The sequence below is a fragment of the Pollicipes pollicipes genome, unplaced genomic scaffold, assembly GCF_011947565.3.
Source record: "Pollicipes pollicipes isolate AB1234 unplaced genomic scaffold, Ppol_2.1 Scaffold_4881;HRSCAF=5763_pilon_pilon_pilon, whole genome shotgun sequence".
NCBI lineage: Eukaryota > Metazoa > Arthropoda > Thecostraca > Pollicipedomorpha > Pollicipedidae > Pollicipes > Pollicipes pollicipes.
Window position 1 is genome coordinate 41199879 of NW_023596576.1, and position 72089 is coordinate 41271967.

Genomic DNA, 72089 nt, shown 5'->3' on the forward strand with positions numbered 1-72089 from the left:
CTGATACTGGACAGCACGTTCGACCTCGGCAGCCGCCAACCTCGGTCCCGCAGCACGCGCGTGCGTCGCGCTGCGCACGTTCTCACCGTTCTGTTTTGTTTCACCCGCTGCCGTTACGCGGTTACCAGGCCACTCAGCGTGCTTGGGATCCGGGACAGGATAGAGTGACGTAGCGGGTCAGGGCAGGAGCGTGCCGGTCGGTCCGCCTCGCGCGCCCCGCCCAGCGTCTTCCGCTCTGCAATCACGCGGCTGCCGTCGGCACTTTTTGCGCGCCGCCATCGACGCACGCCACGCGATGCGGCGGCGTCTTTGACCCGTCGGAAGCGCCGGGCCAATTCGAGCTCGGCGCCGGCCGGCGGCAGCAGCCCGTCCGTGGCGTCCGGGTCTGGACAGCATTCGGTTAGCTCCTGGACTGGCAGTGAGCTGCGCCGCTCTCGGACATCAGAGTCCGGCCTGGAGCAGCACTGGCCGGTCCAACGCGTCGGACATTTCCGGACGACACCTACAAGTCCAGGACGACGTCGAAAGGTCCGAACGACAGCGACAAGCCTCTGAAGACAGCAAGAAGTCCCGGACGGCCGTGAAAGCTTCGGACGACAGCGGCAAGTCCCGGACGACAGCAACGAATCCTGAAGGACAGTGACAACTACCGAACGACGATAACAACTCTTGGACGACAATGATAAATCTCGGAAGACAGTGACAAGCACCGGACGGCAATAACATTTCTTGGACGACAGTAACGAGTACCGAACGACAGTGACAAGTACCGGACGACAGTAACAAGTCCCAGACGACAGTTGAAGGCCCTGACGACCGTGACTGGTCCCAGACGATAGTTGAAGCCCCTGACGACAGTGGCAAGTCCCAGACGACAGCTGAAGCCCCCGACGACAGTGATAAGTCTTGGATGTTCGAGTGAAGAGGGCACCAGTGACTGGCTCCGGTGTTTACGGTGATCAGTACTTGACACCGGTGACTGGATCTGGACTAGCAGATAGTTGTCAACACCAGTGGGTCGTCCCCAGGGCACCTGTCGCCAACTTTCATTACATTAGTGACCAGTACAGCAGTGACGAGTTCGCAGTACACCAGTGACAAGCTCCCAAGTCATCAGTGATAAGCTCCCTGGTCACCAGTGACCAGATCCCTGGTTAGTGAAAGCTCACTGGTCACCAGTGACAAGCTCCCAGGTCACCAGTGATCAGACCCGGTGAGAGCCGGTGGGGCGCGTTGTCGGTGGGTCGGTCGGCCGCCGGGCGGTGATGGCGCCGCTACCTATGCTGGCCGGCTCAATGGTCGGCTACCAGAAGGCGGCGCTGCTGGTGCCGCTGCTGGCGCCACGCCGCTACCAGCTGCTCTCGCTCGGCCTGCTGGCCGCCGCTTTCCTCTTCACGCTGGCGCTCCTCAACAGCTACCGGCTGGCGGCCAGCAACGTCAACCTGCTTAGCGACCCGACCACGACGACAACGACAACCACCACCACCACCACCGCCGCCGCAACCACCACCACCACCGTCAGCACCACGGTAGGTGACGAGGGGGGACGGCGCCGAAGGACGCTGGCATCAGATCTAATCATCGGTGATAAGTGGGTCAAGGCATGGACGATAACTGGTTATGCTGACATCCGGGTTAACTGGTGGTTAATTGCTGCTTGCTTTCTGTGCGTCATCGGCTACGTTTTTGTAAAGGCTCGGAGAAAACGCTGTCTTGATGGTTTCACGTTTTCGACGTTGTCCGAGCTGCTTCTCAAGTTTGAGCTGCCAGAGCTTACACAGCATTGTGTCCGCGCCTATCAGCTAGCAACGATGGCTACATCATCAGACCAACATTATTTTTTATTCCAAAGTAAGCTTTGATCCAGACGAGTACGCCCTTAAAATGAAGGAGCTCTAAAGAACGCCGTTTGCTCACGAGATTGGGTGAGGAACTGTTGGATCGACTTGTGGTTCCCTACTGCTTTTTGAGAATCATCGCACCGACTGAACACGGAAGCTGATCCGCCATGCAACATATGCAACCGCATTCCTGAGATGAAGAGACCACACTGCCCTTACGAACAGAAAAGGCCATGGCGATTTGTCACCCCTGGACATGCTCTGGGTGTGGCCGCGCCCGCGAGTGTGACAGCCTATCCCAAGTAGATCCGCGAAACAGGCGCCAGAATTGAGGGTACCGGTTTGTGCCGCTGAAACCATTTGCTGATCGTCGTCCTAGGTACACATAGAAGTCTGTCTGCGAATATCATCGTGAACTGGATGGCCCTGAGGTGCTAGAAATCGGGAGTGCTTCTCAAAATCATGTCCTGCACACAGACTTAAGGTTATGCTATTCCTGGGGTGAGACGACTTCCGAGACGCAATCACGAAAAGACAAAACGGTGCTTACCCTACATTCTATCGCGATCTCTAGGTCAAATGTTGTCCTCAAGAGGTCGCACATTTTGGGGGTTTATGCGCAGTATCCTGAACTTCCGCTTAAGCATCAGCATATTAGGAGCTATGTCGTCGGAGGTACAGCACATGCCGTTAACATGACCGGCATCAAGAACTCATCTGTGATGGTCTATTTCGACTGGGACGCGCTAGACGTAGCTAACAAGTGAATAGCGACTCTGTTTCTACTCCCGTGTGCTATACACACATGTCAACATTGAAACAAATTGCGTACGTGACAGTAATTTATCTAAGCGTTGTGCCAAAAACGGCGTCATGCATTTACGACAGGAATGCCAGCAAGAACCGAATTAATCATGCGACCAAACGGTGCGAACAATTTGCTACGTGACAGCCTGTACGTACATCTGCACACTTTGCCGCGCCACCCGCTGTGCCCAACTCCGCCGACTGTAACCCGCAATCTCTGTGCTCTCAGCGGACCGCCATCTGCTACGCCAACCAGTACAACGGGCTGCAGTCGAACGAGTACCTGGTGCTGACGCAGACGGGCGAGCAGCCGGTGTCGCTGGTGGGCGTGGCCGTGGGCAGCGCCGTCAGCAATCAGCCGCTGCCGCTGCTGCTGAAGCCGGGCGGCGACGAGAGCTGCTCGCTGGCCTCGCTCCAGACGCTGACGCCCACCGGCATGTTCGCCCTCACTCAGGTGACGTCTGGCCCGGGACTGCAGCACCGGGCGCCCTCACTCAGGTGACGTCTGACCTGGGCTGCAGTACCGGGCGCCCTCACTCAGGTGACGTCTGACCTGGGCTGCAGTACCGGGCGCCCTCACTCAGGTGACGTCTGACCAGGGACTGCAGTACCGGGCGCCCTCACTCAGGTGACGTCTGGCCCGGGACTGCAGCACCGGGCGCCCTCACTCAGGTGACGTCTGACCAGGGACTGCAGCACCGGGCGCCCTCACTCAGGTGACGTCTGGCCCGGGACTGCAGCACCGGGCGCCCTCACTCAGGTGACGTCCGACCAGGGACTGCAGTACCGGGCGCCCTCACTCAGGTGACGTCTGACCAGGGACTGCAGCACCGGGCGCCCTCACTCAGGTGACGTCTGACCAGGGACTGCAGCACCGGGCGCCCTCACTCAGGTGACGTCTGACCAGGGACTGCAATACCGGGCGCACTCACTCAGATGACGTCTGACCGGGGACTGCAGCACCGGGCGCCCTCACTCAGATGACGTCTGACCAGGGACTGCAATACCGGGCGCCCTCACTCAGATGACGCCTGACCAGGGACTGCAATACCGGGCGCCCTCACTCAGGTGATGTGTGGCCGGGGCTGCAGTACCGGGCGCACTCACTCAGGTGATGTGTGACCGGGGCTGCAATACCGGGCGCCCTCACTCAGGTGACGTCTGACCCGGGACTGCAGTACCGGGAGCTGAAGTCTCGCAGTGCCGAGCATGCTCAGTCAGCGCTGATCACCGCATTCCAGACACGGGACTCATGCGAATGAATGCGCTTAAGATCGCACAAACTTTTTAAAATCATTTCGACGGATGATTTGCAAGGGTGGCCTCAGCAATAGAGTTATTGATAAGCAAGGCTCGTTGCGCAGGCTCTGCCTGCACCACTCCAGTGGAGAACCACCATTTAGCCTGATTCTCTTGACAAAACGCAAATCAGCTAATCATTTATGGGTCGCATATGTCCTATTTAGGGCACGCCAACCTACATGCCCGCCACAAGGGGGCCAAACGCCCTGCTCTCCACCCATGGAGGAACAAGAACGTCTATTTGCAGCCCTTACTTGTGCACATGCACTGATCCAGTAAACACGCAAAGGCTGCCTGCATATCTACACACATGCACACACGCACACTCACTCACGCACGCACGCACGCGCGCACGCACGCACGCACGCACGCACGCACGCACGCACGCACGCACGCACGCACACACACACACACACACACACACACACACACACCACACACACACACACACACACACACACACACACACACACACACATAATATATATATATATATATATATCTCTCTCTCTCTCTCTCTCTCTCTCTCTCTCTCTCTCTCTCTCTCTCTCTCTCTCTCTCTCTCTCTCTCTCTCTCTCTCTCTCTCTCTCTCTCTCTCTCTCTCTCTCTCTCTCTCTCTCTCTCTCTCTCTCTTTGGTACGCACCAATAAGTACGCCGATGCATAATAGTCTCAAGTTCCTAACGGACTTAAAGTGACACTGACACAGTAGAGTCCCCACAATGAATGTCGGGTGAGTGCTCCTGATGCGATAAGCTTCAGGCTGAGGTCGGATGCGTGCATCGAAAACGTAAAGAGTGTTTGGCCGAGGTTTCAAGTGCGTGCTGGTGCAGTAAAGCCGTTCAGTTTTAATTTAGGGCTGCTGCGTGCGGAAGTAAACTTCCTAATTAGCGTGTGGCGTGCGCTTTCAGCACTGATGCGATCGAGTCTGTTTTTAAGGTTTTGCTGCGTCCACTGGTACAGATTGGTTTCCCATTGATCGCGATGTGTACACTGATGCATTGAAGTAACCCACGGCTCTGTAACACCTCTTGCGACACAGCAATCCCACGCATTAGGTGGTAGCCTCGCTTCCTTGAAGTAATGACGCAACGAAGCCCTACGTCTATGTCTGCCATGTGTGCTGATGCGATAACTCCCCACCACATGAGGTGTGCCGTGTTAAGACCCTGAACGTGCCCGGAAAGTGACGCGGATTAATCGCCGCCGGGTATTTCTCGGTAATCAGTGGCATGACCGGCTTTATTGCCTTGTGAACTGATGTCTGCTCGCCGCTCGCACGGCTCTGTTTCACGTACAACGCATCGCCTCGCTGTTACAGATGGTTTACTCGACTACGCTGCCGGTGGGACTCTCCATAGGCCACAGTGATCTTGCAGCACATAGCCTCGCTGTTACGGATGGTTTACTCGGATACGCTGCCGGCGGGACTCCCCATAGGCTACAGTGGTCTGACAACACATCGCCTCGCTGTTACAGATGATGTACTCGGCTACGCTGCCGGCGGGACTCTCCATAGGCGGCAGCGGCGTCGACATCGTGGGTATGAACATCGCCCTGGATGGTCTGCCCAACGGCTGCTGCACCGTCACAAGGATAGCATAATGATGGGTTTAGGCAGTGCCACGTGATAGCTGTTGCCCAACTACTGGTAGCGAAAATTGTCCAGCTGCACAGTCGCTAGGTGCACCTTTCAGTTAGTCACCAGCAGCGCGGCTGTGACGCTTTTCCGTTCAAAATGCTTCACCCAACCTACTCTTGGCACGGAAAGAACAGTTTTAATAAGTTTCCGTCCATTTAATTTGGGTCGGACACATGCCGGTGATCGCAGGTCAGGCTTTTGGCTTAGATCGTGCCGGTCTCAGATCTGGAGGGCCGCGCGTGCGTCTTGCGGCACGAAATGCGTGCATCCGTCCCACCGATCTGCACGATTCGCACAGGAATCTGGGTGATGCCTGACTTCCGCATATCTGGATCCTCGCAGCGTAAGTTTTTGTAAGTCGGCTTGTAACATCCGGCTTTTGCCTTTTTACCGATGAGAAATCTACCGATAAACAACTAGCACATCTCCAAAAAACATAATGACGAGTAGGTTCAAATTTTGCACTGAAATGTGCGAGAATATAAGCTCATTGGCCATGGGATGAACATCCTATAACGCCACCTGGCGCTGCGTTTTGTTTATGCTTTATTCCGTCCGACCACTATGATAACCATATTGTGTTGCATGACTGTGCTATGACACCCTAGCATCACATGAGGTGACAATCAGCTGAAAACGGTGGACAACCAATCAAGGCGCAGCTTTCAAGATCAAATACATTCAGCTCACGAATTGGTACCCTGGGACTGTCCGCAAATACTGCTTGCGCAAACTGATGCTGGCCGTGAGAGCTACGCTAAGGTGGAGGCGCTTGAGGCCAAGAGAACAGCCCAACCTACCTCAAATATTAAAATTCTCAACGGATTGCGGCCACGGTATTGTGCTGAGACGACTTTTAATCAATCGTTGTCATAGGCGGATCCTGGGGGGGGGGGGGGGGCATACCCCTCCCAAAACCTCTGAGAGTATGTTTTGGTCTCCAAAACATTCCCAGTACTTCATAAAAGTTTCGTCTACTTACCGCCTGTTTTGACTTTAACCGTTTTAACTGTTTTGTTTTAACTTCTGTGTAAGATTCAAAGGCATTTCGGTCCTTTTTTCGTTTTTGAATGGTGTCCCTACTAAGTACTCGCGCGAGGCACGGTGACTGGACCTCGGATCCCACACCAGCCAGCTGGCGACGAACGATTGCCCCCCCCCCCCCCCACGAAAAAACTCCAGGCTAGATCCGCCCTTGATCATTGTGCTCAATGCTCCGAAAATGGGAGTTCGATTGCATGTTGAACGCCCTATGCAAACTAGCGGGAGGTTTGGCCGTCTGCTCCGCCCGGCCGCTGCCGCATGGTTTGTGCCACACCAATCCGATACGATCAGATTTCGATCAAAGGTATTTGGGCAGATCCAAAGCTCGAGAGTTGTTGATAAGGATGTGGTGGATGCATGTCTGATTTAAGCAGTCCAGGCATGGTGTTCTGGCAGTGAGTTACGTTTAGACACAAGTGTAGTTAAGAGCTATGTCAGAATTGCATAATGTAACGTAATGCTCAGAAATGCAAAGTATGCAAGCATATGCCGATAAACAAAACTTGCTGTTCGCTAATCTGCAGATCGGGTATTCAAAACGCGATGCGGTAGATGGGACGAGTGGTGGAAGTTATCGGCGCTCGTGGCTACTGGTTGGCAGCTTCGCAACTCCAGATAAAGGGTTTGGATTGTGCAACACATTTATATTTCCTTATTTGTTTGTTTCACAAACGTTGGCTTTAGAATTTCATTTGCGTCTTATCTTTAATCCCCCCCTCCCTAAGTATAACACACTGAAAATCCCATCTGCGTTTTTACTGCGAGAGGTAGTGGAGCCTTTACCTCGACTCCTCCAACACCCTCCACCCTTCACCTTTACCAGGGAAATGCAATACTGGTAGGGTGACAATAACTGGTTTAATCGACAATTGCCCCTCCCCTTCCCCCCTGAGCTGATGACCTGCTGAAACAGCAGAAGTGACGGGCGACGGCCACCAGCTGGCGCTCGCCGCCGTGTTCCGCCGCTCGGCGCCCGCTCACCGCCGTGCCCCCCCCCCCCTCCCCCCCCGCTCGGCGCCCGCTGCAGCATGTGCTCTTCTGTCGCTCTCCCGCTCGGCGCCCGCTGCAGCACGCGTTCTCCTGTCGCTCCCTCGTTCGGCGTCCGCTGCAGCACGCGTTCTCCTGACGCTTTCCCGCTCGGCGCCCGCTGCAGCACGCGTTCTCCTGTCGCTCCCTCGTTCGGCGTCCGCTGTAGCACGCGTTCTCCTGACGCTTTCCCGCTCGGCGCCCGCTGCAGCACGTTTTCTTCTGTCGCTCTCCCGCTCGACGCCCGCTGCAGCACGCGTTCTCCTGTCGCTTTCCCGCTCGGCGCCCGCTGCAGCACGTGTTCTTCTATCGCTCTCCCGCTCGACGCCCGCTGCAGCACGTGTTCTCCCGCCGCTCTCCCCCGCTGCAGTCAGTTCGCTACTCACAGAGATCAGCGGCTGTTCCGCGGTGCAGGCGGGGATGGCTGAAAGGCACCGGTGATGGGAGTGTTTGATCCGTGACGTCTGCCGTGCTCGTAACTACACTGGTGCAGGCTTCGGCCAAACCGATGCGTCATCCCGTTCCAGTGAACGGGCGCAGCTAACTTGCGTGTCATGCAGCATGTATACATGTTATGTTGTAAGTGAGCATTACTTACGTTTGAATACGACGTTGTCAACTTGTTCAAGGCGGTGGTCAAGTGAACTATGCAATGAGCGACCGGTCTGCAGCACTCACCGCGTGACACGGCGGTGCCATAACCATGGTGCACGGTCGGCGAAGGGCGTTAAAGAAGCTGGCGAGAAAGGCGATTTATTCTTTTAGCGTCATCCAGGACCTGACGCCGTGCAGGTCTGGTCATGGCACATGTCGCGCGGAAGACGCTGGAGGTTACTTACATTGTCAGATAGATAACACTCATTTAACAAGTACACCGTGGCAGAGCATGTCAAAACAGGGACGGACAGGCGAAGCATGCGTCGTCAAACGCACACGCCGCTGAATCCAGCTTAGTCACTAACACCAGCGCAGCTTAACGTAGTTACGCGAATGGGATTGCCGTCTTTGTCTGTTCGAACCCCCTGTTTTCACTGCGACGGTGCTCCGACCCCTTCCCCTTCCTGTCACGCCTCCTCTTCCGCCTGCCTTTGTGCTTGACCTCGCAGGTGCAGCCGCTGCGAATGCGGATGTAGTCGAGCACCATGCTGCCGTTGATGCTGTAGACGGCGTAGGAGTGCGAGTACTGCTGCACGCAGCGGAAGCGGCGGCGGCGGCCCGTCTCGCCGTCTGTCGCCGTCGTGCACGAGCGCTCGAAGAACATCTGCTGGAAGGCGTCGTCGGTGTAGAGCAGCGCTAGGCTGCCGTCGCGGCGCGTGCCGGCGCGGGGGCTGGTGCGCTCCTCGTCGGCCGGGCAGCACACGGAGAAGCCGGCGTCGCGGCCGTGCCGCCGCTGCGCCGCCAGCCGCGCCAGCTCGGCCGCCTCGTCCGGCAGCGGCGGCCGCAGCACGTCGTCGGGGAGCGGCAGCGGCTCGTCCAGCGCCGGCTCGTCCAGCCAGGCGCGCCGTCGCCGCCGCCGGCCGGCCGGCCTGCGGGTGGGGTGCTAGGTCAGGTGCCAGGTCAGGCACCGGGTCAGGTCCCCGGTCAGGTGGGGTCAGGTACCGGGTTCCCTCTCGTGCTGCCGCGCTGAGAAACGCACGGTTAAGGAGCGAGACCGGACTGCCTGCCGATGGGGACATACCCACACCCTGACAGTGCACCTTCCTGGCACACACTTCTCACGAGCCACGCTCTGGCGCAGTACCAACGCAAAACCAACAAGCATTCGCCAGCAACAGCCAGAAGAGCACCGTAGGCCTCCCCCTCTTTCCCCCGGAAATCGGGCCTGTGCTCGTCGTTCGAACGTGCTGGGCGCCATCCGTGTACCTATGTGGCGGGCGCCGGGCGCCGTCCGGTCCTGTGTGGCGAGCGCCGTCTGGGTACCTGTGCGACGAGCGCCGTCCGGGTACCTATGTGGCGAGTGCCACACGCCGTCCGGTACCTGTGTGGCGAGCGCCGGGTGCCGTCCGGTGCCCGTGCGGCGAGCGCCGTCCGGGTACCCATGTGGCGAGTGCCACACGCCGTCCGGTACCTGTGTGGCGAGCGCCGGGCGCCGTCCGGTACCTGTGTGGCGGGCGTCGGGCGCCGTCCGACCACGCCGAGTCGGCGCGTCCCGCCGTCGGGCTCCAGCCGGACAGCTCCGCCGGCTCCCACTGGTGGCTCGTCCAGATCAGGAACACCTGTCACATACAGACCTGCGGGAGCCTGGGCAGCGGTAGGCGGCTGCTGCCGGTTTAGGTGGGCTAGCTCGCTTCGATAGACGACGCGGGGGCCAAAGCTCGAAGGCAAGAACGGCGGTGGCATGCTTGCGTGCTCGCTGCCTGAACGGTGTAATCTGGCAGCCAAATTAAATATTCTGCCTTTCGAGTTAATATTAGTCTGGATGGCATTCATTTTTGGTCGGCAAAATTGGTTGAAGACTATGCTGTGGCCAAAAGGCTATTCGAAATTGACAGTGTTAGCCGTCATACGTGACGCCCAGCACGGTTTTTGTTGTTGTCCCCAGATCCTTTTTCCCCAACTCTCGTGAACTTAAGCTTGAAGTTGAGGCAGCCTCTCCAGACAACCTCGAGGTGGTGCTGATCAACAGTTCGTTAAGCAAAGAAGATGTAATCCGAGCCTTTTGCATGGATGAAGTTCTGGGATTACAGCCCACGCTAAGCAGCGCCTGGTGTGTGAGCCCTGACACCTACGATAAAACGATACAATTCCAGATCAACGGCAGAATTTAGTGGCAAAGGTCCAACCTGCCGCTGGCCACGGTGCGTCCTGCCCTCTGACGTCACCTGACCTTTGACGCGGCGACTACCGCCGGCCGCAGGCCATAGCTGTCAAGGTCAGAAAGCGGGCGTCCAGACCGACTCGAGCCCATTCCGCCACGGGCGGAAGGATCGCCAGGCAGATGCTCTAACCAATTGACCTATCGAGACGGCCAGTGTGCAAACGTTTACTTTGGCGACTGTGATGCACGTGCATTTGTGCGCCCGCATTGTTGGCCCTGAGGATCGAGCATCCCCGCTGGTGCCGTGTTCTGAGCCCATGTGTACTGATACGGGGCAGAATACCGACGCCGACACCCCTCCAAACATTTGCAAACGCCCACCGCTTGACAGTTAACTGTCGTGTTACACTCCTCTTGGCTGCACATCTTAGCAGAGTTGTGGGCGCCAAGCAAATCATGTCAACCCCTTTGAATTCAGCGTCGTGACGTTCTAGGTGCCCATCATTTGATCAGCACGCGGCACGCGGCCATGGGTGCACACGAGGGCAGACCCGCGTGCTGACATGTCCCAATCTGCGACGACACCGATGTGGTCCGGCCATGACAGGGGAACAGGAACTTTGAGCTCCTAAGAAGGCGGCTGATTGCGAGTTGCTCGCTACGACACGCCAGATGCGGCACCAGGAGGCTCACAACAGAGGCAAGAACGACATGCGGTTCTGCGTCGGCGCTTGTTAGACAAACCCCCAAGGGCTTCGGTGTCTGCTTAAGGCCTGTCCTATCGTACGAAAATGCTGTGTGCGCGCCCGCTCAGGTGCAAAGTGGCGATGTGACGTTCTGCCTTGCAGTTCAGCAACGATTGAGCCCGCTGGCCGGCCCTGACTCACCACTATCACCGTCATGATGTCGAGGAGCATATTGAGGAGAGTGTTCTGCGCGTCCCTCTGGCAGCTTCACGACACCACTTCGGGGTCTCGTCCTGAAAAATAACAGACGGTTAGCGGGGATCTGCAGCACGAGATGGCGGTTAGGTCGGGCATGCCGACGTGTTGCCATAAATAGAGTGTGGCACGACAAAGGGCGAGTTGTTTAACTCGCCCTCGCCTTTAAGTCTTGTGCAAATAAAATACGCCGCATTTTAAGACACATCTTCTGTCGTCGAGCGATGTCTCCTTCCCTCCATACCTCATAAGCACATAGCTGCGAGAAATGACAGACCACTTGGGACAAGATCAGGTGTGGCACAGAACACACGAATAAAATCCACATGCTCTTCAGTTCTTCACATTTTTCGTTCGCCCTGAAAGAACAGTGTCACAGGCTCATACGCAGCGTTGCTCTCGCGTACCTCCACGTGTCAGCGAGGGTGACGGGGACTCGGCTTCCGCGGACATTTATAGAAACATATTAATGAGAGGAAAGAACCCATCTGGCGGTGAAAGGTAGCCAAAAATTCATAATTTTTCCTTAAATCTACGAGCTCAAATGGATTGGACCGGCCAAAACGTCCCTGGCTGAGCCACTGTTACGAGCGGGCTCCGAGTGCCTGGTCTGCCTGCCCCTCCCCTCGGGGGGTGGGGAGGGAGCCTGACCGTCAGGGCCGCGGAGCACTCCCGGCCGGTCCAGCTTCACCGGGGTGGCCGGTGACGGTGAGTGGCGGCTGTGTGGTCAGAGCGGGCGCGAGCCCCGATAGGAGCCATCATTACATCACAGTGCACAGTCGTCTAAAGGTCGTCCTGGTCAGGCCTTCCCTGGGAGGACAGACCTACTCAGAAGGGCCTTCCCGGGGAGGACAGACCTACTCAGAAGCGCGGGCACAGGGCTCCGGTGGACAGATGGTATGAGCAACTGGTATGTATGATCAACAGATGGTATGGTATACCAGCTCCGTATGGTATGAGCAGCGCCGCGTGTGTGTTGGCACTGGCGCACCAGTTGAGCAGGAGCGGGTCACCAGGAGGCACTGTGATCAGGCGCCTGTGCGACAGCCGATGATGCTCGGGCGCCGCTGGTGTTTGCTGCTCTGACGGCGCAGCTGTCTCGGCCGGATTCGTTGTGATGCTGAGCGGTGAGGCCTGTTCCAAGCATACGTCTTCGACGGCGGTACAAACCGCTCGATACCAACCACGCACCACTAGTGGCGGTGCGTGAGAGGTGTCTGCACGTTCTCCTGATGCATACGGTACCTCTTTTTACTAAGAGTTCGTCTTTAAGTTCACAATAATCTCGAAACAATTGTTTGACAGGTAATACACCATGGTTGTTATTGCAAATAATATTAGCTGAGATTGACAGCATAGTTTTGTTGTTTCCAGGAGCACGTCTTAAGGCTCATAGAGCAACAGCTGGGTATATCCCGGACAGCACCATCCGGGCGTAACCACAGACACTGGTATCGCAGGCAGCAGAGATAGCGTGTTTAGCCCTTTGCCTTTTGCAGCGGGCTTAGCCTTTGCGTGTGTTGCCAGGCTAATAGATAAAGTGCGCAAGTCACCATTTCTTCCGACACTAGCCGCCATGGAAGTCCTTAGACGTAGACGTACGCACAACCTACGGATGTCTGGTGCTAATACACATGTATATCTACACACTCATATAAAAAATGTATGTAGCTATGCAAGTCGTCACACGCGTACCACGGCTTTACCAGTCTGTCTCATTAACGACGGAGTCTACGTCCAGCAGACGTCCTCACAGTTGACGTGACCAAAGGAGAGGCGTCACGAAGTGCAATTGCGCTGTGCGCCATAAAGCTCAAAGTTCCATTCATCCTCAGAACGGGCCAGCTTGTTGCCTCCGGTCTGGGACCTTGCATGCTTCAGGAGCGCACGGCAACTGACGGCGCGTCAAATCTGACGCGCGTGATGGGCCGTCTGATACGGCACGAGCAGTCATAGAGCTGTCTGAGTCGACACGCGCGGTCATGGAGCTGTCTGGGGCGGCACGCGCGGTCACGGAGCCGTGGGAGGCGGCACGGAGGCAGGAGCCGCCGGCCAGGCCGCGGCCCAGCCTTGTGGCCTCATGCCTTGGGCTGGGCTGGCCAGACATCCGGGCAAAGAGTGGCTAATTGGCCGCCATTCACGGCACGCCATGGTCGGGATAATGGTAATCAGACGTGGTTGTGAGGCGAGCTACAGGGCGAGGCAGGGATCGCACGTACGCGACGCCTTTACCAATGATTTCGCCATTGTCTTCCCTTCTACCTCTCCCTACACGGTAGACGCTTCTTTGATCACTTACCATTTCACCACTTGCCTCCTTTACCCAAGATTTGATCAATTACCTGCTTCATTTCCTAAACAAAAAAGTTTGGTTCACGCGTCATCGGAAGGCGCTTCCGATAGGCATGCCGTGTGCAAACAACGTCAACGCGTCAGCGAAACGATCTCCTGACGGAAGTACTAGGCAAGACACGTGAGCTAGCAGCCATACGGATGATATCGCAGTCGATGACCGAAAGTGGTGGCGATCTGCAAGTCACCGACTTGCCGTTGTCGCGATGACCGCTTTCAAAAGGCATTTTCCGATCCAAATGCATGAAAAGGGACTGAAATGTTACGAGACGAAAAGTTGCATTGCTCAGTTGATTAAAAACAAACATCTTTCACCTAAAGGGTGAAATTTGTTTGTATGGAAGCGGTTTATCCCTACGGCAGTAAGATGCTGTGAAACTGACTTTATCGTTGTTATGTTTACTACTAGAAACATCAAAATGGCGAAATATCGACAAACGTCGATGAAATATATGACATATTGAGGGCGTAGTTCCCCTGAATGATTTGGGGTGTTAAGCAGTGTAAAATGATACAGCCTGCCCCGAAAATACGACAACAAACGCATTTCTCTACGAATTTGGCCCACCTCTTTTCATAGTTGGGGGGGGGGGGGGGGGGGAAGAGGAGGGCGCAGTCGATCGCGCATAAAGTGGCATGTTATATAACTCGCGAGTTCAATATACTCGCCTCTTTGTAGCATGCTCTATGCATAGGTTCCATCACGCCATTCCCGCCAGCCCCTTGTACAGAAAGGCGTATCTATTGGGCTGACGCAACGGACTTGACAATGTAAGTAGACGCAGGGCATCCGAAGAATACATCGCATAAAGTAGCTCACCTCTTGCATCATTCAGTTTGCGGCGACTGGTCGGCTCGGGTCGTACCATGGTGGCTCAGAAGTCAGCTCTGGAAGCGGCCCTTCAGTGATCAGCAGCGCCTCCGACCTGCCGACGCCAAACAGTTTGGCGGATGTTAGAGAAGGCGAATACCGCATTCTGCGACAAGCTGGCAGACGCATAGGCACGTTGGACTTGCTAATCACCTAACGTTCCATGACGTTTTCTCGCTACCGAATACGCAGTGCAATATACCCATCGTATTATATCTGGCATTCCATGCTGGTCTTGAAATGCGTATTGTAACTGATTAAATGCGATGCTGCAACTGCACATGACTGAAAATTCCGATGTCAGCATATTCCGATATAACCATGTTCATTCACTTCATCTCAGCGTTATATCGTTAGACTCCAGGCCCAGACTATCGCTGACGAGGCCGTCGACAGGCTGAGATGTGTATATATATATATATATATATATATATATATATATATATATATCACTGGTAGCAAAGATCGTCCAGTTTCGCAGTCACTGGCAATGCGTTTCAGCCACTGCCATGCTGCAATGCAGCGCGGCTGTGATACCTTTCTGTTCAAGATGCTTCACCCAACCTTTTCTGGCACGAAAAGAACAGTTTTGATAAGCTTCCGCCAGTTTAATTTGGGTCGGACAGATGCCGGTGATCGCAGGTCAGGCTTTTGGCTTAGATCGTGCCGGTCTCAGATCTGGAGGGCCGCGCGTGCATCTTGCGGCACGAAATGCGTGCATCCTTCCCACCGATCTGCACGATTCGCACAAGGATCTCGGTGATGCCTGACTTCCGCATATCTGGATCCTTGCAGCGAAGGTTTTTGTAAGTCGGCTTGTAACATCCGGCTTTTGTCTTTTTATCGATGAAAAACTACCGATATACAACTAGTACATGTTCAACAAAGTCACGAGTGGTTTCAAGTTTTGTTTTCAAATGTGCGAGAATCTAAGCTCATTGGCCATGGGATGAACATCCTATAACGCCACCTGGCGCTGCGTTTTGTTTATGCTTTATTCCGCCTGACCACTATGATAACCATATTGTGTTGCATGACTGCGATACGACACCCTAGCATCACATGAGGTAACTATCAGCTGAAAACGGCGGACATCCAATCAAGGCGCAGCTTTCAAGTTCAATTACATTCAGCTCACGAATTGGTACCCTGGGATTGTCCGCAAACACTGTTTTCGCAAGCAAGCAACATATATATATACATATATATATATATATATATATATATATATATATATATATATATATATATATATATATATATATATATATATATATATATGTTTGCATGTATGCACGGATGGATGTACTTGCGTATGTTCGTATGGATGGATGTACGTATGTGGTTGTAGTGGATGCACCTAGGTATGGATGCATGTATGTACGTTTTTATGTGTTTATATCTGTATGTATGCATGCTTATTCATACGCATGCACGTATGCGCATGGATGTACGTACCAATGAATGTAAGTGTGTATGGACGGATGCACGTATGAATGCATTCATGCAGGTATATACATATATATATATATATATATATATATATATATATATATATATATATATATCTCTCTCTCTCTCTTTCTCTCTCTCTCTCTCTTTATATATATATATATATATCTATATCTATATCTATATCTATATCCATCTGTTGCTGATATCAAGTGTATGACTGAAGGGCGGTAGCAGTGGGAGATGTTGCCAGACCAGAGGATGACATGCTTGTCGGGTCCCTTTTGAGAGGGACGACATCAGATGATAACCATAATAGCAGCGACGCTAAATGTAAAGCATTCGGCCAACTGTTCTTAGACAATGTTTTCCTTTCATAAAATAATCAACGAAACGAAGCACACAAAGCTTCACCCTTCAATAAATTTTCGACTTGGATGCCCTGATACTGGCCCGATCGTGTTGCATCTAGGAGGATTGTTGTGCAAACGCTTTTCGTAGGCTCACGCGGATTTAGCAAGAAGCGTAAGATCTCATGATGCGTACTCCTTATATTCACTTGCATATATATATATATATATATATATATATATATATATATATAGAGCATTATTCTACGGCACCATCACACAACATGCTTGGTATGTAAAACGATGTCCCTACGACAATGCCATATGATCAGAGTGTAGCCTTCACCAACTGCGTAGTAGGAAAAAGTGCAACGTTGAATCAGCTTCGGGTGAGCTGCACGGCACGGGCAGAAGCCGGTCCCAGGTCTGGACGAGACGATGGCGTTGTGACACCACAAGTGCGCCAGCGGCGGAGGAACGTACTGGCAGTGTGGCGCGATGTGTGCCGCCGGTCGCGTGGGCTCCAGCGCAAACCTTGGAGCCGTGCATCGTGGGTGTTTGATATCGCATCCGTGCAACAAGAACAGATGAATGCGTAACGCTTACTGCATCGTTCAGGAGAATGCGACGTCTGCAGATCAAGAGGCTATCACAACACTTCTGTTCGTACATGCGCCAATAATCCAGTGCGAAGCCACCAACATCAGCCTTTCCGACCACGAACAGACGACGTTGTGGTCTGGATCGAGACGGAGTGGTCTATGAAAAGCACACAGATGTGTGGTCCATTGCACTGCAGTAGCGCAGCGAGGGGGTTGGGTGGCTCACGGGGCTTTAGCCCGCTTCCCCTCCCCCATGGTTGGGTTTGAGCACAGTTTGTCAATCTCTTAGACACTACCATAGGCCACGATATATGGAGGCGATGAGCCGCGATGTAGAAACAGGTCCAGCTAATTGCCGAATGAGAATGTAAGGTCCAGTGGAACAATTGTGACAAGATCGCTTAAGGCAACAGGGCAAATCAACGTCGATAGCTGATTTATGCGGTTGCCATAGTACCGTCATACGCTTGCCTTAGTACCTATTTATACGGTTGCCAGAATACCTTTTAGCGTTTGTGGGGATTGTTGTCTGTTTTTAGTGTGCAGCTACCGTCAACGGGGCTGGAACTCGCTTGAAAAATATTATCCCCCGTCGCATCCCGTGCTTCATTCCCGTCTGTGGCTTCATTGTGTCCCGCCGCCCAAAGACCAGACCCCGCGCCCGGCCCGGGGCTCCAGTGTTCCACCACCCAGAGACCAGACGCCACGTCCAGGTCTGGAGCTCCAGGGTGTTCCAGTGTAATCCGCGCCCAGACTCCAGACCGCGCACCAAGGCCGGAGCTCCAGGGTGTTCCGCCACCCAGACCCCAGACAGACCCCTCGCTCAGGTCCGTAGCTCCAGCGTATTCCACCACCCAGGCCCCAGACCGCGCACCCGGGCCGGTGCTCCGCTGTGTCCCGCCGCTCAGACCCCAGACCCCGCGCCCGGGGCGCCCAGTCGGCCGTCTGCAGGCGGTATGCGGGCCGACCCGTCTGGCCTGGCTGTGCCGAGATAGCCGTAGAAGGCGAGCGGGCCGTCGGTGGCCCGGGACGCCGGCAGCCGCCATTCATCGCTGTCGGTCGGCGCGGTCCGGCCGGCCGCGCCGCGCCGCCCGGCCGCGGCCGAATCTGCATGGCGGGAGCCGCCGCCGCCGCCGGGGCATGAATACCAAGTCGGCCTCTGATCGGCCGCATTGATGGCCGCGACCTGATCGGATCGGCCGTGGCCATGGAGTGTCGTCTCGGGGGCCGGCGTGCCGCCGCTCGCAGCGTCCAAGTCCCACGATCCCCGAGCGCGGCGCGCCAAACACAAACAGCGGCGGCATGGCGAAACGAGAATGTCGAAGTCTTCCGGGAGGCCTTTTGATCTGCTGATGCAACGCGATGCGAAACTCGGGTTCGGTTGTGACTGATATCATGGGAGTCACATTTGCATCTGCTTACATTAAAGGCATGCTGTCTCACGCTTGCCAATGCGTGCTATTTGCATAAACTGTGCCCCAAACTGTTTGCAACCGTTTTCGAAACGACACCCTGTGAGAGCTCAACAAAGATGCAATATGCAGATCACATGAGGTCTTCGGTTGTCTTTGCTTTCTTCAAGGCACATCCACAGGTTTGTTCATGACTAGACAAGGTAAGCCGCCTGTTGGCGAATCTTCGCTTGTATCAACATTTACACGGTAGAGTGCATGGACACTAATGGATGTAGTGTTGAAAGCCAATTCAAGTAATGAGATGTAATCCTATTGCTGCAGCACCTACGATATCCCTTTGTTGTAGCCGCGTGTGGTTCGAGGTGTTCAGTGGGTTGAATATTCTTGTGGTGCCCAAAGCGTATCTGCATTTCTAAGCTGCAAGGTGAAGTTCATGCGCCTCAATTAAACAGTGGACCATGTGGGTCGAGCATGACCAAATCCTACCTCGACAGCCACGAGTCACATAAGCTTGAACATACGTGCCGTTTAGAACCTGTGTCAGCCCCGCGGAGATGCACCAACCCTAGCTTAATGCTCTTTAATCTGCTTTATTAAGGGAACGGGTGCGTGCGTGCGTGCGTGCGCGCGCGGGTGTGTGTGTGTGTGTGTGTGTGTGTGTGTGTGTGTGTGTGTGTGTGTGTGTGTGTGTGTGTGTGTGTGTGTGTGTGTGTGTGTGTGTGTGTGTGTGTGTGTGTGTGTGTGTGTGTGTGGTGTGTGTGTGTGTGTGTGTGTGTGTGTGTGTGTGTGTGTGTGTGTGTGTGTTCATTCTTTTGTCTCCGCTAACGACGCCAGTCTCGCCGTCTTCGGCCGCGCACGGTGGAGGGGGGCTGTTGAAGAAAGTATGCCACTTTTTCATTCACAATCAGATCAGACGTGCTCGGCCTGGTCGGTGCCGCCAGTTTTCCCAAGGTATTTCTGAAAAGCTCAGAATTCCTACTGGAAATGTCCTCTCCGCCCTGAGAAATGTCGTTGAGCTCCCTGCACCGGACCATGAAAGTAACACTTTTCATTTGCTTTGCGCTTCCACACAACTTGTCACTGCCATTCGGGAGATACCGCTTCCTCGTCAACTTCTGTCCCGGATAGTTTCGACCAGGTCACACTGCCTCTCGGTGTGGCAATGCTGTCATGCCTACACCAATAGCTAATCGGTAAACGACTCTCAAAAGCATACTTTATGAAATGGAATACAAGATTTCAGAACGCAAGCGCACGTCTAGTTTTAGGTGGGCAAGAACGCGAGATTCATCAGGTATCGGTTCAATTAATATTTTAAAGACGTTCGCTTCAATGGACATGACACGCTTTCAGGGGAAGATATTGTTCAACGACATGCCAGAGCTCCAAACTCTGAATTAAACGCAGCCTGTCTGGTTGAACTTAATTCAACCAACTGAGATTACACCGAGGTCAATGTCTATAAGTCAATCCACGTTAGAAACTTGAGGCCAACTCTAAGCACAGTGACTAATACCTGGCGTCTGGTTCCCTTCGTCGGGTAAAGTTTGCATGCGATCTACGACCGTCGCAGTATTCACTTGTCAAAGAATTCGTAATGATGTTCATCCTAGGGTCTTCATTACCCGTGCTGTTTTGTGTAGATTGTTTGCCATATAGTATAGAGCCTCTTACGAATATTTATGGAGTTATTTGACGTGGAGTGTTGTCACCGGAATGACAGTGGCAGCTAATGCCGAGGCGAGTGCGGTTTGCGTGAGTCAAAAAATGTGCTCGAAGGAACGAACAATACTGACGACCCGTCAACGGCCGGAGGACAAAGGGCTGTAGCCCGTTTAACTCTTGATTGGTATGAAATCCCTAGAATACCGGGTACAAATAAAAAACGAATACAAAAACCCGGTGCAAGATCTAGAATACTTTTATATTCATCTTAAAGCTCAGGTCATGGTTCGATCGCCGGGAACCCAACTTTTCTCGTTCTAACTTGGACAGCGCAATCATTTCATGTCAGCCTCTAGACTTGAGTATGTGGAGGTACCTCAAGGGTTGGTGTGTACACGAAAAGCCTGCAGACGCTGGATCAACTCAGGCAATCGACCAGCACTGCTATACGCCGGGTACTGCCGGGCACACGTGCCCGCGCGGCCGAAGGAGCCGTGAAGCGTGCCGTCATGTGTGCTGAACGGAACGGGAGGGAACCTGAAACACGTTCTCACGGGAGCGCCAAACTAGAGTGATGGTTTTATGTTTGTATGTGAATGAGCTGCATGCATCACACTCCATAGCTGAGAAGTTATGAGGGTTGTTGACCTAAGTTCTTCGACGATGAGCTGCGGTACTCACCTGTCTGCACGATCCATGCTAAACTATTTGTGGAAATAATATCATCTTACCAGAGCATGCAATCAAAAGCCTACCACAAGTAGGCAGATACAGGTAATACACATCAAACAAGGCGTAACAACTAGTTGAATAGAGGTTGCTAGTGCTGAGTGCCCACACGGCAATTAAACATGGGTTGAAGGCTATCCTGCTCGTTTTGTTACCAAATCAGGCAGCAAACAGCATCATTTTTTTTAACCTCCGGCACCACTGACAGCGATGATATTTATGCGGCATAGGAAGGCATGACATGGATAGTATCAATTATTTTGATTCTAAAGATTAAGGCTAGCCTGGTGTCTATGCTGGGATGATCTGTCCACCATTAAAATTTATAATATTGCGTCTATCTCACAAAAGGTAACGGAATGAAAGCCTGCTTTATGCAGCGCTCTTTGCGTGAATCCTGACCCCGCTGTGATATCATAAAATTCCGGGTCAATGGGAGAGTTTACGGCAAAAGCTTAACGTTCCGAAATGCCCGGCACTGTCCGTCCCGCGCTCTAACATCACCTGACCTTTAACGCGGTCACTGCCACCGGCCGCAGGTCATTTCAGTCAGGTGCAAATGGCGAGCGCCTAAAACGACTCGAACACACCCTGTCACGGCTGAGCAAACCGGAATACAGGTGATCGAACCACCTGAGCTTGCCGAGAGGGATTTCATTCCGCTGATTTAGATGAGTTGGGTTTGGAGTTAAGAAACAACACGCTGTTTCGCACATTGTTATATAATCAGAGGCCTCACTAACCTCGTGCTAGCAAACGTAAGTTCCAGCCCCATGCCAGCCATCCTCCACACAATACAGTCATTCCCCCAGCTGAAGACCACGTACGGCCCATGGGGACGGCAGGCTGTTGGCCCCTCGCGGTCCACGTGTTGCATGGTCGTGGGAGGCGAAGTTTGGCACCTCATTGAGCCTGGCAAGGCGTGTTTGCAGCTCCTTTTCGGTCACGGCCCAGAGATGGATGGGCCCATGAGCCTGTCGAAAATCGGCCCGGCTGTCTACGGCGGCTACACACGAGCAGTGATTACTTGTACTTGCCCTCGCTTTCACCTACGCCTTCGTCTTACACCCCAGCTCCAGGGTCTCAACTACGGCAAACTACGGCGAAACGCCGGCTGTCTTGCTGTGACTGAGACACTCACTCCACATACCGAAGGGAGCATAACGGCGTGATAAGGCTGCGTCTAGTTCACGGGCGGTCGTCATGAGTAGCACCAATCACATCGGCGCTGAGGAGGCATGGGTGTGCGATCAGGAACCTGAGCCCGAGTCATATGCCGAGTCCCAGTGCGAGAGTCTCAGCTCGAGTCCCGGCAGCACTTTTTCGTATTGCACGAGGACTAAGCATTGTCACAGTTAACGAGTCCCAGTTTTGGAGGGTTGAATGCGATCCCCAGTCAAACTATTTCGAGTTGAGTCCGAGTCGGAGTCCGTGCTTAGGTCCTCAAGACTTGAATTCGAGTCCATAATTTCCCACGGCATCACACAAGACAGGAACAGCTTCATGTTGGTTGCTTATAGGTGCAGATCACGAGTGATAATTACGGCTCTGCTTAAAGTCAGAGTAGTACTTTCTTATTCCGTTAGACTTAAGCGATCTCCCCACATCTACTAGCTTTGAGAGCAGTGGTCAAATGCGTGGAGAAGCTCGCCTTTCGCTGTCGTTTGGGTGTAGTTTTAACCATTTTCCTGTACAGGCCGTTCTCACACAACTTCCTTGCGAAGCTCTACACCCATGCTTGGTGTTTTGTCGGGTTACCTTGAAAGTCGCTGAACTCTTTTAGCTTCCTGGCAGTAGCCTTTACGAAGTCTTAGGAGTTCATACCATGTTTTACCCAACCTAGCCCAAACTGATCTAAACAACCGCTACTGAACTCAGTTGAGTCTGGCCTACCCAACAGAATAGAACCCAAGAAATGTGGCAATAGACAACCATAATCTTTTCGAAACTGTTCCCTTCAAAACATGTAATTGACATGTAGATGCATGGCTCAATGCTTATGGCTGTTAAGATTAAACTTTGGTCCGGGTCCCAGGTGCCAAGAAGTTGAGAGCGTGTCTGTAGCTGGAACTCTGGCGCAAGTCCGGGTCCCAGTCCCAGTGTCAGTCCCTCTATCCTCTGAACTGATTAGTCTTAGTCCGAGTCCGAGTCGTCCATGGCAACGAATTCTGTTCACTCCAGTCAGAGTCCCAAAAGGTTGTGAGTCCAAATCCAACACTGATTTTGATCAGACTCAGACCAGTCCTATCTCTAAGCGTTGACCAGTCTATTGTCCAAACAAAGGACTCCACCTTTTTAGGCCGTACCTTGCCTGTTCTCAAGGAAGTGACTACTACAATCTTTAACGCCGCCCCATCCCTCGTGCGTTCACGCATGACCTGAGCGATGAGTAATCCCACGAGCTAAAAGCTGATAGCTGCTTTCACCACGTCACGGTCATTGTCCATGCAAGCGGCCGTCTCGGGCCTGTGGCCACATGCTCACGGTGATGGCCACCCCCCTGACTCCGGACCGACGCCAACAATCGGGTAATGGTGCTGCGAGTATCAAGCCACTTTAAGCTCGCTGTAAAGCACTTGGCGTTGATTATTGACCCTGCAGCGCTGCCGGTCGTCTTTACAGGCCTGCCGCTGACGATCATCGTTGAGCCACCATAACGGAGCCACTGCGTCGCCGGTGGGCAAAACATCGCGGACCCGTGTGTACATACATGCGTGTATGTGTGCATATATGTGTGCACGTATGCATGTATGTATATATGCATGCATATATATATATATATATATATATATATATATATATATATGTGTGTGTGTGTGTTTATGTACGTATGTATGTATTATGTTTGCATGTATGCATGTATGTATGTGTGTATGTGCATATGCATGAATGTGTGCATTCATGTATGTATGCATGCGTGCATGTATGTATATTTGAATGTTGTATGTTATCGTTTCGTTTGTTGTTAAGCTGGGCAATCGTTGATTTTGTGGTAGCAGGCAGCTCACGGGCTAATTACGGAAGAATGTCGCAAGCGGTGTTTCCGGATAGTCCATGTCACTGATTCTGTGCATGTCATCAGTTTTCACGCATCACTAAATAACATGGCATTAGTACGCGCTATGCCAGCGTTTATCTCAGGTTATAATTATTACTATCCCAGGGGTTTACGATTGCTTGCAGAAGCAGATATACAGAGCTTTTCATGCGCTTGCGACAACTACCTTCCGGCACGCCGCCGCATGTGGAGAGGGGGAGGGGAAGGGGGAGGGCGGTCACCGACCCTTTCTGGCATGGTTGTGAGCGTATCACCCAGGAATGCTGCAGAAAAACTGTATTACAGACAAAGTTTGCTTCCTTTGACCCACATAAGCCCCTGGTAATCAGTAAACCACATCCGGTTTCAGTCAAATATACCGTCACGCAGAGGTAGGATCGGCCAGGAAATGCTGTAAATAATATTGAATGCATCCCGAAAAAAAGCAAGCACAAATTATCCATGGAACACAGCAGTTCTTCGCATGCGTTTTCAAGAAGTCAGTTCCGTCACTTAGCGAAGTAACGCCATAAGCACTTGCCTAGTCCAAGGCGCTTACGCAAACGTCAGTGCGCTACTTTCGAAACATGCACACGTAAACCACTAGAGCAACACAGGGTTATCCGTTCAGCCACCTTCAGCCATAACGCTGATAAGATAAGCAGCGTTGAGAGTAGCTATCGTCTGCTTCCATTAAATATTCTAGAAACGTTAATTAACAATCCCATGATGGGACGTTCCGCCATAGCGTCGGTAAGTCAGTACTTGCCAGCGATCTCACATGTAGTGCATCTTGTAGTATATCGCCTCTTTGCCGCTACTTTTGCAATCATACCACCGTATTGCTATGTTATAGCCCAGTCAGCATCAAATTCAGCGTTTGCCGTTATTCCTTCGACGAAGCATCCGATAGAACGTAAAGCTTTGGAGAATTGGTACCAAAATCCGAAAATGTTGTGGGTTACACCTAAAGCATTTATGAAGTACACCGGGTAGCATTGACAGGTATTTACAGTCAATAAAAATTGTAAATCTGGCGACAAGTGATGCATCAAAGCGTTGAGCATTCTGATTTCGTTTTCGAACATCACGGCTTTCATGACAGCTTCGTATTCGTACCCGAATTCATATTTATATTTAAATGCGGGCGTTTTGTAAAACTTCAGAGGGATAGTTTTAAATGCGATAGGACACGAGGAGCACCATCAAATTCAAAATGGCACGCACTACTCTTGGTATGGATTTGAACAAAATCTCAGTGATCCGTATTTAAATGTAAATACGAATGTGAATATGAATAAAAATCTGCCTTGACACACGTTCCCATAATGCCCAATGTTTTCATATCCCTTTTTATGGGATACAGAATTTGGTCGGGAAAGATCGTTCTCCTCCTGCGACATAAGACGTGTCGTAGAAGCAAGATGTTCCCAGGGTACGATTTTTCATTTTACAAAAACAATTTGCCGACTTTGGTTTCGAAAATACATATGCTGAGCAGCATAAGTAAATCGACCAGTTTTGGGACATCAAGTTTACATGCACCTTGGCACAGATTTGGACACATGTTTGAAACTGGTCACGTCTTACACACTATTGCTGTCAGTTACTTCTGAGTGCTGCGAATAGTCACCACATGCTGGTACCTAGGAGAAAAACATCACTAACTCGAAATGGCAAGTGCCACGGGCGTGCTCATGGAAAATGAGAACAAAAAGCATGTCTGACCATGACAAACTCAAAGCAGGAGTGTGTAGCTTGTTGGAAAGACCTTAGATAGACCACGCCCACCCATCTTTCAACGAAGCGATACCGTCTCCGAAGACTTTTCCCTCTTTCAGTGGTCCAGGTGTGCAATGGTCCCATCAGACGCGTAGCGGTACAAGTAACAACTTAAGTCACAGCGATATATACTGTTGCTCTAATCATATCTACAAGGCCACGCAAAGGTACCTGCAGCTTTGTAGTAGGGGGACCAGCCCAGATACACAAAGAAAGTGAGGCTGTGGGAAAGAAGGGGACAAGAAGAGACGGTATGAAGAAGACCTCGACAAACTGAGGCATATGGCAGTAACAAAGGCAGAGCAAGATGTCAGAGAATGTTGTGCTAATAGAGATCAGCACGGAATAAGACCGGTATAGCATTCTTACGCGATTAAAGACAAGACCGGAAAATGTTCATGGGTATACCTGACATCTCGTGCCACGGAGATGTCAAGAAATTGAAGCTGAAACCACACATGCCAGCGCCGATTTTGGCTACCACGAGCGCGCCAGCCAGGAGGCCAGTGCCGCAAGACCATGCAACAGCCATTAACGGTGGAGCGAAAAGTAATGGTGCTGCGGAGAGGAGGGAATATGCCCCTGACTTCACACCGTCTTCATGAACTGTGATGGGAAACAGCAGTGCAGCGGAACAAATGCTGAGCAAAATCACGGCAGCAGTTTCATAAGCACTCTATATCGTTTCAAAGTCAGCAATGGTGGCGCCACACACATGTTCTTGCCGATACGATGCAGTCCAGCAGTGCCATATTGAAGAAGTTCAGACCGTGCAGATCGACACCGCAACGTCACCGATCTTCATGCCGCAGAACGAAGTCTGAACCAACTTGAATGATTTGGTTATGTCCATCGACACCACCATGCACTAGGGAAGTAAGCTATGAAACGAAGATGACGGCAAAGCGGACCGACTCGCCGTCAACGTGGCTGGAGACACGCTGATGTGTGTGCAATGGACGCTCCTATCTGCCCGACAGACGGCCGACAGTAATGACAAAGCACAAACTCATGGCGTTCTTGGTGCATCTAATAACGATGGCAGTACGAAACTGCGCTGGTGATGGCTTATGACAGAAACAATATCCAACATTGGCTGGCAGAAAAGCAGCGGCCATAAGGCTGCACGAGAAGTTGAGGAAAAGGCTACGATGCATGGCATACCATGCGTCAATGTGCTGTCGGCTGAGGGTGGCCGGGACCCGTCTGGTGGCGACCAATCCACGGGGGCTTCGGTCTTCAGATAAGTCAAGCCAGGGTGGCCATACATAAAGAGGGACAATTATGAAACAGTATCTGTGGAAGACGCTAGGCATTGTCTGCTCTATAAGTATTGTCTACTCAGCGAAGAATCGTGACCACGTCGAAGGAAATGCGAACAGACCTCAGGGAGTCAGCTATTCTGACCACTGTGATGATTGATGGGTCGTTAATGGGCATAAGCGGCCACATGCCTAAGCCTGGTGCCTGCTACAAAGCATGGTGGATAGCTCATGTCATCGATGGAATCCAGATGTTCATGCACCGATCACGCTTTTGGCTATGGCTGCCATCTCCGAAGGGGAGCACAAGCTGGATGTGGATTGCCACATACTTTTTCTGTTTTACATTTACAATAGACTTGTCCGCACGGTGACATAAGATACAGCGGTGAGCGACAGCACGTCGTGCACGATGTTGACCATCAACGGAACACAAAAAGGATAGCTGCGAGTGCAGTTATGGAAGCAATTAGACGGCGTACCCGGTGCATGACGGAGGAGCGGCTCCTCATGACACTTAATAGCAACAAGACCAGACACGGCGGAAAGGCCGCTGGCAGACGGGATCCACCGGCATGCCTAACAACAGCCACTTCATGACCTGACCTGACCTCATGATCTGACCGAGCCCAAGCTCCGCACACCTCCCGCAGGACGATGATCTGTGCCAGCAGCTTCTTCAGGGGCCTTAAGCCGACCGGAGGCGCTACCTTGACTGCGAACAAACTCGGTCGCAGATGCGCGCTGTAACCAGTGATATGTGTTGGATGCGGGAGCCCCGTCGGCAGATGATGTGCCAGTGATGTACAATTGCATTGCCCAGTTTCTTAAGATTATGTCGTTTCGCTGATGCACAGTGCATCGTGACAAGGGTGTTTCAGCATACAAGTGATCTACTGCTCCAATATGTTTAAAGCTGCATCGAACGGATGCGTAGATTACCTGGCCCAAATTTTCCGCATTCATTTTTGCACAAATTGCCTTGCATTCAGCGCCGATGAATGACTGCCCCCTCCCTTTCGAGCACGACAATGTGGGGGGGGGGGAATTTATATGCGCATCAATTCTCTCTCATGAAAACAAGAGCCGACGAACGATATGAGTTATGGGCGACGCAAAGCAAGGACGTCATCATTTTTCCTCGACATGCGCTGCGTGGTGTTGCAGACATGCCTTGATCCTATTGGTGAGCTTTTAAACCGTGTCGGGAGGTTTCCTGGAAGACGAATGCAGCCAGCGCCTCTGCAGCTGCCTCCAGGTTCTGCACTGTTCTTGATTTCGCCTGGTAAACCTAGTCCTTCACATGAATCACCGATAACCGCAACGTAGGCACAACAATTAGTCTCGTCTACAGACCAGACGTGGCTGGTGCGTTCGCTGTTATGGCCCATCTGAACTGTCCTCGTCCCCAAATGTCATGAATGAATGAATGTTATGTCCTCGAAACCACTAGCACATTTTGATTCTCACTGCTTTGTCATCCTCGCTCAGGTCGTTCTGAATGCATGGTTTGCTTGCACCGAGGTAAAATCGGTCTCTTTCAAAAGGCGGTGAGCCGTTGTGTTCGGCATTCCAAGTCCCTGAGAGTGTTGGCATAGGAGTCTCTGGGGTAAGTATTCACCGTTATCTTCGCAAAGCAATGTTGTCCCCAAACTGAATCCGATGACCCGCTGTGGCTGGAAAAAGCGCGCAGAGATTCATGGTTTTGACACGCGCCCGGGTGACCGGCTAGACACCATTCGCTCAGGTGGGGGTCAATTTAACCCAATTCCCCTAAGATCTCGGGAACTAAGAAAGCTAAAGACATCAAATTCACAGGGTGTATTAACCTGTCCGCGAACTCACTTAGGTAAAAGTTTGAGGTTCCTAAGCTATGACCTCCGGGTCGAGTAGGGACAAAAAAGGTCAACTTTCAGGTTGGTCTCCAGAGTGCCCCCAGAAACTAGATAACTGTTTCTAAGCAAAAGGTTACGTGCTCAGTTAAGGTCAGTGACCTTCTTTGACCTTTTAAAGATCATGGTGACCAGAGTCATACAAGACTTCTCTGAGTTTTGCATTTGAATAAGCGAAAAAGATTACGTTACGCAGTATATTCCAAAAAACAAAATGTTGACCCGGGTCATCTTAGGTAAATGGCCTTTTCTGACCTCTAAGAGGTCCATGGAAGATGTATAATGCGGTTCTTGCCACCAATGAGCTCGAAATGAGCACCAGAAACTATCCCAGACTACAAGCCCTAGAGTAAAAAACCCAGGTTGGTTTTGACCTTGGTCTGACTTTTGTACCTTACCTTAGGTCAACGTTATTTGATCATCCAATAGTGGTGTTGGCTAAGAAAGCTTCTCAGAGATGTATGGCTCTGTCTAACGCTCCGTTGTTGCATCAGATTGACCGATTCCCTATAAATTACCTTCGCTGAAACCATGGCCTAACTTTGACCTGCCATAGGTGAGAGACCTTACCAGGTATATCTAATTTTTTATGTCAAACGATCTGCTATTCAGTTGTCCACAGCTATGCAAAATTGGGCACGGCTGTACCGCACCGTTCAGAAACCATTCTGGAAAAAACCTTCGGGGGGGGGGGGGGTTAATCTGACCCCGCCCTTGCGCGTGTTAAAGCTTTCCGCAACAAGGCGAAAGTGTATTTCCCAATCTCCATTTTTAAACATTCGTTTAAATTCATTCTATATACATTCTAATCGTGCCTTTTCACGTGCGGCCTGTGTTGCAGCTGATCCAGACTTCTGGGACACCCTGTGTATTGCTCAGCAATAAAAGCGTTTCCTAGATTATGAAAATACCAACAACTAGCACGCCTGTGTTTACCAGGAGCCGTATGCGGAACCGATCGGAGCATCACTTCTGAACACAGAAGGTTTTCGGACAGCAACATTGGTTAATACCCAGCTGAGAAACGCCATTGTGGAAGCGCATTCAGCGTTGCGGTCTTATCTGCGCACCATGAGTCAAATTGGTGAACTCTCGGGGGCGAGTCAAACAAAAACTTGCAGATTTCATTTTGGGGTGCCTTTCGCCGTGACTTGGTGCAAAATTACTGGGAAGGTTACTACACGGAGATGCTTTTTAGCATGTCAATTTTATTATAATTGTCAATCTTATTTAGCATGTCAAATTTATTATATATTATTGTCAAATTTTAGCATACCAAACTGTTTTTTATTGGCGCAGTGGGCGCATGATGTAAAAGTGTACATATTTTTTGGAAAATATAGGTTCCGGTATTAAAATTACAGCTGTTGCTTTACTGCAAACTTCACCTAAAGTTTAAGTTTCGAACTGTTTGAGCTCTTCAGATGTAAACAAACACTTGCACTGAGCGTTTGAACTTTGGCTGAAAAGTATATTATATGAGTTAGCTGTAAAAAATTTGGTCATTTAGCTTCCTAAATGAACAGAAATAAAATGAAACACGTATTCACAGTGGATTGTGTCAGTTACGTTCAGACATTTTTTTCAAATAAGGTTGTATGAAATTTTCAAGGTTTACTCCTGGAATAAAACCAAAATTTGGATGACGACATTGAGCTGCTGGGTGCACATTTTGGAAAACCGACCACGCAATGAAAATGCGAGATGATACATTTTATCAAGATATGTATCAGCTGTCATGCTCTGGGCGGCAGATTCCCCTCAAGTCTTGATCCTTGGTGCAGGAAATATGTACCACCAAAACCATGAAAATAGCTAAAAACGCTGAAAATACGACGAAAACAGCCACAGTAAGCAGATATAGTGCACGCCAAAGCCTGTGTTAAAAGAAATACTTTCAGTCCACCAAAAAGCGTAAATTCTATCAGGCGCAAAGCTCGTAGGATGTTTTACATACACGTTTCAATACCACGGCACCATCTCGCCCGCTACCAGTTTTTCCATCATTCGCGAGTAAAGCGATGAATTAATTTTTGTTGGCGGTAGGTCTTGCGGACAGAAAGACGCCATCGGCGCTCCTACACGGACACAACGATATAGCCACCTGAGCTGCTACGCAAGCTCTGCGTGCTTCTCCTCCGTCCTGAAACAGGGGTCTGCAGTGCCGGAGTCGGCTGCCAAAGATCACGACATCCACGACGAGGGATCGTTTTCGGAGGTCAGGAGAAGTCCTGGGCGAGATGATGACAGGTCATGATCCTTGTCGTTCTCAGCTGTTACCTATCCCTACCTGGCGTCCGCCTCCGTGGTGCATCAAACGATGGCATTTGACCGCAGCTCGCAGGTACAGGGGACTCGCGTACAATTATTTTGAACACGAGACGGCTCTCCGGACGACAGCTACAGCGACCGCACAGCCACAGCCACAGCTTCAGTTGCAGTGGCGGCATTGTTTCCACAGCCCGCCACGGGTGGCCGCGTCTACGAGCAGGTCGAGTAGGGCGTGGCGAAGTCCGCGATCGGCGAGGCGTGATAAGGGAATTCCCAGTCGGTGATGCGTGAAAACGGAACACCCAGTCGGCGAAGCGTGGGAGCGGAATCCCCAGTTGGCGAAACGGGAGGACGGAATTCCCAGTAGGCAAAGAAAATTGTGAAGGGTGAGAACGGCATTCCCAGTCGCCGAAGCGCGGGAACCGATTCGCCAGTCGGCAGAATCTCTGAGCGAAATCCCCAGTCAGTGAAGCGCAAGAACGAAATCCAGAGTCGGCGAACGTGAGAACGGAATCCCCAGTCGGCGAAGCGTGAGAACGGAATCCCTTGCCGGCGAGGCGCGAGAACGGAACACCAGTCGGCGAAGCCCGCGAACGCCCCGGTCCGGATGAAGCAGCGGCTGCCTCTGCACGTGCTTCCCGCGGCTCGCCTCGTCGGCCTCACCGAAAACGTCCCTGTCTCGCGCCAGCTGTCGATGGCTCGGATGGTTCACGCGGTCCGGACGCTGGCGCTCGGCGATGGTCTGGCTCCAGCCCGCGCTGGTCTGGCTCCAGCCAGCGCTGGTCAACGCTGACCTTAGCCGTCTCGGCGCCAGCGGATCACGTGATGTCGCGTCGGCCTGACCCACACGGACCACTGACCAGAGTGAGTGTGTCACCTCCGTCGCGCAGAGGCTGGTCACACAGCTCTTGGCTCGAGGCACTGCTTCAGGCGTCTTCCAGCATTGCGTCTGGCCCAACCTGTGCATAGTAAGGTGACCGACGTCGGCGCGAGCATAACTGTAAACCCGGCGCTTGGTCTTCATCTCAGCGACCTGAACATGGGAGTCGACGGCGAAGATTTGGGCGTCTTGGGAGGCGAGGCCAGTCGGTGCTCCTCATCTCCGCCATTCTGGTGGTGAGTTAGACGAGGGGAAGAATGACGTTCCGACAGGATTCAGCTGCTGCCAGGGAGCCAGGATGGACTCCGTGGTTTTCCTCCTACGGCTTCGGCGTCCTCTAGTTTCCTAGTGTGTCGGAGAGTACATGAACCTCCATGGCCGACCTGCACGAGGGCTTGAAGTCGTTCGGCATGCGCGGCCCCACCTCGCCGCCGTGCAGCCGGGGGCCGCGGGTCTCGCGGCGCCGCTGCACCGGGAGGCGCACGAGCCTCGAGCGGCGCAGCCGGGGGCCGCGGGTCTCGCGGCGCCGCTGCTCAGGGGGTCGCACGAGCCTCGAGCGATGCAGCCGAGCGCCGCGGGGTCGCGGGTCTCGCGGCGCCGCTGCTGAGGGGGTCGCACGAGCCTCGAGCGGTGCAGCTGGGGGCCGCGGGTCACGCGGAGCCGCTGCTCAGGGGGTCGCACGAGCCTCGAGCGGTGCAGCCGGGGGCCGCGGGGTCGCGGGTCTCGCGGCGCCGCTGCTCAGGGGGTCGCACGAGCCTCGAGCGGTGCAGCCGGGGGCCGCGGGGGCCGCGGAGCCGCTGTACTGGGAGGCACACGAGCCTCAAGCGGTGCGCCGACACCTCTAATGACGTCAAGCAGTACCTGCAGGCGGGCTCTCAATCAAACGGAACATGCTCAGTAGCCCACTTCAAATAGATACAGTCGCTACCAGCTGCGTGCTGACTCGTTCTCAATCACAGGGCAGATGTTTAACAGGCCTAAGTCGATTTGCAGCAGCGCAGCACGGCTAGGCTTTCGCCCCGCCGATAATATGAAATCTATATCATGCCTCATTCTAGGAAGAGTTCACTAGTTTTTAATTTGAATGTATATCTGCATCCAAATGGGCTATAGGGCTATGTGCGGCTATATATGTACCGCTGAATATTATGTTATATAGGTACCGTTTAATGTGGGCTATGGGCTTTATGTGTACGGTTAAATGGTCAAATCATGCACGGTGTGTGAGAAAAACAATTGTGGGACCAATGCTACAGAAAAGTAGTACCACGTACAAAACCACAGGAAATGCTGCTAACCGATACATTTGTATGATGATGAGAAATACATCTGTAAAAGACATTAATCGTGAGTCGCTATTTCGGCTTCAAATTCCGAGCTTTGTAACCGAATTGAAGAAAGACAATTCACCTCCGCACAAATGTACCGTCGCTGAAAAAAACCTTCAGGACTCTTTTGACGACCACAGTCCGTCTGAGCTTCCCGGACCGTGGCGTGCGAACCGCAGCTGTCGTTCAACGTCCAATGTATGGCCATCGACGTTCTGCTAAGGCTGCTGTCGAAGAGGAGGCATAAACTAGACACGCAATGTTCGCTGTCACGCAATGTGGTGCGGCACGGTACCGACATGGATACAAGCATACATCGGGCACGGTCTGGCTGGTACCGACGCTGAGGCCCGCTTCAATGTGTCAGAACGGCCCTGGTGTCCCGACAGCGGCCTGTTGTAGCATTGCCAGCCCGTACACCACTTCAGCGACTGGTGTCGATATGGGCGCCAGCTGCCGGACCCGGCACTGGACAAGGCATCGATAGGCAGAGTTCCCTGAGAATTCTTGACATTGAAACCTGTCTAAATTGAGCGTGTGTTTACCTCCGTAATAGCTCCAGTCCCCGGCTGCTGAGTGGGTGCTCTACAGATAAAACCGTAGAAATTTGGTCGGGCGCTGCGGCCAGCTCGCGTCTCCAGCTCTCTCCTGTCACGACCGCCTACAGATGTTCATGGGGTATGGAGGGAACAGCTGGCGTGTTTTGCAAGGCAGCAGCCACGAATAAGAACACGGCCCACGTGGTCTTGGGGGACGAGGAAAAAGCAAGTCAGGAGACGTGACACCTGGACCACGCGCTGCATCGCACCGCTGATATCTGGGGTCCTCTCATAAGGAAATAGCAACACCATGGAGAAGTCACACGACACGGTAAGGCAACGTGATTACCAATCGCTGGTGATGGAATTGATAACATCGCTCAAAGAGCAATGAACATAAAAACAAGACAGTGAATGTACCCGGGCTTTCAGCAACACATCGGGAGCATCACTTCGGTGTCGCTTCCATGTGATTTATTCTAAGGGTTTCGCGCTACCGTTGTCCTGAACACCGTCGTTAATGTCGTGAAAGTTGCAGGAGGCTGGTTGTTTTCGTATGCGCGATTCGAATGTTGCACTCCGTGACGTCAACTGGATGGCTTTCAGTCGTAACAATGCATGTTCTTCGTGCATCGTCTTGTGCACTGGACCACAATCTTCACATCTCATGATACGTTAAAAGGCGTGCACTAAGCTGTCGTTACCTTGGAAATGTGGCCGGGTCGGTGGCTTCTCGTGACGTTGCGAGCTGCGAAGTTAATGGGATTTATGCCATGAATTGCAGCTGTGGTGGCAGCGTATAGCCTGGCAAATAGTATGTGACGTGTAAGAAACCGAGTAACTTCAGACGCACCATTGAGATATCGGTCACCCGCTTCCCCGCATGTGTCGTGATTAGCCGCTCTGCCCGCGGCAGACAGACGTAAAAAAACCTCCAGAATGAGGTGTGATGCTTTCCCGGTTCCCGGGAGTCGTAATCACGCCCGTGGCCACCTGGACTCCATCACGACCAGACGACGGCCGTGGCCACAGCAAAGACGCGGCGGCGGCGGGACTCCGCCGAAAAAAGTTTGCGTGCTCTGCTCAGAACAGTTCCAGCAGCCGGCTCCGACGTTTGTGGATGTACATGTCGGACACGACAGGTTTGATGAAAAAGGCAAACAATGCCGCACTGCATCACCCGGCAATTTTTCTCATACCGCGATGTATGAATTATATTGCATGTGATGGCTAAGAGTGAATGCCAGGACTTCAAAGGAGCCGATCGTTGCCAGGCCAGCCCAATAAGTCTACTCAGATTTGAGCCAGCACGTGCAGACAGCAGTCCTGGCTCTCCGCGTTTGAGCTCTGAGGCGGCGAGCGCTGTGCATCACAGACTTTGCGAACCGAACCTGAATTATGGGCGACCAGGTTTCCGAAAAAAATAAACGTCGTTTGCCCGTCTTACTACGAGGGAAGCGTTATGCGGCTTCAGGAGGCCGACGTCAGAGATACCGTCATGTGTCCCACATGTCCCCGGCTGATCTGATCTCTGGCCTCGCTGTAGACCTTCATGAATGATGTAAACAGCAGCAGCGGCGTATGCTAAAATGTACTTGCAAAGCTTTATTTTGGTCGCTTAAAAATAGGCCTTCAGTTTGCTGCATTTTTTTGGCGGCAGCCTAACGTTTCAATCTGCCCGCGACTGGGCGCACGGTGGGATCAGCGGCCCGCGTCCGCGCCCTGCTTGTCGACACTGCATTGCATAACGGGATAACAATGCGCGAGCCAAGCACCATGCGACCGCTGCACCTTGCAGACTGGCCGGGCACATTCCGTGTGGAGGAGTGGCAAGCTCAGCTTTCGCCCCGCTGTGAACAAACGCACGCGATTCCGAAGAGGCGAAGCGCCCCTGGTGCACGCCGCCGAGGAGCGCGGTCATGGTCTACAGAGGGGAGCGTCCTGCCCCATCAGGTGTCGGGGGGGGGGGGGGGGGGGGTGGGGGGGGGATGGACTGGGGCGTGTGCTGAACTCAGGACAAAGCTCAACATAAGTCGCAGCGGGTAATTCAACTGATTCATGCATGTAAGGCAGCCGTTCAGAAGTCGGTCGTGAAGTACCGCTTTGCACCGTGCTCTCGCCGCCCGCGCCGGCGCCGTGAGTTATGTCCGTGAGCTGACGGAGTTCGTAGTTGGGCTCATCAGGCGTCGACAGCACATGGACGATTTTTCAGGCACAACAGACGACGTAAACCGTGCTGACGAAGCTCAGTAGCTGACGTGGCGATGATGCTCATCCTCAGGTGACAACGTGGTGATGGTGCTGATACTCCGGTGACGACGTGGCGATTATGCTAAAGCTCACGTGACGACGTGGTGATGATGCTGATGTTCCGGTGACGACGTGGTGATAATTCTGATGCTTAGGTGACGATGTGGTGATGATACTGATGCTCAGGTGAACGTGATGATGATGCTGAAACCCAGGTGATGACGTGGTGATGATGTTGATGCCCAGGTGACGACATGGTATTGATACTAATGCTTAGGTGACGACGTAATGATGATAGTGGTGCTCGCGTGACGACTTGGTGATAATCCTGATGTTTATGTGACGACGTGGTGATGATGCTGATGCTCAGGCGACGACGTAGTGATGATGCTGGTACCCAGGTGACGACGTGGTGACGGTGCTGATGCTAAGGCGACGACCTAGTGATGATGCTGGTACCCAGGTGACGACGTGGTGATGGTGCTGATGCTCAGGCGACGACCTAGTGATGATGCTGGTACCCAGGTGACGACGTGGTGATGGTGCTGATGCTAAGGCGACGACCTAGTGATGATGCTGGTACCCAGGTGACGACGTGGTGATGGTGCTGATGCTCAGGCGACGACCTAGTGATGATGCTGGTACCCAGGTGACGACGTGGTGATGGTGCTGATGCTAAGGCGACGACGTGGCGATGATGTTCATGCACTTTAACGACCTGGCGATGACGCTGATGCTTAGGTGACAACGTGGTGATGATGCCGAAGCCCAGGTGATGACGTGGTGATGATGCTGATGCTCAGGTAACGATGTGGTGATGCTGCTGGGGCCATGCGATGGTGTAGATGGGACCGGCAAGGCTGAGGTGACGAGGTGGAGGTGCTGTTGAAGCCCAGACGGTGGGATTTGTGATGCTCGTGAGAATCGAGAGAGGAAGTCGACGGCGCTGTTGATGTCAAAATGGTGGGGAATGTGGTGCTGTCGCAGATGACAAGAGTGACACTGTTGATGCTCAACTTATTATGTTGGTGCCGCAGTTGATACTCAGGCGATGATGACGGTGACTTTGTTAATGCTCAGGCGATGGTGAGGGTGACTGTTGACGCTCAGGCGATGACGTGGATGATGCCGTTGGGGCTATGGTGAGAACGCAATGCTGACTCTAGTTGATGACGGAGGTGATGTTGTCGACGCCCGCAGGACGGCGCAAGCGTTATCGGGTTTGATGTTCATCAATGTAGTTGATGCTGTTGAGCTGCAAGTAATGGCTTGGCGGCGTTCATGAGGCTTTGCAACGGACGTTGGCAAAGCCTGGGACATTTCGCTGGGGGCTGGACGGCACTTACCACCCATCGTAGAGACTGTTGGTGGCGATGATGATGCATCAAAGGGCGTGGGTATTGCTGATTTTGGAGGCGCATTTGACGCCGATAAGGCGCGACAGGAGAGCGGGTGGTGGCGATGACGCATCACGGGGGAGGGGCAGTGAGCGTTCTCGTGGCGTGAAATAAGTGCACGTGCCTCACGTCTCGGGCGAAGTCGCCCTCGCCCTGCACGCGTCTCTACTCACCGGACGGGCCTGGCTGGCTGCTGCCGCCGCTGACGTCGGCCGTGTGCTGCCGCGGTCGGCGGGGACGGGGCGCAGGGCACTTGGTCACCGGCTCAGCCGGCCCGGCGGGTCACCGACTCAGCCGCGGCCATCGCTGCCGGCCGCTGGCGAGCCGCGGCCTGGCCGGCACGGGACTACCGGGGGGCGCGGCGGGGCGGCGGCGCTTCCGCCGCAGTACGGCGCGGCTGGTGAGACACCACTAGTGACGACCGCCACTGGTGACGACCGCGGCTGGCGACTGATGTGCTAGTGTGACACCAACGGTATGGCACCACTGGTGGCTGATGCTTGCCTCACTTCTCTGGTGTGGCACCGCTGACGTCCGCTTGCTGATGTGGTGCGGCACCACTGGTGACCGCCGCTGGCGTCCGTTGCGGCGCGGCCCCACTGCCGTCCGCTGGCGACTCGGCTGCGGCAGCAGCACCACACGCGGCGTGACCCCGACACCGAGGGGATGACCCCGCCCGCAACGGCGTCCGGCGACGACTGAGAGTCGGCCGGTAGCCGGGGCCGGCGGGCGGCGGCGGGCCCCGCCTCTCACCTCCCCCTCCCCCACCCCGCCCCTGCCCCGCGCCACCCCTCCCCCCGGTCCCTACCAAGCCCGACCAACGCCGGCTACTGCGGTGCGGCGTTATGCATGCGGTACGTACCGCCCAAGCGCTTCGCTCGTCGCGATTAGGCTATCTTCCGATCAGTGGGCGGAGGCAGGCAGACTGGTGAGATATTCCCGCTCGTTCCCCGGCGCCTGGCGTCTCGGTGCATTTCCGTGCCTGTACCACGTGATTGGCCGCAGCGCATGCGCGGGAGACCGTATCGGCTCTAAATTTAGGCTTATCGCCGCTGTCAGTTACTTTTAATGCACATTAACTGATGCGGGTTTGGTTTGATTTGGTTTAGATTGGACTGGAGCCTTTCAGAAAGCAACGACCTTTCAGAGCTGTGAGATGAAGGGAAATGGACGGTAGCGAGGTGAGACTGCATGCAGCTGGGGCTGTAGGTCACCGAACCTTGACAGACGCCGGAACCAAGCCTCTTCGCGGCATGTGCTGGGCGCTCGGCCGGGCTTCCAACAGCGGGCACTTAAGCCCACTCATGGCTGATGCATGCAGGTTGCCCCGCCCAAACGGACCGCTGCAGGGATGCAGGATGGAGTGTAAATGAGGAAAGAAGGGCGACTAGTGATGGGGGAAAGCCATGAAGCCATAAGCGATGACCTGTTGCCAAGCACAGTGCGAGTCGCCCTGTTTGACCACAGCTCAATGTCACGAGTACGCGGGCCTCCCGTGACATGGCAGGTGACAAAACGGCTTCCTAGCCTTTGACAAACGCAGGCGTTCAACGCTACTCACAAGCTATGCTGTGATGACTCTTGAGCCCGGCACTGACATGTGGCCTGTACTGGTCGCGGTTGGTTAATTGCCAGGGACGCCCTGCTTTTGCCACGCGGCAGACCACGCTGACCGGCCCGGGGACCCGACAGCGCTGCACGGAGGGATTCAAGGGACTACTCCACATTTGTATTGGGCTTTGAGTTGAGATAGCCAGTTTGGAAATCATATCCTGCAGTTCACAGTTATATCCCATTTAAGACTTAAAATCCCCTTTTTCTGAGCTAGGAACACGCGAACTTGTAAATACTGTTTTCGTGCCGCGCATGTTACAAGCACCCGAACATGCATGACGTCACAGAGACGTCACACGAACTCCGCCTCTTGAACGACTACACTGCGTTCAAGGTTAATGAAACATGACCATTGACTTATCTGTGTCAGGAGTGCGTCAGCATGTATCGCCGCATCAACGGGCAGCAGTTGGCTTTTAAGCAGCTGAGCGCGTTAAACACAAGTCTCAATCACGATCGGTTATTGGCTGTCTGGATTGGAGCCCAGCCGGCCAGTAATGATCATTTGAGGGCTATGGGATAAATGAGAATGGATAGCGATAGGGTAGAGCTGCATGCGCCTGGGAACACAACCACCCAGGCTTAGCCGCACCAGTGACCCCTGCGTGGGATGCGTGCTCGGGGCTCAGATGAGGGTCCCCACTTGGCTGGTGCATGCAACCTACCCCGCACAAGCGGGGCGTCGCTAGGATCCGGGATAAAGCGAGAAGAGGAAAACAGGGCGACCGTTAGATAACGAATCACGCTTTATGATACACAATACAGGCATTCGGGCAGTCCTACCGGTTATGACCGTTATGAGACTGAGAATCGAGTACCTTAAGAATAGCGCCGTAGCCGAAGATGCAAATGCAAGTAAAACATATAAAACCATGGACACATATGCAAGAACACCACGACAAAGAGCCAAAGCATATGCACATAACGCTCGAAACCTAAATCACGGATATGCCACCAACGCCACCTTGCGTCGCGTTGAAGTACCACAAATGAGTCAGTCCGTTCGCTACTGTGGTAATTCTGACGAGCAAGAATTAATCGTGCTGCGACTCTGACGCCATAAAACTTAACCACACGATTTGGGTTATCGCGGACAGTTATCTATTTTTGGGAAATGTGAAACATAATAAAAAAAGAGCGGATTGAGAACAATCATGAAAAGGATAGTCACTAATAATGATAGCGGTTGCAAGATCAGAGGCGGCCGTCCCCGATGTCGAGGAAGGCGATCGAGGTGGTTTTAAAGCGTCTTGAGGCATGCAGGGCCAGCCGTGACGCTCTTTGGAGAGTCACGACTGCCCCCCCCCCCCCTGTCACCCCCTCTGATCCTCTCGATTGCGCCACAGTGGTCCATATTGCCGTCTTATGTGTTACATCTTCTGTTGGCCCAGCTGGGCTGATGTCATCTGTCCTCGTTCTGAGTGTGCGTTTGCCTGTCCATGCATCGGCTATCTGCGTCACCAACCACTTACCGTCTGCGACAAATCACCCCGCTACATACGTACATCGGGGCTTCAAAGTCTCAGTTACCGCCTGTCCCGCCGCATGCTCTTCTAATCGTAAATCGGCTTCATTCAACAGGACACAAGTCGTATATTATTTCGCATGTTATCGATGCAGTTTGCAAATTACCTAAATGCTGTTAACACTAGCCAGTTGCCCTGCACTACCTAACCGCTCTGAAGGGCCAATTAATCTCAAACGTCCTGGCTGACCAAACCAAGTACGCAGACAGCATGCAAAGTCCACGGTCGTTCACAGCGCGAGCGAATTACGTAGGATCTCATTACTGACGCACTTTGTATTCCCCCTGTAACATTTTCGTGCATCCACATGATCTTTATAATTAAGTATGCATAACACTTGTAAGCCAGCACGCTTAAGCATTAGCTTAATGTGTATGTACCTGATCTCCCCTCCCCGGCTGTAGCTAGCAGCATTGCGCTGCCATTTCGGCTGTCGATGGTGCTGTTCATTTTATGGGCATGTAAATGGTGAACGCCACTGCAGGGATTCGAGATTCGACCCTTGAATGGCTGCATTTCGTGTCCAGGGCCCCACTTTAACCTATTCAAAACTCGGAATTCGTGCACTTCACTCCTGGCATGCATGGTGGTTTATTGCTGAAGTTATGAATGCTCGGATGTTGTGGAGGTTCGGATTTCAGCCGGGGATTTTAGTGGTTGGCAGTTTCATCTCCTGCGTACCGTTGCATGCATGCCAGCCGCTCACTCCCCACTACATTCATCTGCCGCTAAACGAAGTACGGCTCGTACGTGAGGCCAGATGTCTCTCATCCCGATGTCGAAGTGGCTCGAAGATAGCATGACATGGAGAAATGTCAATTGACTTTTAGCACGCGGAGCACATCCGGCAAAGTTCGAGCCCGCCAAGGCCATGGGGAGGGGCATAGGGTGAACGTGGTGCCTGCGGTGGTCATTTTCCTCCCGTGGAACATTCGTCAGGCCTGTACAAGGCCAGATTCGTCGGCTAGAACTCAGAACTGAACGCTGCAGCTAGCCTACAGACATAGAGGCGGTAGTCTACCAATGCTGCGCACGGGAGCCTTCCACAAACCCGGCGCCGTAGTGAGCGGCGCCGCTTTGCCCTCGACAAACACTGGCGCACGATTCAGTCACAGCCTCAGGCTATGCTCGTGCTGAGCAGCAACCGCTGGAGAACTGCATCATCGTTAACAAGTTCCTAAATCTAAGAAGTGAAAAGGAGCTGGACGACAGCCAAGTGCAAGACAGAAATAAGTGTTCACCATTGGTGCCGCCACCTTAAACGAGCGCATCGGCTGGCGTAAGGCCGGCCACTTCTCAGAATAACCGCGCGCACCTCATCTAGCGCGCCATGGCTGCGATGGAGTCACGCGCCATGACACCATGGAGTCAGCAGTCATGCTCGTAACGGACGGCGCCATGGAGTCAGCAGCCGTGCTTGTAACGGACGGCGCCATGGAGTCATGCATCATGGCACCATATAGTCAGGCAGTCGCGCTCGTAATGGACGGCGCCATGGAGTCATGCGCCATGGCGCCATATAGTCAGCAGTCGCGCCTGTGACGGACGGCGCCATGGATGTCATGCACCATGACGCCATAGAGTCAGCATCCGTGCTTGTAACGGACGGCGTCATGGAGTCATGCGCCATGGCGCCATAGAGTCAGCAGTCGTGCCTGCGACGGACGGCGCCAAGCGGGAAAGGGCTACCACATCGCTACCGCTATCAGCAAGAACCGGAAGAGGGCGAGCATCGAAGCTGCTGAGACTCCACCGGACCCGCTGGGCTGTGCGAGAGGTCGCCGTGAAGCGCTTCTGGGGCAGCTGCTCGCCAGCTGCCTGACGCTGAAGACGACGGATGGTGCCGACGCCGGCGCATCAGCTGGCAGATGGCCACGTAGCTGATGATCATCGCACAGACCGAGCTCCTCGTGGGGTCGGCAGGCATCCGACGGCTGGTAGGGGTCCTCCTGCGCCTGGCCGTGGCTCCCAAGAGAAAGCCTCTCCGTTGCTCAAACGCTTAGAGTGCCTGCCTCCCAGCCTACCGTGGCGGAATTTCACAATCGGATGATGGGATCAGGCTTCGTGTAATAGGCACTGCTTTGGCGTGAGCCCTGATCCAGAAAACCATCAATCAAAATGTTGGGATTAAATATAGAAACAAGGCTTGACCCAGTCGCTCCTTAGCCATGGTAAAGACGGCCACCTTGGTACTGGCCGATCTGCACACCAACCGCGACGGTGAGCCTGCCCCCCCCCCCCCCCCCCCTGATACCCTGATCACATCGATGGACAACAGCTTAGCGCCAAAGCACGCAATCCTCACACAGCCAGCACGCCCGTCTGCAGATCAGCGCGGGGAAGCACCTGACCGAGTAAGGACACCTCCAGGTCAACGCCTTCACCCTGTGGTGGCCGCCGCGCTCTCCCAGACGGAAGCACGCTTCGGCGCGCACCGGAGGCAGGCGGTCTCGCTGAGCCAGCTCCCGCCAAAGAGATAGACAACAGACAGCAGGGACCTGCGAGCAGGTGGAGCCGGTGCAGCAGCTGTACCGATGTCGGCTTGGTGAATGTGGTCCTCCTCAGGTGCAGTCGAAGGTCTGGGCATGGGTAGATATGTGGAAGAACAGGTGTGATCACCTGATTTCGGTGGCAGCTATCACGTCGGGGCGCTCGATGTGTGAAGAAGCAGTATCCTTCCAGCATCGATCGCCCGCTACGGTGGGGGGGGGGGGGGGGGGGGGGGGGCGCTGCGTTGTCCACCACTGAAGCTGAGCGGGTTCTCTCTAAGGCCGTTTGCATCCACACCGAAATCTTCTGCAACACCGTGGAACACCTTGCTCCGATCACCGATGGCCCAGGATCGTACGGAGTCGCTGACATTAACCCAGGCTGACGGGGAGAGGTTGTCCGCCACCAGTGACGCGACCAACCAGTTTGCTGCATCCGATGCTCCCTGTCTGAAGCGTCGGATGGACCCTGCGAGGCGAGAGGACCACCCTCTGCTCAGATAGCTCACCCGCATCCGTGCGCAGAGACATTGTGTTGTCAGTGTTCTCGGCATGTTTTGACTGTTTAGCCCTTTCACGGTCGAGAGTTTGCACTGGTGGTAAGATGGAGTGGCCATTGTTTGAACTAGTCTCTTGAATGCTGTAAAGATTTGCTGAAGTCACGCCAGCGTTTCTCTTGCATTTAAATTGGGTGGGTAATGGACAGTGAGTGTATCCATGGAGGGTGAATGAATGAACAATGACTGAACAATGACAAATGAATGATATGACTATTTGCCGGCACTGCACAACAGTTACCAGTACATTTCTAACGGGCTCTTAAATGTTGGGAGTGTTAACAGTCACTGCATGGGTTCAGAGCTTCAGAGTTCCGCCAATTTGAGATGACATTGTATCCCATCATAGCAGCGAATAATGGTGACCCGGTGGCGCGTGTAAACACGCGCTCGGGTGGGGGTCAGATTGCCCCCCCCCGAAGGTTTTTCCAGAGTGATTCCCAATCGGTGTTGCGCAGCCGCGCCAAATTTTGCATAGCTGTAGGCAATTAAATATCGGATCGTTTGTCATAAAAAACTAGATGTAACCTGTAAGGTCACTGACCTATGGCAGGTCAATGTCAGGCCATAGCTTCAGCAAAGTCAATGTCTAGGGAATCGTTTAATCTGATGCAACAGCAGAGTGTTAGACGAAGCCATACATCTCTGATGCACTTTCTTAGGCAGCACAAATATTGAATGAGCAAGTTAAGTTGACCTAAGTTCAGGCAAGAAGGTCAGACCAAGGTCAAAACCAGCCTGTTTTATTACTCTAGGGCTTGTCACATGGGATAGTTTCTGGTGCTCATTTCGAATTTATTGATAGCAAGAACCATATTATACATTTTTCATACATCTCTTAGAGGTCAGAATAGGTCATTGATCTCAAATAACCCAAGTCAGCACTTTGTTTTGGAAACATACTGCCTAGCGTAATCTTTGTCGCTTATTCAAATGCAAAACTCGGAGCAGTCTTGTATGATTTTGGTCACCATGATCTTTAAAAGGTCAAGCAAGGTAACTGACCTTAAATGGGCATGTGAACTTTTGCCTGGAAGCAGCTATCTTGGTTCTAGGGGCACTTCAGAGACCAACCGAGAATTTGACCTTGTTTGACCTTATTTGAACCGAAGGCCATACATAACCTAGGAACCCTACAATCTTACGTAAGGAAGTTCACATACAGAGTAACACACCCTGTAAATTTGTTGTCTCTACCTTGCTTAGTTTCCGACATCTCAGCGGGGTCAAATTGACCGCCACCCGAACGATATCTAGGATATCTAAGATATCTAGCCGGCCACCAGGGCGCGTGTTAATCGATTACGAATCCACTAAGTTGACTGGGCACTGGGACAGCAAACGGCAGGGGCTGATCCAGAGGAGCTGGGGGGGGGGGGGGGGGGTACGGGGCCATGGCCCTCCCTTAAGGCCGAAGAGGCCCATTGGCTCTAAGAGGCTCATAGCCAGCCGAACAGGTGCAGTTTTTTAAATAAAAAAACGCGACAAAATTGAACATCTCTGGATTTTCAGGCGACCAAGAGCAGTTGCAAGCGAAAGTGAAGGGCCCACGAGAAGTAAAGACAATACTCAATGGTTGAAAAAGTCATTAATTGGGAATTCTAAGCTTCATTTTACTGTGAAGGGCCCTATGCTGTTTCTGGGGGACCTATATGCCCACTTCCAGGGTCATTCCGATTGTTCCACGTTGCCTTCCTTCCTTTGCCTTCCTTTGATTGCCTTCCACGTTGCCCCCGATTTCTTTGCATTTGCTCGGCGGCCCCCGGGGCTGTTGTTTGGACCCCTCCTGCTAGCGTGTCAGGACACTTAAATCAATCAAGAGCCCTTCCACGTATTATTTCCATTCACCAGAAAGGCCCTGTGGACTATAGCCGTGGGGTCATATCTCAACCTGCCGGAATACTCTCGGCTGCTCAGGGGCCCTTTACGTGGATCTCAGCCTACTGACACACTCGCGATATGCTCAGGGGCCCTCCACATTGGTCTCGGGCGCCTCCAGTTCTCTGTCACTTGCTTAGGGCCCTACGCTCTTGTCGGGGGCCCATCTGATGGCCTGCTTGGGCACACCCGGTCGTTCGGGGACCCTCCACACTGGTTCTTGGGTACTTGTTGTCTGAATTTGGGGGAACCTACGCTCTTGTGGGGGGGGGGGGGGAGTGTATCTGAAAACCTGCTGGGCACGTTTGATCGTTCGGGGGCTCTCTTCATTGGGTCTTGGGCGCGTCCTATTTGAATGGGGGCCCCACGCACTTGGCAGGCGCCACCCTCAGTTCGCTTTCTCGGCCACGCTGGATTGTTCGGGGGAGGAGGCTGCGCATTGGGCTTGGTACTTAAATTTAGGGTCCTGCGCTCCTATCACGGTCATATGATAAACTGCTCGGGTACACTCTATCTTTCGGGGGCCCTTCACACTGGGTTCCGGGTACTTTTATCTGAGTGGAGTGCCTCACGCTTTTGTCTCACGCCTCACCCTTCTGATAAGCTGCCCGGGCACACTCGATCATTCGAAGGCGCTCTACATTGGGTCCTGGATGCTTCCTATTTGAATAAAGATCTATACCTTTTTCTTGGGAGTTCTATCCGTTAACCTGCTCGGGCACACTCGATCATTCGGGGGCCCTCTACATTGGCTCTTGGGCACTTCCCATTTGAATGGAGCGCCCTACGCCCTTGACGGGGGCCCTACATGTCAGCCTGCTCGGACACGCTCGTTCGTTTGGACCCCTACACATTGTATCGTGAGTATTGCTTATTTGAATGGATGGCCCTGTGCTCTTGGCGGACCCCATCTATTAAGGTGCTCGGGCCGGTGGCGGATGCAGAGGGTGGCTGGAGACACGGGACCATGTCCCCATGTACCATGCTGAGGGGACCTAAAGGCTCCGAAGGATCCCATAACCGACCGAACGGACGCAGTTTTCTAACAACAAAAACACAACAAAATTGGACGCGTTTAGGCCTAGAGACGACCAAGAACAATTGCTTAAAAGTAAAGAGTTCATGAGCGGACGAAGTTAATTCTTCGCTGGATGAGAAGGTGTTGCATGGGGGAAATTTTGGGGCCCATCACGCTGTCTACAGGCATTACGCTGTTGATTGCCCTGGGCCTGTATGTCCCTTTACCGGTTCAGCCTAATCGCCGAGGAGCTTTCCACGTTTCCATTCATCTCTTTGCAATTTCTCGTAGGGCCCAACACTGTCGTTGGGGTGCTATCTACTTCCATGCATGGGCACTTTTGGTCGGCCCATTCGTCCGAAAGGCTTTATACGCTTTTTCCGGGGTCCCATATGCCAGGATACACTCAGTTGCTCAGGGGCCCTTCATATTAGTCTCGGGTTCTTTCGACTTGCTCAGAAGACCTTGTGCTGTTGCTGGAGAGATTATAAGGAGAGACACGGAGACACTCGATTCTCTTGGGCCCTCTACTTCGATCGAAGGCTCTTTCCTTTTGATCTCATTTGCGGGGGCTCTTAACTCCTATCGGGGCTCTTTCTGTTAGCCTGCCCGTGCACCCCTGATCGCACAAGAGTATTAAGCCATGGTCTCGGATAATTCCCTTTGCTCGGAGGGCGCTGTGCTCTGGCAGGGGTCTTACAGGTCAGCCTGCCGGGGCACTACCGATTGCTTAGGGGCCTACCGCGTTAGTCTTCAATTCTTTTTGCTTGATGAGGGCCCTATACTAGCTGACGACAGGGCCACCGCGTTAGTCTTCAATTCTTTTTGCTTGATGAGGACCCTATACTTGCTGACGACAGGGCCACCGCGTTAGTCTTCAATTCTTTTTGCTTGATGAGGACCCTATACTTGCTGACGACAGGGCCACTTTGTTGGCCTCCTGCGGCACCCATGATCGCTCAGGTTCCGTCCCTATTGGTCTTGGTGCCTTCGCCTTAGAGCAGCAGTCGGATATGCGCTGATGAATTTCTACGCGCAATTGTCGAACCGCCGACATTTGCTATTGAGTGTGTGATACTTATTATGGTAGTGCATTACGTTCTTGGCGTATTTTGAACACTGGGCTATTTTGTACTACTTTGTAACAAAGCAAAATTCTTCATTGGTCATCAGCTATCAGCTGATTACATCGCCCAGCCGGTTAGCCGTAAATAAGCTAGAAATGAACCCGTGCTTGGTTTTGATGGTTGTTAGCAACCAACTTGAGTTAATTTTGCCTGTTGTTCCGAAATATTTAGCCTCAAAATTGCAGGATTTAACATCATCTGTAGAACAAGAATGAGCTCTATGTATATGTCTACGCAGCACGCCTAGACTTATAGGCCTGCGCACGGTAAGATGGGTTTCCGTACTTAGAGAGAAGAGAGAGAGAGAGAGAGAGAGAGGAAGGAGAGAGAGAGAGAGAGAGAGAGAGACAGAGAGAGAGAGAGAGAGAGAGAGAGAGAGAGAGAGAGAGAGAGAGAAGAGAGAGAGAGAGAGAGAGAGAGAGAGAGAGAGAGAGAGAGAGAGAGATAGAGAGAGCGAGAGAGAGGCGAGTAGAAGATTGATCGCTCCTGCCCTGCAGGAAATATTGCTCCAATTCTCTCCTCTCTCATCTTTCTCTTTATAATATATATATATATATATATATATGCTGCATACTGCTTGTCTTAAAATTTACTGACCGGAATGCAAAGATATTTTTTGGAGGGGGCCCAAACTCTAGGTGGCCTACAATGTTGCGTGGGTCCCCCTTGACGAAATCCTGGATTCGCCGCTGGGAACTGGACCTCACGCCTTGTTCTGTCGCACAGAAGCTTTCAAGCACAACCTGTGCGACGTGGCCAACTATTGTGGCGTTACGCTCTCGGGCCACTACACGGCCCTCTGCGAACACCCGCATTTAGAAGATTGCCACAAGTATAACGACTCTGAGTTTAGTCCATTTCTTTGCGCCAAGTCAATAGCTGCGAAGCAAACGTGTGGTTCTTCGAGCTGGTCGGTCGCTGACGGGGAGCTGACTGGGACGTCCATGCTCGAGGGGTATTGGGAAAGGGGAGGGAGGGGGGCGGGGCTCGTTCCACCTCCCGTCTCCATCTCCCTCCCTCCCGCCCATAGCGAGGCAGGGAGTAGATCGCAGACACGCGTCTAGATCCGAGGGTGGATCCAGGACCCCATATGGCTCCATGTGTGTGGGATCCTGGGAACGTAGCCCGAGGTCTTTTAGAGCTCCAGGCACATGTCTGGCGGACCGGTTAAGGGAGCACAAATTTTGAAGCTGACTTACTTTTTGTGCTTAGGAGCGATTAATTGGTAATCTGCGGGTTGTGAACGGACGAATAAAGTAAAAATCGTATTTTGTTCGAAAATATGTGAGCTTAAGCAAGAAACGCCTCTATCTCCTTTTTGCAATGTGAGTTTTTTTTGTTGCAGTCTTCTGGCCTTGATTGTATCGGGACATAGCTGCTAAACAACGTCATCTGTTACGTTAATATGCGTGACGTTGCTAAGCAAGCATTGCCAATAATGAATACAGGCACCGTCCCTGAACTGTTATGTGTTATTATGAGATCTATCAATGCTTGCCCGATAGCGTCTTTTAACCAGCCCCCTCCCCTCCCTGATTGTGTGCAGCCTTAAAACTCAGCATATCTCAACAGAACATAACGGTAATGTCGACAGTGCTGCTTCCTGCACCCCGCTTGCCCCTGCACATCTCACTACGGCGTTGTGTATGGCCTCGGTTACTCAGCGCTCCACCCGTCCGCTGCCGGGAATGCCCAGGTAGCGGACCGTAGTGCTGCACCTTGACCCGTCCGCTGCCGGGAGCGCCCGAGTCGGGTAGCGGGCCGTAGTGCTGCACCTTGACCCGTCCGCTGCTGGGAGTGCCCGAGTCGGGTAGCGGACTGTAGTGCTGCACCTTGACCCGTCCGCTGCCGGGAATGCCCAGGTAGCAGACCGTAGTGTTGCACCTCGACCCGTCCGCTGCCGGGAAGCGCCCGAGCCGTGTAGCGCACCGTAGTGCTGCACCCCGACCCGTCCGCTGCCGGGAGCGTCCGAGTCGGGTAGTGGACCGTAGTGCTGGCACCCCGACCCGTCCGCTGCCAGGAGCGTCCGAGTCGGGTAGTGGACCGTAGTGCTGCACCCCGACCCGTCCGCTGCCAGGAGCGTCCGAGTCATGTAGTGGACCGTAGTGCTGCACTCCGACCCGTCCGCTGCCAGGAGCGTCTGAGCCGGGTAGCAGTCCGTAGTGCTGCACTTCATACACGTGACTCTACGGACTGGTCAGCTGGTCAATCAACGATGCAGGAGGACCCGGTGACCTGTTTCGTGTCAGTGACCTTTAACGAACAAAATAAGACTGATGTAAGTTCTGCCGTTTGCGTCTCACTGCTTGCTCTCAGTTGATCTACAGTTGAAGACTCGATGGTGTGGTGCTTTTTTGAGAGATTGTGTTACCTGTAGTGTTTCTGCATACAGTTTGCATTCAGATAAGCCGACAGTTTCACCGGCGGGTGTCCAACATTTAAATGCAAGTGCAAAGACGAAAGCTTACAACGAAGTCAGTAGAGGCACATCTAGGGTAATGGACCGCGGACCAACCCCTCAAACCCGCATGTTTTCTTTTTCGCCTTAGATGACATCTGGCAGCGCGCTAAAAATCGGTGCGGTAGCCTTTTTTAACGAGGTCCGTCTCTGCCTAAGGGAGTTCTGGCTGCACCCCTGTAAGTCCGCTTAGTTTGCGATCATAAAACAAAATGCAACACCGTCAGATCGTTGCGTTGTAGAACACGGTGTTTGTTTGAGAAGCCGAGCTTCGCAGAGAATTCCAGCTAGTTGTTTTATCAGCAGCTTTATGTGCAGCAAATCTGTCATTTGTGTTATTTTTTCTTGTAATATTTTACTAGGGCGTTAAACAATTATTCCAAATCCGAAGAAAGCATACTTTTAGCGGTTTATTATGCACCACCTGCCAGCACGGTTTGCCCCGATCAGAACGACTGCTGGCTCTGTTAGTGGCACCTGTCAAGCCTGTGATCCGGAAGTCAGGGAACAGACGGCAGTTGTCAAATTTTCTAATAAATGGCATCTAGCTCGTAAGGAAAGCAAAATAAAGTGGACCAAACCCGAAGAAAAATTTGCCGATGCGGATGGGCTAGTCTTTTCGGAGGTGCAGCTTGCTGAGATTAAGTGCCTTAATCTGCATGTGGCTGCCGCTTTCAACTATGTCTATAGCCATTATTTTTTAACGCTGTTCTTATTTAACCGCTAATTTTTCAGATAACCAATTCTAGTTGTATCGCACGCTCGGTGAATTAAGCTTTTCCATTGATTCATTATAAGTACTATTCGGCCAAGAGACCAAACTAGCAAACCTCATCTAGTCCTGATGAAAACAAAGTTTATTTCAGAGCCTAATTCAATCTCACTGGAGTCGAGCACAAATGCACGATGCACGTGGTTGTGCACGTGACCGTGTCCACCCCACCTCAATCGAGAAGAAGCCTGGTAGTAGCGCCATCTCTCCGTCTACACGTAGCGCCATCTGCTCTACCATCCGCTGGCGGCATGAGCCAACAGTTCGTGTCTGCTGAGTCTGCCCGGTCTTAATTCAGAGACGCGCCCGTGGCGAGGCCAGGAATTGTTAGGATAGGGGGTAGACCCCGGACAACGGCTCCCAGACCGCAGGGGCTTTCGTTCTCAGCGAGCTGGCAGTGTGTCGTGTGCTTGTTTGGTAGCCGCGACACAGCAAGCTCGAGCCCGAGTGTTCCGGAGTTTCGTGTTCCTTGCGGCAACCAGGCTAGAGGTGTCGATGATCAGGACTGCTAGATCACCACCGCTGACGGGGCTCGCACGAATCGCCATACGACGGCGAGCGGTGATTGCGCATGCGCGTGTTACTGGCGCTGGCGGACGCTGGCGGGCCCGGAGACGGGGCCTTGGCTCCCAGCTCTGGCCCAGGGAGACGGGGCCTTGTCTGCCAGTTCTGGCCCGGGGAGACCGGGGCCTTGCCTGCCAGCTCTGACCCTGGGAGACGGGGCCTTGGCTCTCAGCTCTGGCCCGGGGAGACCGGGGCCACTGGCAGCACCGGCCAGGTCGGCACCGAGAGTGCGATCACAGTCAGCTGATGTCGAGATGCGTACCTTTTTGGGGAAGCACGCGGAGGCTTTCTACTTCCATAGTAACGCCATGGGATCGGGCGGGCTTCCTGCAAGCCGGCAGCATTTCTTCCTCCGGACCAACAGCATTTCATTTGCCGTTCAGAAGAGGGTTCTCCGCGCATAGGGCTGGGAAACCTCAGACCTGGCCCTTCTCTGTCGGACGAAAGGCCTTCGACCTGGTCCTCCTCTGACTCCGGGGCTGCTCCGCGATACACTCGTAAGATTCCCAGACAGGAGCGTACTGTCGCAAAATGAGGGGATAAGGGGGAACTAAGCAGGGAATAATGGCTGGAAACCTTAACACCCAACATCTGCCTCAAACCAGCCTTCTACCGGGCTTGGTCCATTTTCCTTTCAAAGTTCAGGAATTTTCAATTTTCCTTTTTTCAGCTAAAGGTTGCACGCTAAAAAAAACTACATCCCTGAGCGTTGGGAGCCCACAGGTGGTGCAGAAGGGGCCGCACCGGGACAAAGGGTATGGGGCTCTGACGCCTGTGGGTCCCTCCTAACCCTGTTTGCATGCGTCAGTGGAGCTCAACAGTTACGCGGTCGTCGAAAGACCAACCAGCGGCGACACACTCCGAACGCAATGGTGGGCTCTATCAGAGCAGATTTCGGCCCACTGGAGATTATTCTTTCCGTGCATTGCAGTAGGTCTGGTGGCTTTTATTAGTTAGGTTAGGTTAAGTTAGGTCTAGCACCACTGTTTGAAATCATGGAAGGAATGGGTCACAACAGTGCGTAAGATGGCACCCTTTGGCCCATCATCCACAAAAAGTGGGATCCACTGCATGCTATATGTAACAGCATCTTGAGCGCGTTGTAACGGTCACGACAGCATGCCAACAAAAGCACCTGCTTCAGAACGTTTGCCACTTTCGGCAGGCACCACAACACATTGACGCGGACTGTACGATACAGGGAGAACGCCTGCCCCGTGTTACACATGAGACACAGCTGACAGGAGAGTTCTCGGAATTGCTGAGCATATCTGACACTTGAAAACGCCTAAGATCATCCTACAGCGTCTGGACACTTGACGACCATTATGTACATGCATTCTTTCGCCTCCCACCAGTTGTGTACACTCAGCACAACGGACAGCGTTTGTGGAAGAAACGAACACAAGGGGATGCCGATCTAACATGACTCACCAGACAATCCCATTGCTATTACATGATGATCTTTCTGCGAGTCCCATCATCGGGGAATGTTTCAATTTCCGGTCTCCGAATAATCATTTCACTCCACCATTTGGATACCACACCTTTTTGCACTCCATTTCATCGGCACGGATTGCGAACGCTCAGGCTACCTGCGGCTAGCGTGGGATTTAAGTGTCCAAATTGGGCCATATCAGAGCAGTGCTTAGCTGCTGCTGTCAGCCCCTTATCGGTCGTGGGTACCGTGCTAACCACAGCGCCGGTCCTCTCCACGTGGTCGAGAGCGTGCTGCCACTGTGCCCGCTGCATCGGAAGCCGGCGGCCGCCCGTCCGCGTTCCCCACGGAATGCGGCGCAATTAGCGCGATTATCGTCAGCCGCACTCAGCTGCACCTCGTGTTCTGTCGTGACTCCTTTCAGGCGAATATGCTCGATGGGATGTGCCTTCTGATGTACCCTTGTGTCGAGAACGTTCGAGGAAGCCCATCCGCTGCCTGCCAACCTGCCAAACCTGCCCTACCTATTCTGTTGGCAGTGCTTTCTCCAAATCAGGAACCCGGCACCAAAAGTGTCGGGATAAGGCCGGCGGCGCTCGATCGACATGTCTCGGAACATCTCCGTAATCTGCCAGCCAAGGACACTAGTCACCTCCACAGAGCATCGGCCACAATCATCACCCAGCCTGCGGGCTCACGCCGCCGGGGCGCCACGCCCCCTGTCCTGGGCCCGGTGCGCGCCGCTGTGACGACCGGGGGCCCGGGGGCTGCCGTTATCAGACGGCGCGGCACGCGGCGGCCGCCTCTGTTGATCCTACTGATTGGTCCCAGGTGGGAGGCGCGGCCAGCCATCTCAAATTGGCGGGTCAACAGTCGGTTTGCTTAAGACGCGCGCCCGCCGGGGCGGTGTGCTTTGAGTCGGCCGCCATCAAACGGAGATCAAGGAGCGCCGACCGCCAGGAAGCACATTCTCGTCATCGAGCTATCAGCGGTTTCCGCTGGCTGTCCAAACGCGACTGCGGCGGCTGCGCACCGGAACAAGGACAGTGCATGTCATGCGGCGGAGCTCGCGCGTCACCGCCGCTGCGGCGCGCTATCAGGTGACGCTAATGGTGCCATTGTGTTTTGTTCAGACGCGACCGGCTCTTGGTGTGATGTTTGGTGGGGAGGGCAGGGCGTCAAGACTCAGGGGCAGTTGCTGCTGGTCATTTGCAAGTGGTCAAATCGGAGTCTTGAAATCAGTTAACAACATGTAGGTCAGCGCCTAGGAGTCGTAGCACGCATCAAGTCACGTGGAAGGGCATACCACAGCAAGTGCGCTAACGTGTCGAAGTGGATCATTCGTTTTGTTTTTGATGTTTCTAATCATTTTGCGCGTGAGGAGCATGCAGTGCGTTAAAAAGCTACAAGCACAATTGCCCGGTTTGATCTGCTTATTTTAGCTATATATTACCGTTCATTTTCTTTGCAACAGGCTCTGCAAACCGCCTGCCAGCTTGTCTACAGACGCACGACAGTCGATGGCGTTAAAACAAGTTCATGACATTCATGACATACGGGAGCATGTCCTCATGGCAGTTTCGTCGGATTTCCTAGGGAGGCTAGGTGCGGGGGCCAAGGCGAAATTTTTGTCTCCTCTTCTCTTTCCAAGCAAACGAAGAGAGGGGGGGGAGGCGAGGAGAGACAGGGGGGAGGAGAGAGGAGAGAGGAGAGAGAAGAGAGGGGAAGAGGAGGAGAGGGAGGAGAAGAGGAGAGAGAGGGCGGGGGAGAGAGAAGGGAGAGGAGAGAAGGGGAGAAAGAGAGAAATAGGAGAGAGAGAGAGAGAGAGGAGGAGGAGTCAAGAAGAAGAGAGAGGAAAGGGGGGGGGGGGGGACAAAAGGAGAGAGATAAGGGAGAAAGAGAGAACGAGAGAGAGAGGAGGAAGGGGTGAGAGAGGAGGGAGAGGGAGAGAGCGAGAGAGAGAGAAGGGAGAGAGAGAGAGAGGAAAAGAGGAGGAAGAGGAGAAGGAGGGGGGAGGGAGGGAGGAGAGAGAGAGAAGAGAGAGAGAGAGAGAGAGAGAGAGAGGATAGAGAGAGAGAGAGAGAGAGAGAGAGAGAGAGAGAGAGAGAGAGAGAGAGAGAGAGAGGGTGACATCAGGGTGAAATGTCGAATGGCAAAAGGTCGAAGATTATATCACAAAAAATCGCACTGGACAACCGTTCGCAGTGCCAGAAGATCACGTGGAATATGAGTATAGGCATAGAGATCGCAAGGGATTGAAACGTACAGATAATGAATGTCACAATTACAAACGTTTTGACATTAACCACATTCCTTCAAGGTTATCTTGAATCAGTGCAATCTTTTGCTCGCAACCTTTTCCGTACGACCGTTTACGTACCACTTTTTGATGTCGGCATTTTCCATGCACATCATCTTCCATTTTCATTATATGTATACATATCAATATCACATTTTATCTTCCAAACCGGTCTTATCTGCGCAGTGGTCTATTCGCTTCAATCATTTTCCTGTAGCCTGACCAGTGCCCACAGTTTGCTATACCTGTCCTCAGCATGTCCGACGCCATGCGCGTAATCACTAGGGCGCGGTGGCAGAACATATCTCTCAACATTTTTGCAAAGTATCATTTTGTCTCCTTCAAATTAGCTCACAGAATTCACGTTGTGCACGTTTTACCGCTACAAATGTCGTGTTCAGTTCAGGTTGTTACGTTCAATTTTCCCTTCTGCCGCTCAATCTCTAATTCGTCTCCCAAACCTGAGAGACATCCACGCCATCTACGGTTACATCCCTGTCCGTCGCTCGCCTGCTGTGCACAGCCTGTTCGGTGGCTCTAGTCTGCTAGCTTGTATGCAGCCCGCCTGTCGTCATGTAAAAGTAAAAGCATAACAAGCTGCCTGTGAAACAACCCGTACACAACATGTAAGCAGCATGGTGCATGCTCAGTCTGATAGCCTGTATGTGAACTAAATGGAGCAGCATTGTCGCACATGACATTATTGTCAAAATAAATTTCCTGTTCAGGCTTTCATTAAGGTCATGTAAGGGGTTATCTCTTCAGCCGCTGCCAGCGGAGCTGGCTACACTGGGTTCCATTCCGAATTGAGCCATACTCCTCGAGTAGGAATGAGTGATCTCAGAGCTGTGCTGCTCTGCTCCGAGTCGTAATCAGAACAAAGCCGATGTGTTCCGAGGCAGTCTGAATCGATTCTGTCGTGGCAGATTCGAAAACAAGTCAAATGTATTGTGTGGTCTGCTCGCAGTCTGGTTTGTGTAGTCTGTCCAGTGCTCATAGTCTGCTGTAGCATATGAAGACCACCGGCCATGGTCTGTCGTGCGTAGCCTGTCTAGCGCCCATAGTCTGCTGTGAAAGGGTCGGGTTAACATTTTGGGAAAATGTCGGGTGTAGGCACGGGTGGGTAGCCGTAACGAAAGTCAGAATCTCTGCTTCACGGAGTACAGATATCCAGTACACCACCCATTCTATACAGGTCTTCATCAGCGTACCCAACCCATGACATGTACTGCTCTGCAGTGTGCGCATGGTAGCCTGTCCGTCGTTCATGTAGTCTACCGCGTGTAGTCTGTCTAAAGCCCCGTCTGCTGTGTATGCAGTCTGTGTGGTGCACGCAGTCCGCTGTTCGGAGCCTCCCCGACGCAGGCGGCCTGTTGCACTGTGTCGGCGGCCGGTGCCTTCTGTTGATGCCGGCCTGCTTCAGCCTGTGTCGGCGCCCGTTGCCTTCTGTTGATGCCGGCCTGCTTTAGCCTGTGTCGGCGGCCGGCGCCTTCTGTTGATGCCGGCCGGCTGGAGCCGCCTGGGCGCCTGTGGTGTACCGTCAGCAGGCGGTGAGATCAGAGGAGGCGCCCCGGCGCGTCGGCCAGGCCGGGCCGCTGACTCGCCACGCACCAGGCCAGAGGGGGGCCGCGGCCGGCGCAGCGGAGGGGGCTGACCCCCGGCTGGCCGGCCGCGGCGAGGTGTTTACTGTAGCCCGCGCGCTCGCCGCCGGAGCCCAATTAGGGGAGGTGGCCAACAGCCTGCTCGGATTTATCGCCGGTCGCGGCGCGCGCCGCGTTTTTATTATGATTACACCTTCTGTCGCGCCGCCACGGCCGCGAATCTGACGTCAGTGGTGGCTGACCGCTGACGCCGCTCGAGTGACATTAGTTCCTCGCGGTGGCGGTGTTCCCAGCGTGGAGGACTCACGAGTCCTGCGCCGCCGCCGCCGGTGGCACCGCCGGACCTGATCCGGAGCGGACCGGATACAGCTGGTCTGGCGTGCAGAGCGGACCAACACCCGCACCACGGGACGCCTGTTTTGTTAGAGGCTAATTCCTCCACGTTAGCAGCGCCAGAAATCGCTCCATCTGTGCGTTTTCGATCCAAGAGAAAGGCGAGAAAGCAAAAGTCAAATTCATCGCTTCGGCGTTTTGGGCAGTTTTTGCAATACCTTGACATCATGTGACAGATCATCTCTTTTACATCAATGTCGTTTGCTTTGTTTCTTTCATCGGTGACTCCGCAGATGGCGTGATGTCCTCTGTACAAATCATAAGCGTTTATGGGCCGGACAAGCCTTCGAGTTCCCATCTTTAATGGGTAAGTCTGCCAATTTGGCATCACATATGGGAACATCTCGGTGTAGGTCTGGATATGAGATGCAACTTTTCAACCCGTCAGCCCGTCAACATCTGACCAGCAAGAACCCGCGGGTTCTCGGTCGGGTTGTTGACCCGACTTGGCGGGCCTGTACGGCCAAAAAAGTTACAAGCACAAAAATGCGTTTTGCGCCATGCTTTAACTTGTAATACCGTCCAAAGACCGGAGTGTTCTTCCAAACAAAATACCGTTACGTAAGACCAATTTTCGCTTTTAGAATAGCACCAGTGACACAAAACCCATACCAGACATGGCACACCAGTAAACCAAGTTGCACAACTTGAGTAATTTTAGACAAGCATCTCGGTGAAAAATAAGCGACAACTCAAATTGTGAAAGCTTGACACGACATCACTGGACAATAGCTAGGTGGGTCATTAATGAGAACAAAGCTACGCATTCCATGACGCATTAATAAGACAAAACCGAAGTATTTGCGCGCAGTCTTTTTGTTTCAAGCGGTTGGGCTTCACCTGCGGACCGTTGTTACGATCTCTTCAGGGCCTGAAACCCCAGCAAGCTCCGTCCGCCTCCAACATCCATCACATCTGTCATCCAAAATGGCGCTGTGCTGGACACGACTCACGCGACAGCTCGGTCACCTGGCGAAGGTGCCGTCCGACGCTGCTGTCCATTCCGTCAGCACGCAGTGTGAGTCTGAGCAGTCCGTCCATCACCACAGATCAGCTGGTTCGACCGTCAGCCGGCCGAGGCGCCAAGATATATTCAGCGGACCGTTTTGTCATCAGTGTCTGACACAGCAGTCGTTGCGATACCTCCACCGGAGGATGTGTAGCTCTTGCCTTGCCAGCATCTGACACAACACCTCTCTCCGCTGTCAAGTTGTAACAAAGCACACTGTTTTGTCACCAGCGTTAAACGTCTTACTTCATCTGTAATCGCGGTCGAAAATAACTATCCAAGTGTGTTGTTTAGCTTCGTATAGGTACCTTATGGGGTCTATCACTTTTGACGTTTTTTCTGAAAGATATTTTTAGATCTTTGAGTTAACTTTTTATTTTTCCAAAGAGTGTCCCAGGATCCATATGTACAGCAATGCTAAGCATTTCAGACAGGTATGAAAGCCACACCAATGGTTGCCAGGACTGCCTGAATTTCAAGGTTGAGAACTGGTATAGCCATTGTGAATGCCATGCCTTTCCCGTGCTTGTTATACTATTGACAATCGAGTCATATCTCATAATTAAGTCCGGATATGTTCAAGATCAACTTTCAGGATCGTATGAAATAGCCAGTACAATATCAATGCACTTTGTCAGTGATCAATTTATCTCTAATTGCTTGACCTGGCTGTTGCCACTCCCTCCTTCAATTTCGCCTAAATGCCGTTGTGGACCGTTTATCATTATTACCTTATACACACACACACACACACACGCACACACACACCACACACACACACACACACACATACATATATATATATATATATATATATATATATATATATATATATTATATATATTTATGACTACTTGTTATTATTAACATCAAAAGCATGTGAACCAGGCTTGGTTCACAAATGAATTATTCTCCATAGATGTTACCTATCTTTAAGTCTTGGAAAAACTGGGTTCCAGTCTTCCAAGTGTCTCAAAAGCTAGCACTTGAAAAAAATTTATTACTTATAATCATCGCATGCCTCCACATATTATAGCAAAAATTTGGTAACCTTTGCGTCCGTCCCGGACATCCAGATCTCGCGATGTAAATAAACGGCGCTGAATGCTGCTGAGCTATTCCAGGTGTGCGGGTGCGTCCAAAATTCCAGCTGATAGTGACATCACTAAGAACCCAATTTTGGATTCAAATTATATTTTGTATGATGTTAAGACACCATTAGGGCACCAAATACACCTAACATAATTGTGTTTTGATGTGGAAAATATCCTGGCGTTTGCACTTTGCTGCATATTGAACAGAGAGCAGTTGCAGCACGGGCTGGAGCAGACAGTCTTCCAAGTGTCTCAAAAGCTAGCACTTGAAACTCATGGATATAATTTTAAAATTTATTACTTATAATCATCGCATGCCTCCACATATTATAGCAAAAAACTGGTAACCTTTGCGTCCGTCCCGGACATCGAGATCTCGCGATGTAAATAAACGTCGCTGAATGCTGCTGAGCTATTCCAGGTGTGCGGGTGCGTTCAAAATTCCAACTGATAGTGACATCACTAAGAACCCAATTTTGGATTCAAATTATATTTTGTATGATGTTAAGACGCCATTAGGGCACCAAATACACCTAACATAATTGTGTTTTGATGTGGAAAATATCCTGGCGTTTGCACTTTGCTGCATATTGAACAGAGAGAAGTTGCAGCACGGGCTGGAGCAGACGTAAGTCGATTGCTGGACAATAAAGCAGAGGTAACCGGACTGGATGAGGCTGAGCTGAGATTGGAAGAAATGCGGTTTGGTCGATCTCCGTCGTTTTCAGTTGAACTTCGGATTGGACTTCAACAAAATACGACGGAGCGGACCTCACCACATCGACGCGGATCAGACCACAACGGAGTGGACCAGACTGCACCGAAGCGGACCAGACCGCACCGGAGCGGATCAGACCACAACGGAGTGGACCAGACCGCTCCGGCGCGGACCAGACCACACCGGCGCGAACTAGACCGCACCGGCACGAATCGTACCACATCGGTACGAACCAGCCCGCACCGGCGCGAACCAGACCACACCGGTGCGAACCAGCTCTCACCGGAGCGGACCAGACCGCTCCGGAGTGGACCAGACCGCTCCGGAGTGGACCAGACCGCTCCGGTGCGGACCAGACCACACCAGCGCGAACCAGACTACACCGGTGCGAACCAGCCCGGACCGGAGCGGACCAGACCGCGACTGGGAGAAGAATGGAAGCTCTGAGCAAAGCAACGGGACGCTGCAAAGCGGAACAGATGTGAACGGATGGAACCGATGTGGGACGAAAAGCACCGAACGAGCTTTGGAGGAACGGAAAGAACCCGACTGGACCTAGCAGGTTCGGGGAACTAAGAAATGCAGTTAAAAATGCACTGGAAAATGCGGCTAAAATTACAACTCTCAGACCAGGCCCATCTTACCCGGTGAGATAATACAGGGCTGATCGATGAACCGATGGAAGTATGAAACGTGATGGGGTCGGACGGAACCGGATGAGACCAGACCGAACTAGACAGAACTGGACGGCATCGCACGGAACTTCAGGGCGTGATGGGCTCGGGCGGAAGAGACATGGGACCGCGCGGGGCTGCGCGGAGCCTGACGGGGCCAGATAGGACCTTACGCGATGAGATGGGATCGAACGTTAAGGTGACCAACGAGGAATGGGACTGGATGGGATGAAGCCGGACGGGACCAACCAGGACCAGATGGGCCCGGTCTGACCTTATCTGGTAAAGTGTGGCCGATCCAGTCCCGTCGTCTGGTTCCAGTCCCGTCCAGCATGGTCTGATCCCGCCCCGATTCGTCTCGCTTGGTCTGGTCCTATTCGGTACGCCCAGTCGTCTGGCTCATCACGCTCCATACGGCGTCATCTGGTCTCGTCTGATCACCTCCCGTCCCGTCCGGTTCCTGTCGGCTACGTCCGGTGGCACCCAATATCGTCTGAAGCCCGTCCGGTTTAGTTCGGTCTCATCCGGGCTCTTCTTGTCCCGTGCCGTCAATCTGACCCATCCGGTCTCTGCCTGTACCGTCTAGCCTCATTATGCTCCATCGTCCGATCGCCTTCGATTTCGTTCGGTTTTGTCCAGTTCTGTCTGATTCCGTCTGGTTCCATCCTGGGCCGCTCGGCTCAGTGCGGAATTATTTGACAGCCTGACGGTGATTTTTGGTTTTGTGACGGCATCGCACAATCAGCTGAAAGTGTTTCTAACTTCTCCGCATCGTCAACTGATAGCAGCACCGCAGATTATGCGTCGGGTGGTATGAGATGACTGGCGACGCATATAAGCTAAACGTTATTCATCGTTACTTTGTGGTACACCTGACTAAATAAAGGGGCTAGGAGCGCTAAAAAATGTGTGGTGTATCGGCTCATACCAATATTGTATGGACATCATACTAGCTTGCTAATTTATACCGTTGTAGGATGTGCGAAGCGGACGCCGGCGATACCCATGCACCACCATTTCATCAACACAAACCTCAAATGGGTTTCTTTGTTGTTTGCCAAAAATGTCATCGAGTCCAGCACAGATATCACAAGATGCAAATCCTCACATTATTTGTCACCTCAAACTGCATTGTTTTTTCTGTCTTGAATCTGTGTCACAAAAGTTAAAAACAACTTTTCATTATCGAAAGCTGGCAGGCTTTTGGAACTTGCGCAGTTCTGAAACCTGAATTTTGTTGCATCGCTTGGAACCCACTTGTTTTTCTCCTACAGAGTAAAATCTTATTGCTTTTTACTACAGCAGCCACGCAAAGTATTGACAGCCTATTTTTTTGGTGACACATTGTGTACATCAGTCCTTACAAGCTGTCTTCTAACACATTCCTGCAGATGCTCTTGGTCCGAAGGTTGATATAGTCGCAGCCATAGCTCTCAAATGATATCATATATATATATATATATATATATATATATATATATATATATATATACAAGTGCTGTGTCGGAATGTGATGATTTGCTTAATCTAAAACTTGTAATGACATGAGTCATCAACGGCTTTTCAGGGATCTAGGATCTTGTGCATTTGCAATCCTGGATTTTCAGAATTTTATCGTTGGATATTCAGGGAATCAGGACCAGGACCAAATTGCTGTTCGAAAAACCTTCTGGGATCTGGGATTTTTAAAGGTATTATCGAGAACTCTTGCATGATGGAATTCTTCTTTAATTTTTGTCGAAAGATCTTCTGGATGTTGAGTCTTTAGGGGTGACTCAGGCGCCTGCCGGCAGTCTCCGCTGTCAACAGCAGCCTGCTCACTACAGTCGTCCGCCACAGCTGGCCGCGCCGCGGTCCGGTGTCGCCGATCTGCCGAGGCTTGCTGGGAGCGGGCGTCATCAGCGCTGCAATAAACGGTACCCGGTCAACAGGCGGGCCGCGGTGGCCGGGGTCGGACGGCGGCGCGGCGATGGCTGGGGACCGGCCCATAAAGCGAGGGCTGATTGGAGCCGGCGCCAAATATTGACCAACGCAGTCCGGCACCCCGCTCAATCAGCCACAGAGACGTCCGGCTGGCGGGGCCTGCCGCCGAGCCCAGCGGCCGAGGCGGCGGGCTGGAGCCAGGGCTGGAGCCATGGCTGGAGCCCCGGGCGGCTGGGACCCTGCCCCCGCGGCCAAGGCGGCGGACTGGGGCCAGGGCTGGAGTCAGGGCTGGAGCTCCGGCTTGCGAGGCCTGCCGCCGAGCCCAGCGGCCGAGGCGGCGGAGCTGGAGCCAGGGCTGGAGCCAGGGCTCGAGCTCCGGCTGGCGGGGCCTGCCCCCGAGGCCGAGGCGGCGGACTGGAGGTTTGGCCTGTCACCACCGCTGGAGGACTGCCGCGCGGCGCCAGCCGGAGCAGGCTAGGGCTATGAGCTGGATTGGTGGCCACTTCTGTTGACCGTCAGAGATTCCTGATTTCGCATGAGCGTGTTACGAGTAATATAATCTAGCAGCTAGGGACGCGGCTGATTAGGAACGGTTGCCTATATTAGCGGAGACATCGGCTGATATGCTATGCTATATATATATGATATACTATATGCATGATGTACTATATATGACATCTTAACTCACTAACATATGACACGGTCTTCGATGAGTTGTGTTCGTTACGCTCTACTGCTGTATCAGTTGAAAACTTTCGGTCCATTTATCATTTTCTCCCGCAGAATCCTGGAAATATCGACGGAACAAAGACACCGGCGCCAAGCCAAAGAGAGAACAATGGGATTTGTTCCAGCTTTGAAGGTTGCGGTAATAGCCCAACCGGCTCTGTTTCAAACCGGCGAGGTGACGGGTAAATTCAACATAATTAGGGGTTGAGTTGGCGCGGATTAGAAGCCCCGGCACTCGGCCTTAATCAGCAGTGTGTCAGAATGTCATATCCAGCGTAACTCAGGTAGCACCTTCAGGATGTGGGCGGGGCTGAAGACTTCAACTACAAAAACCTCGTGCCGCCGTCCGCGAAAGCTCATTACCTTCTGGCGCCTTCGGGGTGCCTATGAGTACCCGGAGGATAGACACCGTGACGAACGGGTGAATATTTGCGTTCCCTGTCCCAACATCTCCAGGCCGGCGGTCAGTTCATTATGCCACACACAGAGATGTTGTCTTTACGTCTGACCATTTGGAGGTTAATACAATAAGGACACTGAAGTTGACCTATGTGCCAGCGTAATTCCATCCAGTAAGAAAACATGGCTTGGAGGGAATTTTGACAGGCGTTGCTGTGGTGCCAGTGTGGAGGTGAGGTCGGTCACGCGGAACCTACTCCGGGAAGGCAATTATCGTGCTAACCTCTCCGTCAAAACTCATCATTCTCCCTGTGTGATGAAGCCGGTGGAAGTCGCTAAAGCTCGGCATGCTCATTTGCCTGCGATAGTTGGTCGCTGATGGGCCGTCAGTTTCTGGTATGGGAGTCGGCCGATAATAACAGAGCACGCGACTCGGTGCGCGGACGTTTTTGAGGTGGCGGACAGGTAGCGAGCCCGCGGACTCCCCGGCCGGTCGGCGGGTCCGCGGAGGGAGGGCCCTCCCGTTCGCGGCCGTCACGGCCGACCGGCGACTCGTCGGCCCGCCCGAGTCGGAGTCAGCTCCCCTGAGCACACTCCCAGGCCGGACACACTAGCCCAGTCCGACACGAGGCTGGACTGGGACGACAGCGCCGGTCACAGGTGGGGTGGGCTAACACTACGCCCGGTCCGACACGAGGCTGGACTGGGACCACAGCGCCGGTCACAGGTGGGGTGGGCTAACACTACGCCCGGTCCGACACGAGGCTGGACTGGGACCACAACGCCGGCCACAGCTGGGGTGGGCTAGCACTACAGCCCGGCCAGAGCGAAGACTGAAATGCCGGTTTTCAGATCAGGATTGAGGTCGGGTTAGAGCTCACAAAATCTCACAACCAAGCTCACAGCCATGCAACGAGTAGGGCTAGACGCATCCACGCTTCCATTGTTATAAGCAAGGTCATACATCCTTGCATGGTCTCCAAAATCGTGGACATATTGTTGCTACCTACAGGTTTTAAGCCCCACCGCCCCGGCTCCAGTCCGGCCCCAGGGCTCGCACAGACCCTGCCTACAACGGCACTCCCTGTAGTGCTGCCGGATTCAGGATCTCCCGCATGGTAAGGCTGGCTCGCTCCAAGCCTTAAATAGCTTCTAACTGGATTTGCGTTACTGGGCTGTTGAAAATCAGTGTGAGAATGGAGAAAAAAATAACAAGCCTGCTGCGCGGTTCAGGCGGTCTTTCAACGTCGGAAAATAATATAAGGTCTATCGAACAACCAATCGCCGTCATTCAATTCAACGAGAGAACCTTATATTTTCGGATTTAAGACGTCAGTAAGCATGCATGCCCGGTTGCCAGTCATCAGTATCGTCTAAGCTGTAAAAGTAAAGTTGTTATGCATTGTCACGAAGGTCTAAAACTGAGCGCTTATTCGAAAAAAGAAGAAGAAAGGAAACAGGAAAAACAAAATTTAACAGCATACGGACATATCACTTTATGATTCTCTCCTGCAATACATTAACCGCACTCCAACAGTCTTTCTACAGCATCTCTGAAACGCATAAGACAGTCATCGTTAATGAAAATGTCACACGGCCAAAGCATGGGAAGTCCTCGTAATGACTGCGTCCCGTGGCCCACGCGTCAGGTAGTCCCCGTAATGGCGGTGGTACATGACCAACACATCAGACAGTGAGTTTCATTCATAGGAATGCCACAAGAACATCATCTGTGATTAAATGTTCACACATGTAACCACAGGTGATGATATTGGCGCCGCTGTGTTTTCTGCATAATCACATCGCACAGCGTGCTGCTATTGTAACTTTGCGATCAGTCTCAGCATTGCTTTATCAGCCAGCTTTCTGGAAACCTGAGAACGGACGTCAATGTTCTCCCGCAATATCATGGTCCAATGTGGGGTCACATCACGCCAGGGTCACGCACCGCCGATCACTGACGGTCCCTGTCATCATTATCACGTGCCGACGCGGATTGGCACTAGCACGGTCACCAATGGTGACGGGGGAGGGGACAGGCAGCACAACCTCCCCTAGTCGGGGCAGTTATCCCACCCCCGCTCTGGGTGTCGGTAGTTTTCACACTGACAGTAATTAGACAGGAGTATTATTTAGTATCAAACTGAAATGCACAAAAGTATCAGAAGTATGAGCAAAACCTGCGATTTGCAGGCAAGCCTATCAAATATCTGCAACGTATTATCCTGGAGGTGATTTTGTTTCATCGCCAATGCACCTTTTCGTCATTCGACGATTGCGACACTTCAGGATTTAGTTCCACGGGACAAAATCTGTCAAAGTTAGATGACAAATTGCTACATAATTGTGAAGTGCTCCTCCGCAGTGAAGTTCACCTGCTGTTTTGATGGCCTGCAGACAAGCGATTTGGCGCTTAATTATCCTACTTTTTGTACATTTCAGATGCGGCAGATTAAGTCCCTGCCTAACAATGCTTGCGTGCAAAGGGGCCGGCGGAAACTCCACGCCATTGGAGTCGCCACACCGTCGCTGATCCCTGGCGGAGGTGACCACTGGGCCGCCGGCCCTGGGGGCGGAGGTGGCCACTGGACCGTCAGCCCTGGGGGCGGAGGCGGTTACACCAGCGCCAGCCCCAGGCGCTGAGGTGGTGTAACCACCGGCGGCCGCGGGCGGCGAGGTGTTTTCTCGGCGGCTGCGAGCCCGGCCGGCCTGCCGCCCGCGGCAGCGCCGTCCGTTCGAGGAGCTGCACCCCTCCCCGTCACCTCGGGCCCGACCACGGCGCGCCGCCGCTCCGGCGGCGGCGGACTCATTAGCCGCTCCGCAATCGGGCTGCCCCGCCTTATAATTAGGCTACCGGTGCCAGCGCCAGTTATGGGTAAACGGTGTAAACAGCTCAGATATGGCCCCGGGCCCCGCGCCGCCAGCAGCCAGATAAACGCTGTCTTTACTGCCGGTTTGTGTAACAAATGCTTGCCTGATCGTCGGTCTGGTTATTCTGTAATAAAGTGTATGTTCTCGGTGAAGTCATCAAAGGCGGTTTCCACTAACCAGCTCGCTTTATACTAGAGCAGCCCATGTGCCCAATCAGGACCCATTATTGTCGCTAAATAAGCTAAGTGGATTACAGTTGGGCGGTTATATGAGCGAGGATGCCGGCTGAACGGGTATTAACGTCAATCTGCAGGGGATGTGTAGCTTCAGCGGCCCGTGCCTGCGCAATTAGTCACGCTTCCGCCGTGTTGACGTCTTTTCGACCATCGATCGCAAGACCATGACGTTTGTAGGAGTCACCGAGTACATTTCTCTAGAGGCTGTGTTGTAGTGATTGTGAACCACTTAAAGGGAATGTTCCACATTTGGAGATATCAAAGCATCAGATATGATGAAGTGAGCTCACTTGCATTGTATCGGCATACTTTTAAGTGGAACGACGTCATCATAGCTTGCATAACGCTGCTTGAGAGCCGATCAACAGCTGTTGTATTTGGAAATCGTATTCACGAACGACAGATATGAGGGACTCAACAAATATACTTTGCTTCACCGTGATAGACGCATGGCCGATGGAATGACGTCGTATGAAATACGTTATTATGGCGTCATGGATGCTAGGGCGACCTTGAAATGGTCTCCCTGACTTAGTCTGTACATCGTCGCGGGCGTGTAGTTCAGAAATCAGAGGGGATTAGGTCTTAAGAAGAACAGGGCTGTTAACTGCGCCAAATGATTTTCATAACGGCGATTTCAGTTCAAAACCCCATTCAAATTTGGAACACCGCCTTAAACTACAGGTTTTTGAACCCTGCGCATTTCTACATCGGTGTAAACTCAATTGTCATTGCAACTTAAATTTCCAAATCACAAAAAACCTGAACGCCGCACGCCGGGAAAGGTCCCGATCTCGGTGAGCAGGCGTCGTGGCTGGATGAGACAAACTTATTCTGGCGGAAGCGGACCGCTGCACTGGCTTAAGTGTGATGTAAAGTGTAGGTGAGTGTTTACATGTTGTGCACAAACATGCATCCGCTTGCTCTCGACTGCTCTATAAGGATTACTGTCAGATCTCCAGAGCAGGGCACCAGAGCAGATGATAAAGTGAAACAAGATGTGCGGCGAAGGCGAAAGTACTCAACACCAATCGTCAAGCGATGCAACACTGCCCGACCGGAGGGTGCGCTAGCGATGAATCAGTAAGCCATCAATGTCATCTTCGCATAAGTCTTCGATAATGCATCACGTTGTGACTAAACCAGGGCAGATCGGGTCGTGAAAACTACATGTGCGCGTACCCAGTTTATTATGACCAAAATTCATACTCAAGCTAGCGTTTCACTAGCCGTCGGAAACTATCGAAAACAGCGGGCTGCTTCGTTTCGTGCCTCTTGTCAATTGAAACTGACAGGCCCACACTCAGAGCTCCAGCTATTGACCTCGCATGCAGTAGGGTAGATCCTGCCGTGAACAACTTCCAAATCCGTGACATTATGCCCCCGTTGGAACCCCATTGTTTTTATGAATTAGTCACATAACCAATAAGATTATTGTGCAATCCGTGGTTTCGCTGACCATCATCGTCCACACTGTTCGAAATTGTACGGGTATAAAGTGAGTGGCTTATGAAACATATCGATGCCATACCTCATGAAGCATTGTGTTTGAAATGTATATGTTCGAAAGTGCGGCAAAATCCACTCATTGGAAAATTCGTAAGACCACATAGCATCATCCTTGGAAAATGATACCATCTTTACGCTGAAGTAATTCAATGCCCGGTGGGGGCGACATCACCTGCGAACAATCTAAAAACGATTGCATAAACCCGCGTCAGGAACTAATCGCCGTTTCGATGTACAAATTTTACCCTATTTTACCCTACCCTATTTAGCCCTATTCCTTGCAGGGGGAGATTTAGCACCTCATGTTTTCATTTCCTGTCATTTCCGAAAAATTAGCTACAACTCCTTGAAACTGGGTGACTCTAGCAACATGTTTGTGGCGTGCTGTGCCAAAAGTAAAGAAAGAAAGCGACAAGGTGCAGAATCAGACCTTGACTTCATTGAAGACATGGACTGAAATTTGGCGTCTTTCCGTCGTTGTTCATGCCTACGTGAGCACAGCAGAGGTCTTCACATGTAAAATTTCGTCCACCCAATCCATCCGCTATCCATGGAGTTGTATCCATATCTACGTGCTACGCATTCGTAATCAGCTGTAACCACCCTTTTAAGTTTGTGTGACACTTTACTTCTAAATCATGGAGGATTTTCGTAAGAGTTGACGCCCAACCTTACTCATTTCAGAACAAAGACGCAGCTGTGGGAGGAACCGCGCCCTGCCCCCCCCCCCCTATAAGCCCAGGTGTTTTGCTTTTCACCATGGAGGGCTCCTGACAGAAAGTGATGCTCTGGCACCTCCGTGCACCTCGCTTCCTAAAGCCCAGCTGGGCCCCTGTTCCAGTAGACAACAGCAAAAGCAGTCCGAACAGAGTCGATTATGACTAAAGAAAGTGCATGCAGTAGCAATGTGTACTATTTCTTGAAGAATCTACTAAACATTTCGTAAGCGTTTCACCCATACCCGAAACCACGCCTGCAATTTTCCCAAAATATGTACCCTACCCGACGCGTTACCCATTTCATATGGGTACATACAGGATTATTTCACCTGTGAAGTCCTCTAGGTTATGGCTGCCAGTTACCAACTCAACGACAAAAAAGGCAACCCAAAATATGACGACTTACCAGCTGAAATCACTGCCTCCTCTACCCACACACGAATGGGTAGACGCTGAGTGCTGCTGGCTTGCGCGCTTAGTGCCAGGCCAGCTGCAAACCACTGATCAGCTGTTCAAACCCGTGCTGATTATGTTTTTGAAACCACTTAGCTTTGCATACGTTGGACTGGTTATTTCGTTCACGTGTATTCACGATGTCAACAATGACTGTGAAGTGAATCAGACTGCAGGGTGTAGTAGAAAACATACATTTATGGTGCATGCTAAGTGGCAGCGATAGTACTCCTCGCAAGACTTGGGAGCCGTGAACAAATGAAGGCTCTACCCATGCTGCGCGTTCGCATGCAGGCTGCTGTGGCTTCAGAAGACAGAGGGTATGCCTGATGTCAGTACTGACCAAGTTTTAGTAGGTGAGCCTGGTGTCTAATTTCGTCGCTTCCTGCCCGCCGTCATGGTGCACCGCACTGTGACGGCTGCCAGCCATGGGTACAGCGGTCGGCCGCCGCTTGCCGCCTCCTCCCGGTATGGCGCCGCACGGGGACCGTGCCGCCCTGAATGCCGGCCGGCGTGCCGCCTCCTCCCCAGGTCACGTTATGACGCGCCGCACTGGGACGGCTGCCAGCCATGGTGTGGGTACAGCGGTCGGCCGCCGCGTGGCACCTCCTCCCCAGGTCACGTTATGGCGCGCCGCACTGGGCGGCTGCCAGCCATGGTGTGAGTACATCGGTCGGCCGCCGCGTGCCGCCTCCTCCCCAGGTCACGTTATGGCGCGCCGCACTGGGCGGCTGCCGGCCATGGTACGCCGGTCGGCCGCCGCGTGTCGCCTCCTCCCCAGGTCCTACAATGGTGCGACACACGGGGACGGCTGCCGGCCATGGTGTGGGTACATCGGTCGGCCGGCGCGTGGCACCACCTCCCCAGGTCACGTTATGGCGCGCCGCACGGGGACAGCTGCCAGCCATGATATGGGTGCGCCGGTCGGCCGCCGCGTGCCGCCTCCGCCCCAGGTCACGCTATGGTGCGACCCACTGGAACGGCTGCCGGCCATGGTATGGGTACGCCGGTCGGCCGCCGCGTGCCGCCTTCGCCCCAGGTCACACAATGATGCGACGCACTGGAACGGCTGCCGGCCATGGTATGGGTACGCCGGTCGGCCGCCGCGTGCCGCCTCCTCCCCAGGTCACGCCGGCGGCGGGACGCGGCGTCACCGGTCGCAGCGGCCACACCCGGCCACCGGCACGCATCCATCACGGCTGAGACTATGACTCAATCGAATGGCTGTGGCGGCGCCGGGCGCGGTCATTACGGGCCGAATTCCGCTAGCTGCCGCTGTGCCGCCGTCCCACGGCCGGTCGGCGGGGCTCGGCCCGACAGAAGTACGAACGGTCGGGGTAATCGTCACTGCGGCGCCGCCCGGCGCCCGGCGCACTGCGTATTACCTCATGCCTTCAGCATCATCACTGTAGTCATCCCTTTACCATACTGTAATACAGCGACCCGGGCGGACGAAATTACAGTCATCGCACGGCCGCGCTGGCCGGACTTTTTACTGTATCATTTACTGGAGACATGAGATTTGTGCGCCAAACTGTGTATTATCCGGGCCATTTTCCCTCGGCAATAATGATGAGGGATCTTAGTAAATTAGGCATCCACTCCATTGGTGATTACTCGGCTCCAAGGGTATCAATAAACATTGTTCCCCGTTGGAAGTGGATCTGCAAAAAGGGTGCGCGCTCAGTTTGCTGGTTGAGATGGAATTTATGACCGGCGTCAGCGCCGAGATGACACATCTGGGGAAGAGACCACCAATGCTCGAGGAAAATAGGGGTAATACGCAAAATTGAGCCAGCCAAGGAGACAAAGCTGTGCACAAGACTAGCACATCAGCTGCCGAGAAATGCGACGGACCTGGTCAATAACAAGGTGCTTGGAGGGGAGCCAATCGTAAACATGAGCTGCACGACGAAGTCCATGCGTGTCGCTTGCCACTCCCATCAAACTTGACGAATTCCACACAGCGCAGACGGCGAGTCACCGGCGCAGGCAGCGTCACCCCGGATACTTCCCGCCTCCCCTCCCGTACGCAAATAAACGTACAAACCGTCGGCGCGCGGTGCGCCGGCGCCCAATCAATGTCAATGTCATCGGTCAGCAAACGCTGGCCAGAGCCGTGGCCGCCGAGCCGTGGTGACAAGCCGGCCGGGGCGGGGGGTTACACCCCGCCAGCCGGGCCGGGGTCCGCGCGGGACCTGCTGTCACCAGCACGTGCAGACGTCGGCCGCGTCCGTCCGGAGGCGGCCGGTCCCCATCAGCGCAGCCATGCACATGTCAGCGAGGTCATGTTCCAGCCGTGGGGGTCCGCTCCCGCCGGCGAGTTCCGGTCCGCGGCCGGACAGGCCTGGTGCTGCCAGCGCCGCCCGCGTGGCCCGCGGACCTCCCTCGGCCCCAGACACTGCCTCGTCACGCCGTGGTGACTCCCTCTCCCGCCGAAGCGGCCCTGCTCGTGGACGCGGAGGAGATGCTGTGCCAGGCGCAGCGGTCGCGCTACTCCACAGTGGCTCCAGCCAGCTGCGGCTGCGGGCCGACCCGGCCCCTCGGCAGATCACTCACACGGCAGCCTGTAGACAGCGCCGTTTT

The 72089-nt window shown here is 53.0% G+C and overlaps 1 long non-coding RNA gene across 1 annotated transcript; it reads right to left on the reverse strand.

Moving 5' to 3' along the window:
* Nucleotides 1–9787: 9787 nt before the first annotated feature.
* On the reverse strand, nucleotides 9788–37649 carry LOC119101000 (uncharacterized). Its single transcript, XR_005094492.1, has 4 exons — nucleotides 37609–37649; nucleotides 14534–14639; nucleotides 11308–11399; nucleotides 9788–9878 (listed from the first exon to the last, which is right to left on the reverse strand). It is a non-coding gene; the product is annotated as an uncharacterized LOC119101000 (long non-coding RNA).
* Between the last annotated feature and the right edge of the window lie 34440 nt (nucleotides 37650–72089).